The following is a 72,089-nucleotide window of genomic DNA, read 5'->3' on the forward strand; positions in this document are numbered from 1 at the left end:
ACTGAACCTCTGTTGCCCCAAGGTACATTTTGCAGGGTTAAAACCAGCCGTTTCATATGTAAACAATCAAATATCTTCTTTAAATGTTCTAGATGTACCACCTCTGAAGCAGACATCACTACAATGTTGTATATGTAGACATAACAGAAATACAGATGTCTTGCAATTTCACTCATAAAGCATTGAAATGTATGCACCACATTACACAGTCTGAAAGACATTCTCACAAACTCAAAAAGACAAAAGGTTCAGTTTCTAGCATTCAGTCTCCTAAAGATAACGTGGAAGCCTAGTGTATGTCTTCAGTTGGAACAGAGGTTTGCTAGTATATTTATGTATTTATTTACATGTCTAGTTGTGTGGGACCAAACTGAGGAGAAAAACTCCAAGGTCATGGAATGTGTCAGTACATGAAATTAAAACATAAAAATAATAATAGATAAAATAAAATGTTTATGAACCCAAAAAAGACAAGCTATAAGTTTAAATAAACAGAATAAACAATATAACACAGGAATCATTTTAATTTTTCAAGGAACTCCTCGACAGAATAGAAGGAGTGACCCATGAGGAAACTCTTCAGTTTCCATTTGAAAGTGAGTGGATTACTGCCAATGATGTTTGAATTCTTGTAGTAGCTTATTCAAAATGGAAGCAGCAGTATACTGCACACATTTCTGCACTAGATTTAAGGAACTGTGATCCAAATGCATGCTGTATTTCTGCCTATTATTAACTGAGTGCAGCTGCTAATTCTTTGGAATAAGCTGATATTGTTAACAAGAAATGACAATAAAGAATATATATATTCAGAGGCCAAAGTCAGAATATCCAGACTAGCGAACAGGGGTTGACAAGATGTGTCCAAAGTTACATCACTTATTGTGTGAATTGCACATTTCTGAGTCAAAAATATGCTTTGAGAATGGGAGAGTTATTCCACAATATAATGCCATATGATAGAAACAAATGAAAATAAACAAAGTAAATTAATTTTCATGTCAAATGATCACTTACTTCAGATACCATTCGAATATAAAAATGGCATCATTTAGTCTCTGAACAAGATCCTGAACATGAGCTTTCCACAACAGTTTACTATCTATCTGAACACTTAGAAATTTGAACTGTCCAGTTTCACAAATTATATGCCCATTCTGTGAAATTAAAATGTTGGCTTTTGTTGAATTGTGTACTAAAAACTGTAAAAACTGAGTCTTTCTGAAATTTAGGGTTAGTTTATTTTCTACAAGCCATGAACTTATGTCATGAACTGCACTATATGAAACAGAGCCAATGTTGCACACAGCATCCTTTTCTACCAAGCTAGTGTCATTAGCAAAGAGAAATATTTTAGAATTACCTGTAATACTAGAGGGCATATCATTTACATAAATAAGGAACAAGAGTGGCCCCAACACAGAACCCTGGGGCACCAAACATTTGACCATGCCCCACTTGGATCCCACATCACAGCCATTCTCAACACTGTGAATGATGACCGTTTGCTATCTATTGTTAAAGGAAGAGGTGAACTAGTTGTGAGCTACTTCCAGTAATTTTCGGGTTTTCAGTCGGATCCCATCAACATTCTGCCACAATATTTCAACCCAGATACATCTTGTCATCCTCAGATGAGTAGACAAAGTACTAAAGAGACCTGATGCAGTCATGATATTTGTAGTGAATTCTGTGCATGCGAATCGTACTGGTGATTTACGGTGCTTACGTTAAGAGGTGATAAAATTTTGATATTATTGTATTCCATTGAATGTTCCATGGCAATGCAATGTTCTGCCACTGATGATTTTAAAGGTTGCCGCAGACAGGTGTGTCTTTCATGTTCTACACAGCATTTCTGGACTGTTCATGTCGTCTGACCTATGTATGCACAGTCACACTCGCAGGGAATTTTATAAACACCTGCCTTCCTCAATTGTAAATCAGCTTTAACAGATCCAACTAAGGCCTTGCTCTTTGCTGGTGGACAGAAGATGACATTAATAATATTTTTCCTAAGCAATCTGCCTATTTTAGAAGACACGTTCTCGGCATATGGAAGGAACAAAGTTGATTTATAGTCGTCATTAGTCTCCTCAGAGCGTTGCTTCTTGTTATTATAACTGTGCATGGCCTTCTGTATTTAATGCGAAGTATAGCCATTTTCTTTAAAAACATTCTCCAGATGCACTGATTCTTTGTGAAGGCTATCAGCATCTGATATTACATGTGCCCGATGAATTAAAGTACTGACAACACTGACAGTTTGTGCAGGATGATGGCAGCTGGACGCATGAAGATATAGATCTGTATGTGTGGGTTTTCTACACAATGAATGTCCCAAAGACCCATCATTCTTATGCTGTACTAACATGTCTAGAAAGAGTAAAGTCCCACCTTTCTCAATCTCCATTGTAAACTCGATGTTCTCATGTAAAGAATTGAAATGACAAATGAATTTTTCCAGTTCTTGTCTGCCATGAGGCCATACAGTGGAAGTATCATCTATGTAATGTCAGAAAACTTTAGGTTTTAAGATGGCAGACTCAAGAGCTTTCTCCTCAAAATCTTCCATAAAAAGATTGGCCACCACAGGGGACAAGGGACTCCCCATGGCAACACCATCAGTTTATTCAAAAAATTCATTATCAAATAAAAAATAAGTTGAGGAGAGAGTATGTTCAAATCATCACTGAACAAGTTACCAATAAGATGTTGCGAGTCAAATAAAGGCACTTTGGTAAAATGAGAGACAACATCAAAGCTCACTAGTATATCTGATCTGCTCAGCTTAACAGTCTTCAAATGATTGATAAAAGCCTTGGAATTAAGTATATGGTGGCAGCACTTCCCCACATATGGCTTGCATAAGGAGGTCAGACGTTTTGCAGTTGAATAAGTAAAGCCACCAATATTACTCACTATCAATAGTAGTGGAACACCATCCTTATGAAACTTAGGCAGCCCATAGAGTCTTGGTGGAACAGCATTGTGTGCTCTCTGTCTCTTGATAACTTGTTCAGGTAAAGAGCTATCATTCAAGAGAATAACAGTTTTTTTGGATATAGGTCTCATTGGGTCCTTATCAATTTTGCAGTACATAGAATCACTTAGTTGACTATATATCTTCTCGTTGTAGGCTTCCCTTGTCAAAAGGACCATAGCATTACCCTTATCAACAGGAAGTACGACTGTACCAATATCTTCACAGAGGTTGTGAAGAGCAGCCCTTTCTGCTGGAGAGATGTTACTCCATTGTGGCGCACATTTCAGCAAGGTACAACACAATTCCCGACAAACTTCATCTGCAGTATCCACAGAAACACATCTAATAGCCTCCTCAATAGAACTGATGAAATCCATTAAAGGGGCGAAGAAGGCGTAGGAGCAAAGTTTAAACCTTTCTCAAGCACTGACATCATTGCACAGTCAAACGATTTCTCCGTGAGATTCACAACAGATCGTCCAGAAGGGGCTTCTTGTGGTTTATGTATTGTGAGACAATTAAAATTTGTACCTTGTCTATTTGTACTATCCCTGTGGACCCAGGCTGCCTTGGTCCAAGTTACACCATACACCAAAATATCATGGCAGAATGTTGATGAGATCCAGCTGCAAACCTGAAAATTACTGGAAGAAGAAATATGCCGGGAAAATTTCAGGAGTCACAATTGTGAGCTACTCCCCCTATTCCATAATGGTCCAACTTATGGAGCAACATTTTGTGATCAACATAATCAAATGCCTTAGTTAAATCAAAAATTTGCTGAGCATTCGAAACCTTTTGTTTAATCCATCCTGAACCTTACAGAGAAAAGAGAATATCACATTTTCAGTTGTCAACCACTTTTGAAGCCCAACTGTACATTTGCTAGCAAATTATGTAATACAAAATAATCAATCATCCTTACATGCAGAGCCTTTTCAATAGCTTTAGCAAGCACTGATGGCATAGAAATAGGTCTGAAATTGTCTATATTATCCCTTTGCCCCTTCTTACAAAGGGCTTTACTGCTGAGTTCTTTAATCATTTTGGATACTGACCAGTCTTAAAGGAAATATTACAAATATGGCTAAGTACAGGGCTAACATGTGCAGCACAGTACTTTAATATTCTGATAGGCACTCCAACATATCCATGAGAGTTCTAAGTTTTCAGTGATTTAATTATTGATTCAATCTTCCCCTTGCCAGTATCACATAGGAGTATTTCAAACATCAATCTCAGAAAGGCATTTTCCAAGAGAGTTATAAGATTCGCTGTAGAAATTAAGTTTTTATTTAATTCATCAGCAATGCTCACAAAATTATTTTTTAATACTGTACATATAGCTGACTTATCAGTAACATAAATATTTTTACTATAAACTGATTTTATATTGTTGACCTTGTGCTGATGACCAGACACTTCCTTCACAACTGACTACATGGTTTTAATGTTATCCTGTGAATTATATATTATATTTGTGTACCACATACTCTTTGCCTTCCTAATAACATTTTAAGTGCATTACAATGCTATTTGTAATGGGCTGCTGTAGCTGGATTGTGACTACTTCTAACATTTTGATATAATTCCCACTTTGTTCTACATAATATCCTTATCCCACTAGTAAGCCACCCAGGCTGCCTTTTACTGTCAATACTCTGTTTACAATGTTCTAATGGAAAGCAACTCTCAAAGTTAAAAGAGGTAGGAACTACAATGGATTGGGAAGCTGTACAATATTTAAGGGAAAGCGCGTCAAGTGCAGAAGTGAGTAATATTAACGAGACAAAAAGCTACAGCCACGTTGTAAAAAATGGTGTTTGTAATAACGGTAAAGGAGAAATCGAAAAGTTAAATGAACGATTAAAAAGTCTTCAGCTAGTTGCTGATATACTGAGACGAGATATCACTAAACTTGAGAACAAAAACCGTGAGTTAAAAACATTGGTTGTGAGCAGTAAACGCCAAAAGAGCATAAACAACTTAAACACGCATTCCAGTGAAAGTAATGGTCAAAATTGCATAAATAGGCCGAACTCAAATGCCAGTGAAAGTAACAGTCAAAACTGCATAAATAGGCCTAACTCAAATGCCCTTCAAAGTGAAAACAGGGGCCAAAAGTGTGTAAACAATTCAAAAACTATTTCTCGTGTAATGCCAAACAAAGTGACTAAAAAAGTGCCTTGCTCACAATGAAATACATGGAATAAACCTTATCTTGTGTGCACAAACAAGTTCAGTGTGTTATCAGAAAGCAGCAGCAACCCCATAAACATTGAAAGTGAACAAGCCACCCAACGTGAAGATAAAAACATTGTAAGGAGCTGCAAAAACATCGCCAACAGCCAGAAACAGTGAACAAAGAAACACAATGTGCTTTTTCTGGCAGACAGCCATGGAAGAAAGCTATCAAATATTCTACAGGATGTGAATACAGATCTTTGTGCAACTGGCATCGTAAAACCTGGTGCGAGCACAGAAAATATTGTTGAAGGGATCTCAGAACACAAGAATACAACAAGGGACAGTGACTTTGTTGTTTGTGTGACTGGTGCAAATGATGTTGCACATAATGAAGCCAAAAAGTGTATAACAAGTTTGAAAAAATTTTTAGATGTAAGTAAGGTGGAAAACACTATTGTTGTGACGATACCTCATAGACATGACTTGATCTATAATTCATGTGTTAACAAAGAGATTCGTAAAACAAATATTAAAATCAAACAACTATGTTCCATTTATGCTAAATGTAATGTAGTGGATATTAGCAGACTTGAAAGAAATTTGCACACTGAACATGGTGAGTATCTAAATTACCGTGGGAAAACATTTTTGTGTCAGGAGATAAACAAAGTTGTAAATGAAATATGAGCACGCAGCAGCCTTGTCTTAAAAGACAGTCCCACAGAGCATGACTGTACACCTCCTTTTTTTTTTAGAGAAACGACATTACAGACAAAGGAAAGTTAGAAACTTCTTAAGTGGAAACTGCAGCAGTCTAATTCATTCAGATAATTGTGAAACCCTAGATCATGTAGCGAAAATAAATGAATACAGAAGGTTCTGTGAAAGTAGAATACCATTATGTAGCAGTGACAGTTTCCTCCTCCTTCATATAAATGTACAATCTCTTAGGTGTAAAATCAATGAATTACAATACTGGCTCGATGAAATCAACTGCAGTGTTCTATGCATCAATGAACACTGGATGAAAGACACTGAAATAGACTTGTGTGTTCCTCTTGGATATTCGTTAGTTACAAGCTACTGCAGAAAAAGTATTACACATAGTGGGGTCTCAATATATGTCAAAAGTGACCTTGAATTGCATTATTCAGAGAAGTTCTTTAAGGTTCCTAACCCCGTCTTTTCTTAGTACTAATGAAGGGACTGCCAGACCTGTTAGTCTTGGATTTTGATGAGCCTTAGATATGTTGTAGAGGAACCTGTCCTTAATATCTGACTGGCAGCTTTTCATGCAACAGCTCCTAGTTTCCAAGAAAATTGATGTTGAAGTTTTAGATGAACCTTCTATACCCATAATATTAGTCATGTTTCCACCAAGTAAGCATAGTGGCAAAACGTGATGGGTACCATGCAGTTGTTGTTGTTGTTGTTGTTTGCTATCTTTATTTTCAGTTTCATCACAAAGAGTTACAGTAGCATGGAGAGCTGCATCAAACCAGTCTCAGGACTGAAGACCACAACAACAACACAAAGAGTATCATTAAGTAGTATTGTCAAGCAAAATTATTCAAAAATATTTATCTGATTCATCAATGAATTTACTACAGCAAAAATGACTATATTTGAGTAGTTTGCATTTGATGGTATTCTGTATGAAGAAATTGAGGAAAAAAGGTAAACAGGCAGGGGTTGAACCTATTCTGATAGCATGGTAGCCATGAACCTAAGCCCCTGCACTATGTTTGCTCGGTCAATACATATTTAACGTTATGGATGGGAGAGAGACACGAAATTTACAACATTGATTTTCTCAGAAACTTTGGCTGGCCATCTCATGAATAGTCTCTAGCCAGGTACTCAGGACAGGACACTCCACACCACTCCTAAGACTCATCAACAACGACACCTTTCCATACACCATAACATCATCAGTAAACAGCCGCACATTGCTATCCACCCTCTCCAAAAGATCATTTATGTAGATAGAAAACAACAGCGGACCTACCACACTTCCTTGGGGCACTCCAGATGACACCCTCGCCTCTGATGAACACTCACCATTTAGGATAACGTACTGGGTTCTATAACTTAAGAAGTCTTCGAGCCACTCACATACTTGGGAACCAGTCCCATATGCTTGTACCTTAGTTAGGAGTCTGCAGTGGGGCACCGAGTCAAACACTTTCCGGAAGTCAAGGAATATGGCATCCATCTGATACCCTTCATCCATGGTTTGCAAGATATCATGTGAAAAAAGGGCGAGTTGCATTTTACAGGAGTGATGTTTTCTAAAGCCGTGCTGATGCATGGACAGCAACTTCTCTGTCTCAAGGAAATTCATTATATTCGAACTGAGAATATGTTCAAGAATCCTGCAACAAACCGATGTTGGTCTGTAATTTTGAGGATCCGTCCTTCTACCCTTCTTATATACAGGTGTCACCTGCGCTTTTTTACAGTCGCTCAGGACTTTACGTTGGGCAAGAGATTCATGATAAATGTAAGCTAAGTAAGGAGCCAATGCAGTAGAGTACTCTCTGTAAAACTGAATTGGAATCCCATCAGGACCTGACGATATATTTATTTTCAACCCATTCAGCTGCTTCACAACCCCCAGGTATGTCTACCACTATATCCTCCATACGGGAATCTGTACAAGACTCAAACAGCTGTATGTTTGTATGATCCTCCTGCGTGAAAGATTTCTTAAATGCTAGATTAAAAATTTCAGGTTTCATTTTGCTGTCTTCCATTGCGAGGCCAGACTGATCAGTGAGTGACTGGATGGAAGCCTTCAACCCGCTTACCAATTTTACGTAAGACCAGAATTTCCTTGGGTTTTCAGCAAGATCTTTTGCTAAGGTATGACGGTGGTAGTGGTTGAATGCTTCGCGCATCACTCTTTTTCAGCAGCACAAATCTGTACTAACTTTTTCCTGTCCTCATTCTCCCAATCTTTCTTGTACCGCGAGTGCAACTGCCTTTGCTTCCTGAGCATTCTCCGAATTGCTCTGTTAAACCACAGTGGGTCTTTTCCGTAGAATATGCCTTGAAGCTACAATAGAAATAGCCAGTGTGGTAATGCACGAACAGAAAACTGTAATTGTCTCAATCTATCGAATCCCAGGCTCTGATGAGATAGTATTTATAGAAAAAATTAATACTTTAATATTGTTGTTGTCAAAATATAAACAGCATAGAATTGTAATTGTAGGTGATATTAACATAGATATAAGGGCAAAGAGAAAAAATGTAATTCATATGATTAACACTCTGAAGTCATTAAACTATTACTGTCTCAATGAAAAACCCACTAGATGCGCGCATGCCTTGATAACATAATTAGCAATGTACAAAGAGACTCCATACAATGTGATGTAATAGAATTAGGAATATCAGATCATGCAGGGCTATGGCTTCAAATAGAAAAGTTAGCCTTCAGTTCTACAGGAGAGAAGTGACATATAGAATTCTAGGTGAATCCATTGTAAACAAAATGATAAACCAGTTAAAAGAAATGGATTGGACTCATGTAATGGATAACAAGAAAATGATTAATAAATGTTTTTCCATTTTCCTGACAGAGATCAAGCATATAGTAGAAATGACATGCCCCTTGGTAACAAAAAGGTACCAGAGTAATATTACTCATAAGCAACAAAATACTAACAAGTGGTACACCCCACAACTTAACAAACTCAGAATACCACTGATGATTATGAAAGACAAATCTCATAACAGTGATAGGGACAAGGAAAATTACACTAAAATGAGAAACCTTTACAGATTAGAAATAAAAAATGCTAAGTGCTGTGCAAATGATGAATATATTTTAAATTCTAAAAATAAATGTAAAGCTGCCTGGACTCTCATTAAAAGGGAAATAAATAATACCAATAAAGAAAGGAGTATCCCTATTGACTGCAATATTCTCAATGAATATTTTGTAAATAGCGTCACCACCCCTCCCATCAATTCTGCCTCTGATGCAGAAGCATTGCTCACTTGTGCAAAACAGACAAGAAGTGAGAAGTTCACTTGGACCCGAATCACATAAAATGATATTCATAAGTCAATAAACAAATTAAGTAATTCCAAAACAGAAGATTATTATGGACTCAGTAATCTCATCATTAAATGTATAGCAAAAGAAATTGAAATGAAATGCCACTTCTCTCACTATCAAACAGAGTACTTGATGAAGGAATATTCCCCGACTGTCTTAAGCTCACAGTTACATTGCCTGTGTATAAAAAAGGTGAAAGAAACCTCCCAAATAATCACAGACCCATTTCAATAGTACCAATCATATCCAAGTTAGCAGAAAACTGTGTGCATAAGCAGATATACAGGTATTTTAAAATCAACAAAATTTTAAATGAACAACAGTTTGGCTTCAGGTCACACCTATCAACTGTAAAAGCAGTAGAAGCTTTGGTAAGCAATGTTTATGAAGGGTATGAAAAAAGGGTATCAATGTCTGGAACACTTATTGACCTAAGTAAAGCTTCAGACTCAGTGTCACATGACATACTCATCAAAAAGTTAAAATACTATGGCATTGAAGATGACACTCCGACTATTCAGATCTTATCGAAGCAATAGGTTACAACTTGTATATGCAAATAGGCAGAGGTCATAAATACTCCCTATAGAAAGAGGAATATCCCAAGGCTCTGTTCTTGGACCTTTTCTGTTCATTGTCTATGTTAATGACTTCTCGAATTACATACCGTGTAAGAACATACTATATGCTGACGATATGACATTAATAAGTACAGGACAGAACTTACAGAGTGTACTGGACAAAAATAGAGAAATGATGCAAATGGCTAATTACTGGTGTCAGGCTAACCAGCTGTGCATAAATCAAACAAAAACAGAAGAAATAATATTTAATCTCAAAGTAACTAAAAATGAAAACAAAACAGCGAAATTACTTGGGCTAACCATAGACCAAAAGCTCTCATGGGAAGGACACACCAATTATCTATGTAGTAAACTAGCACGAGTACTTTTCTTATTGTATAAATTAAGAAACAGTGTGAGCAAGCAATTGCTACTCCACTCATACTATGCTTTTTTTCATTCCCAACTGCAATATGGAATATTGCTTTGGGGTAACTCCCCAGGGGCTGAATGTATTTTCAGATGGCAGAAGAAAGCAGTCAGGTGCATGGAGGGGTTAGCACCCAGAGAGTCCTGCAGAAATTATTTTAAATCTCTTGGCGTAATGACAGTGCCAAGCATGTACATATATAACTGTCTAATATATGCCAGAGAAAATCTGAAAAAATTGAACATGAGATGTGATGTGCATGCACACAGTACAAGATACAGTCACCTGCTGGACTTGCCTTCCACAAGACTTGCTGTAGTCCATAATAACTATAAGTATTTAAGCATAAAATTTTTCAATAAGTTACCATGCTCAGCTCGTACAGTACCACTAAATAAATATAAGAATACATTGCAAACCTGGCTAAAAAACAACAAATTCTATACAACTGAAGAATTCTTAGAAACTAATCATCAAAATATATGTTTTACCTAAGTGATGAAGAAAATGTTTTGATATTATATAAGCTAGTTATTTACTGTGATTCTTTTCTTATGTGTGTATTTAATCACTGTATAAAACATTAATTTACATAATGCTGAAGAAAAGGTCTTTAGTTCCTTTTCTCCCCTTTCTGTAACTATTTGAATATTGTACTGAAACTAAAAACCTCTGTAAACTTTGACGAAGCCAATTGTATGAAAAATACTGAAAGGCTAATAAAAATATTCTATTCTATTCTAAGAAAAAAAGAGAATGAGAAATGTGTTAAGGAAAGCATTATATTTGTCATCTATTTTATCAGCACTATAAACATCCTGCCACTCTTGTTCCTTAACAAGGTTTAAAAAAAACTCTCTATTGCCATTGGATTAACTTTCCTACATAATTTGTAATTATATATAACATTCATTTGAGTACAAAAGCCTTTTAGTGTCAAAATTTGTGCATCATGGTCCAAAAGGTCAATCACTCTTTTACTAACAGAATGCCCTTCTAGTAATGGAGAGTGAATAAAAATATTGTCTATGGCTGTGCTACTGTTCCCTTGCACAATGGTTGGAAAAACACACTCTGCATCATATCATATGAGTTTATGAGATCTACCAACATCCTTTTTCTTGCACAGTCATCTACAAAATTAATATTGAAGTCAACACATATAACTAATTTTTGGTACTTCCTGTAAAGTGAACCAAGAACCCTCTCTAGCTTGAGTGTAAATGCTCTGAAGTCAGAGTTAGAAGTTTAGTTTCACTAAATGCAACTGCCTCTGCACAGCATTCAAATACCTTTTTAGTACAGTGCCATGATACTCAAATGGCATACAGTTTTTTTATGTACATGGCCACTCCCCCACTCCACAAAGAACTCATTGAGAAACAGCCAGCTAATCTGTATCCTGGTAAAGAAAGCCTCTGAATTATCAAATTATTTAAGTGATGCTCCGATATACCAATAATGTCAGAGTCAACATCTATAAGCAGTTCACTAACTTTCTCTCTAATACCTCTTATATTTTGATGAAATATGCTAATTACTTCACTACTTGGATACATGACCTCTTCTGAAAGTGATTCCTTCGTTAGAGAGACATCCTTTAAGCAGGTATACCCATCAGCTGACTTCAGTCTAAAAAAGGTGCAGCTTTAACACCAACTCCTACAGGATTTTTTCCATGAGTGATCCCACCACCACCACTACACTGTCACCTACACGCTTTGGCAGCCTCCCCTTCCCATACCTATTGAGGTGCAGGCCATGTCTAGTGAAACCCGATCAATTGATAGACTCAACTGGCACCATTGCAATGTGACCCATGCCCTCCACCATCAGTGCCTTCTCCAGCCCCATGTTAACACACCTAACAGCAGCATTAAGATGAGGCCAATCATGATGCCGAAACAGTTGCACGAAGTGCACATTACTGACACCAGTATGAGTAGCTGTCTTTACCAGGTCACCACTCACATCATAGTCCCCATTTGTATCAAAACTATTCCCTGCTCCAGCCACAATCACTACCTGATCCTCTTTCATGAAATTCCTACATAGCTCCCCTATGCTATCAGTCATCTGAGTCAACCCTGCACTAGGCCTCACAATGCTGGTGACCTGGTACTCACTTCCCAACTGTTACTGCATCTGCTGGCCCACATCTATACTGTGTGAACTACCTAGCTACAGAACCTTCTTCCTTCTGTTAGAATTTGTAACTGACTTTAGGCTTCGTAAGTACTGAGCACTGCTGCATGTTTCCTTTACCTACAGCTACAAGAGGCTCCTCTCCACTCAGCTCTGACAGCTGGTCAAATCTATTGCATATATGCAAAGTACAACTGTCTGAATATCTCCTCCTCCTAGCTGCCTTCCTACCAGTTCCCACTCTCAAGCACTCTTCATCCTCCTCAACCTATCTAGTTCCTCCTTTGTGTCTTGTAATGGCACCTGAAGGACACTGATTTTATGCTCCTGCTCCTCTATCATCTTATTTCTGCCACATATTCTGCATTCCCAGGAGAGGATCTCACTGGCTTCCCCACTGCATTCCCCCTAGGTGAAAATACTTTGAACAAATCTCACACCATAACCCACTACTCACAAACCTACTGCAAAGCCTACACTTTTCACTCATGGTAAAATTTTAACAGTTACTGTAAAAACTAAACATCTACATTACCTAAGTTCAGTCACAACAGTAGAACTATTTAAAGAACTAACAATAGTGGTCTCAAAAGTCTCTTTCTACTAAGAAAGCAAAAACTTTTATTAATACTGCTAAACCACAACTAATGCCGATACCACCAAAACTTCACACAATTTCTTAGCTAAAACCAAAAATTTGAGTGGCCACTGGAACACTCAATACATTAAAACAGTGAATGAAACTTTTACTGAAATATTTCACTAGAAACAATAACTAATGTCAGCTGAAAACTACAGCACAAAATTTACTAAACAGCTTCACCACACAGACACCTCTAAAAAACAAAGTGCACTAAGTCAATAGTACAGAATATTGTCTTACTGTAAATGTTGAAGGTGAAATCTTCTATGTGTGGCAGCAGATACTGCTCAGGAGTGGTCCTTGCATTGAGTTCACAGTAACAACACAAGGGCACCGTTCGTTATTCTTCTTTGGCATCACATGTAACAGGGCTGCCCAACTGCCACTGGAAGCTCAACAGATGCCTTCTGTCAGCATGCTACAGAATTCCTGCTTCATGACTTAACTTTTCCAGCATTAGATGCTGAGGACACGCATAGATTGGTGGTCCTGGTGTGGTAAGATATCGGTTCTGTGGTGTGCTTCACTGTTGCCATGGTCTACGACTGTTTTATGATCTTAGGGAACTTCCATAACAGTGTTATTTATGGAGTATCTCCTGAAATTGTGTGTACTGTTGTCTGAGTGACACACAATACCTTTCCTTAGCTATCCAGATTAGTAGTAGAATCTATCAGCTGCGGATGTTGTAGGTCAGTGACCAGACTTTAATAAGATAAGAAATCAGCTCCCAGAATAGACTGTGACACATCGGGGTGTAAACAGCCATTTGAATCTGCGACATAATCTGAGATTAGGTACTAGTGTCACGCACCCATATGCCGCGATCTTGGAGTCATTGGTGGCGAATAGGCAGTAATTATCACAGTTGCAATGTGGTAGTTGGGTTGCCAGGTACACTGACTCTTCCATCCCTGTGTCTACCAAATAATGTATTTTTGTGTTACAGTCTGTTACATAAAGGTGACATCTGCTTTTGCCAAGAGTAGCTGCTGCAGATATTCACTCTGTGTCTTGTTACCATTTGCATGGTGGCATACATTTTTGGTCATTGCTGCCAAACTTCTTATGGTACCAGCAGACATAAGACATGGTAGGTGATCGACGATGTAGCCCATGATGAGTGTGCGACATTTGCAGTGTAGTGATTTGTGTGGCCAGTTTAGCTAACTGTGACTGCAGGGATGAAAGAGTCACTGCAGGCATGCTGTCTTGTTGTGGCACTAATGATGACACACTCACAGAGAGATACATTTCCACTAATCTGTCTGCTGTCTGTGCTAGTGCATTTAAATCATCAGTGCAAATCGTTAAAATTTTCTGTGTATCAGAAGGTAGGCATGACAACCAGGTTTTCATAGTAGATCATCACTGACTGTATTACTTGCCAGTATACATAGACGTACAGGAAGCTGCAATGGGGTGTGATTGACGAATTCTTCCATTCATAGAAGTTTTTCCAATTGCTTTGCCACTGATTGGGATAGGCATGTCACTAAAATGTTTTTGATGGACGCATATGATTTGGTATTCGGCAGTATAGAGAGGATGTCTTTTTCTTCTGCAACTAGATCTTCATTTAGTGCTGTGACAACATAGCTGTTTTTGGTTTCATCTGATGATATCTGTGCTAACACGAACTGGTTCTCCAGTTGTACAAATCATAATACAGGGTTATGTTGCAAGAATGGTGGGGATTTGATTGCAGTTCTGCTGATCCTACTGCCTGCAGGTGGTTCCACATTTATTGTTCAGCCTCTCATTCCAAGTGTGAAAATAAGTTCAATACAGTTGGCAGGGAAGAAATAAGGCTGTGTGTTGTGATGCAGTATGGCATGATGGAGATGGTATGGTTGTACTGATGTAACACCATGTCACTATTACCAAAATATGTGGTCAACTTTAGAGGGTTAATGATTTATTTCTACATATTATATTACATTAATACGTGCATGAATAGATACATCAGATTCCTTAGTACATGAAGCACAGTATACTAAACTAGTTGAAAAGCAAATAGTAACACAACACGTAGAATTGTACATATCACAGAGTATTTATGCACATTGCCATTGTGCTTGTCATTGTGGTTTGATGCTCTACAAGGATATGTGAACAGTAACAACTTCAGTGGAATTCCAGAGTCTCAAACATTGTTTTGCAGTCACCACATAATTACACAGATTTGCTATTATTTGTTTATTCAAGACAGAACCACCTCAGCAATTTGAATAGATAAAATAAAGTTTTATAATGTACATACAAAACAATGTGCAGTAATTGTATGTAAGCACAGAAAATCAAATCGATTTGTAAATGAAATTTTTACAATAAGATGGGAAAAAATGTGCTTCTAAAAGTGTGTTAGATGTTGTGCGGTGCAGTTCCCAGTGTGTGTTGCATTACCACATATGTGAGCTGTACGTGATCAAAAGTATCTGAGGTTATCAACACATGCAGACAGTTTTGTTTTGCCAGCTGCACGTGTAACTGTAATTCATCTAATTATGGCAGCATATGGCTGAAATGAGGCTTGCTTTTAAATATTATTACAAAGTGACTGAAGCAGTGAAAATTAAATCCCTGTCTAGTTATTCTATTTTATGAAATGCATGTTTTGCGAGTGTATTCCAGGAGAACTGCAGCATATTCTTTTTTTGTTATTTCTGTTTTTGCTACTAATTCCCAATCATGGCTCATTTTCAAGTAGTACCTACGTAAAATCAAGAGAATTATGATGTATGGACACTGTTTACTTGTATTTATGGACCTTTAATGTTATTTATCAATGATAACATTATTTAGCTTTGTCATATTTATAACTTAAGTGTGCAGTTGTCATATTGTCAATCTATTTTTATGCCAGAAATGTAGTTTGTGACTAGGCCTACATTACACAAAACAAAAACATCATAAGGAAAAAAAAACCTTATTACAGTTTGTCACATTCAGCCAAATAGAAATATACAAACTTCTCAGTCTCATAGAAATAATGATAGCCCCAGACCTGCGTAATATTTCTCAAAAAATAAGTTACTCATTCATTAATACTAGTCTTAAAATTAGTGTTTGTGCAGAGAATAAACTACAAACAATAAACCTAAGACACCAAATAGGTAGAACTTAAAAATTATAATTAGGCGCACATGAAAGTGATGACATGCATGTAACAGTCTCAGTTCATTCATTAGACAGGAGAGAGAGATAGAAAGCTGGTCACTCAGACCCTTGGTTGAGAGGCACCCACCCCATCCTCATTGTAGTTGGAGTCTGAGTGACCTGCTTTCTATCCCTCTCTCCTGCCCAAGGAAAGAATTAATAGATCTGAAAGCTAGTAAAATATCATACCTTGAACTTTTGTGAAGGTCTATTGGTAGTATTACACATTTCGTCTCATGAAGGTAAGCATGAGCCCGCAATTCTGTCTCTTAATTTATTAGTTTTCTCAGTTACTTCCCTTTGATACTATTTATACGTACACTGGTGATCCAAAACATTATGACCACTGCTTGCTGTGAGATTTCTGATATGAGAGATGGTAAGGAAAGTGCAGGGACAAATGGAAAATTGTTCCAGTAATGATATGGGCTACAAGTCTACTGACAGACTGTGTGAGGTGGCGGGTAAAATTATAAAGTTGTTAATTGTACAGTTCGCCGTCATTCTCAAGCGAGCCTGGCAACTAATTTTGTGATCAGCCAAAAAGTGAAGAGAAACATACTGACCTAAGTTTCCAGTCTGCATGACAACAATCTGGTCCAGCCCACTGAAAGAAAAATTTCTGTTCTTCTTCTGTTAGCGGGATCAGGATTATGATTTTAAATAAAAGTATAAAATTCTATTTAATAACTATATCGGGTAAAGTTTCTCAAATACAGCACTTGGAAATTCACAATATTTCTATTCTAACAGCACAACCAGCAGTTCAGAGGCAACCTCTTCAGTACATTCCTACCACATTGTTTTCTGCCCTGATTAATAATACTCAATTGAATGTTGAAAATAAATGTTCAAAATTAATGCTCACCATAAAAGTGGAAATAATAGTCACCACTTGCCATGCAGATTTATAATTCTCACAGACAGCATACTAACAGTTACTTAGGTGAATTCTAACAAGGGAACCTCCCCATCGCACCCCCCTCAGATTTAGTTATAATTTGGCACAGTGGATAGGCCTTGAAAAACTGAACACAGATCAATCGAGAAAACAGGAAGAAGTTGTGTGGAACTATGAAAAAATAAGCGAAATATACAAACTGACTAGTCCATGGGCAACATAGGCAATATCAAGGATGATGTGGGCACAGGAGCGCCGTGGTCCCGTGGTTAGCGTGAGCAGCTGCGGAACAAGAGGTCCTTGGTTCAAGTCTTCCCTCCAGTAAAAAGTTTAAATTTTTATTTTCAGATAATTATCAGACTTCAGGCACTCACCCATAATCAATTTCGCTCTCCAAAATTCCAGGAAATGTTCAGATTTGCTTGGACATATGTAGGATTTGATGGTCTACACACGGAAAAATTTGAAAACATTAAAAACATATGTTTTGACAGAGCACAGAGAAAACTGTGTGACTGTGAAACTGTTGCATTCATTTGTTGCAGTTTATGTGACACACTCTTATGTTTTCATCACTTTTTTGGGAGTGATTATCACATCCACAAGAAAACCTAAATTGGGCAAGGTGGAAGAATCTTTTTACCCATTCGCTAAGTGTGCAAGTTAGGTGGGTCAACAACATATTCCTGTAATGTGACGTCCATGCCGTCACCAGTGTCGTATAGAATATATCAGACGTGTTTTCCTGGATCAAATGTTTTCGGTTCCCATTGGAGTGGCACGTCCTTTCGTCTACTAATCGCACGGTTTTGCGGTGCAGTCGCAAAACACAGACCCTAAACTTATTACAGTGAACAGAGACGTCAATGAACGAATGGACAGATCATAACTTTGCAAAAATAAAGTAAGTAAACTTTTCGCTTGAGGATAGACTTGAACCAAGGACCTCTCGCTCCGCAGCTGCTCACGCTAACCACGGGACCACGGCGCTCCTGTGCCCACATCATCCTTGATATTGCCTATGTTGCCCATGGAGTACCCAGTTTGTATATTTTGCTTATTTTTTCATAGTTCCACACAACTTCTTCCTGTTTTCTCGATTGATCTGTGTTCAGTTTTTCAAGGCCTATCCACTGTGCCAAATTATAACTAAATCTGAGGGGGGTGCGATGGGGAGGTTCCCTTGTAAGTGATCCAGGATGGTGTTCAATCCTTGCAAGTTCACTATCCGTTTTTACCACAAATACAAGACCGTCACAGTCCGGCTCTGACGTCATCCGAGACAGAGCGCAATCTGATGTTTAACAGACTTGGATCTTACAGTGGCTGAGTGCAAAGTGAACCTTCCTACTGCCTCCTGGGCTGTATTTATATACCTGATGGAGCAGACGGCTGAGGGAACATCTGTTGTCTACTGCTTTCTGCATACTAAAGCAACCTCAGATTGACCACTTTCTCACGTACATAATCTTTAATATCATAGTTATAAATCAATTCAGATATTTCTTAATTTTTACATACATTCAGATAAGTTGTTTAAAAGCACACAAAAAGTTTCAGCTTGCTTGAATGAAAACTTTCCCTTCTAGAATTTTTATACTGGAACTAATGGTAGACCATTACCTCTGAACCATACCTTTACTAGAACTTGTATTGGCTGGCATTAACACTACAACTCTAAAATTTAGTATAGCTCTATTAATTGGTAGGTTTTCTCATCTGTCTTAACCAAAATTTTCTATTCTTAAAATTACATGTGCTTAATCTACTACATTCAGACATATTTTATTTACAAAATTAGTTTTTACTTAATTACTCAAGAACTATAAGAGGTAGCTTAATGTGGTCTCTCAGTATGATTATAAGGGTGAACTGAAGCATAAAACAAATTTTTACCCTTTTAAGTCCAATATTTAGCACTTTTGATTTTTCCTAAAAACATGGATTCTGGTGTTAATTTTTGTTCTATAGTTTTGAAACTTGTACCAGTTATTTATGAGTTCTAATGGCATATTGTGACCAAATTCTGGCCTTCTAGCTTTATTATTTAGCGCCACTTATGTTTCTCTTAAAACAGTATGTTTACATAAACTATTAAGTCTAGAACATAAAGACTTACTATTTGAAACACTATAACACTAAAATATATTTTAACAAAGTTTTAAACGTAAATTTTGATTTTTAATTTCATACTTCATTGTGGTGCAATACTTGCATGCTACACACAGACCCGTTAAAGGTGACGTGGCGCTACCAGCAGTGAACTGGGGTAAGTCCCGGCCCACTCGCTAACCTCTGTATCTCACACACAGTACAGCGCTTGCTTTGCTTCAACTGTTGTGGCCCACTTGCCTGGAAATTAGAATCTCAGAAACAGCAAAGCTGCTTAGATGTTGGTAAACTACTGTTATTATGATCTATGCAAACTGGCTGAAGGACAGTGAAACAGGGCGTAGCTGAAAAGGAGTCAGTTATCAGTACCTCATCATAGAACTTGGAGGTTGGAGGCTCTCTAATTCTGTAAAGCTGTGTATGGGACAGTCTGTGGCAGATCTGATCACAGAGTACAGTGCTGGTGCAGGCACAAGCATTTCAGAGCACATCATTTAGTGCACATTTCTGATCATGGGGCTCTGTAGGAGACGATCTCTACCTGTTTCTGTATTGACCCAATGACATCATCAGTTCTGATTGTAGTGGGCACAATATAATTGAGATTGGACTCCTGATTGATGGAAATGTGTTGCCTGGTTAGATGATTCACATTTCTCCAGGTTGATGGACATGAATGGCTGCACTGTTGTCCAGAGAAAGTACTGCTCCAAATGTGCAGTGCACTGTGGGCCAAGGTTAATTAGGGCAGTATTTCATTATGGAGGACATTCACTTGAATGTCCATGGGGTCTGTGGTAGTTAATCAAAGGTGCCATGACAGCTGTGGACTACATAAACATTACTACAGATCGTTTGTATCACTTCATGATAAACATTTTTCCTGAGAGCAACGGTATCTTTTGGCAGGATAACTGTATGTGCCACTAAGCCAGAATCATGGTATAATCATTTGAAGAGCACAACAGGGTACTCACATTTAGTGCTGGCCACTAACTTTGCCTAATTTGAGCCAGATGGAGCATATTTGGAACACTATCAGATGCTGTAATTTACTGGAATTATGTGGCTTCTGCATAGTCCATGGTGTCATAACCCTCTGGAAACCAACAAAAAACTTGTAGAATCCATCTCATGCAGAATTCTTGCATTCGAAAAGCAAACCAAGATGTTACTAAGCAGATGTTCATAATGTTTCTGTTCATCAGTGTATGTGTATGGGTAGTGGAAAATTAAAATAACACAAAAAACTCTGGCAAAATGCACACAGTATCAAATATGCATTTCATATAATTTGCTGAAGTTGTGGAACAGTACAAATAATCAAAGCTGTTCCAACTTATGTTTCCCAAAAATACTTCAGAAAGTAGACAGAATTGTTCCTTAAATAGTCATACAATGAATTATAACCCCAAAACTTCATCCAGCTAAGCAAGTAATCCAGTTCTAATGACAGAAGTTATAATGAGACAGTAAAATTTAGCTAGTGTAGTTATCTACATTGTAATTAACACTACATCTATCTGTTTTTGTTGAACTATGTTTTTCTTTTTATTTGGATTGTAATAAATGTGTGATTACTGAAGTCAATTGTAGTTTTACTTTAGTTCTTTATTCAGTTTTTAAATTTCAAATTTTCAACTACTTGACACAGTTTTTCTGCCTCAGTTCACCTTTCGTACATAACTAGTCTCTGTAACAATCAGTAACGATATACAGGACATAAAATCCCGTCTGAGGCCTGCGATCATTTTTATGTTAATAATTGGCAACCAATGCTGTATGATCGCAATAAAGTCATGAGCTGTTCAATTGACTCTTTTATTAGAACATGTTATGTGTTTCAGGATTACACCCATCTTCAGACATCACAAACTTCAACTCCTTCCTAACCAACCAGGCATACAGCCTTGACAACTCAAAGAAAGTGTTGAACAACATATGACTGTGACACAAGCAGTCTTGAAGCTTCAATATGCAGTATGGCTGCATTCTTCCTGCAAGACTTCATGCCACAATTGCAGTTGATATAGTTTTCTCACTGATCTGTAATGTAGGGTATTTTCTGACATCTTCTGCTTCTACTACTACAGGTTAACTCTTTATATTATACATGCAACAGTTTCACCTGGCTATTTTTCAGTACTTGAGGTTAAAGGTGCAAAAAAAAGTTTTAATCCCATGATTTTGTATAAAAACTTATTTTTCTGTGTTTCTGTGTTGTTGTTGTGGTCTTCAGTCCAGAGACTGGTTTGATGCAGCTCTCCATGCTACTCTATTCTGTGCAAGCTTCATCTCCCAGCCTACTGCAACCTACATCCTTCTGAATCTGTTTAGTGTATTTATCTCTTGGTCTCCCTCTACAATTTTTACCCTCCATGTTGCCCTCCAATATCAAATTGGTGATCCCTTGATGCCTCAGAGTATCCCCTACCAACTGATCCCTTCTTCTACTCAAGCTGTGCCACAAATCTCTCTTCTCTCCCATTCTATTCAATACCTCCTCATTAGTTACGTGATCTACCCATCTAATCTTCAGCATTCTTCTGTAGCACCACATTTCGAAATCTTCTATTCTCTTCTTATATAAACTATTTATCATCCACGTTTCAGTTCCATACATGGCTACACTCGATACAAATACTTTCAGAAACGACTTCCTGACACTTGAATCTATACTCAATGTTAACAAATTTCTCTTCTTCAGAAACGCTTTCCTTACCATTGCCAGTCTACATTTCATATCCTCTCTACTTCGACCATCATCAGTTATTTTGCTCCCCAAATAGCAAAATTCATTTACTACTTTAAGTGCCTCATTTCCTAATCTAATTCCTGCAGCATCACCCGATTTAATTCAACTACATTCCATTATCCTCGTTTTGCTTCTGTTGATGTTCATCTTATATCCTCCTTTCAAGACACTGTTCATTCCATGCAGCTGCTCTTCCAGGTCCATTGCTGTCTCTGACAGAATTACAATGTCCTGGGTGAAACTCAAAGTTTTTATTTCTTCTCCATGGATTTTAATTCCTACTCTGAATTTTTCTTTTGTTTCCTTTACTGCTTGCTCAATATACAGATTGAATAACATCGGGGATAGGCTACAACCATGTCTCACTCCCTTCCCAACCACTGCTTCCCTCTCATGCCCCTCGACTCTCATAACTGCAATCTGGTTTCTGTACAAATTGTAAATAGCCTTTCAGTCCCTGTATTTTACCCCTGCCACCTTCAGAATTTGAAACAGAGTATTCCAGTCAACATTGTCAAAAGCTTTTTCTAAGTCTACAAATGCTAGAAATGTAGGCTTCCCTTTCCTTAATCTATTTTGTAATATAAGTCATAGGGTCAGCACTGCCTCATGTGTTCCAACATTTCTACGGAATCCAAACTGATCTTCCCTGAGGTTGGCTTCTACCAGTTTTTCCATTTGTTTGCAAAGAATTTGTGTTAGTATTTTGCAACCGGGGCTTATTAAACTGATAGTTCAGTAATTTTCACATCTGTCAACACATTCTTTCTTTGGTATTGGAATTATTATATTCTTCTTGAAGCCTGAGGTTATTTCGCCTGTCTCATACATCTTGCTCACTAGATAGTAGAGTTTTGTAAAGCCTGGCTCTCCCAAGGCTGTCAGTAGTTCTAATGGAATGTTGCCTACTCCCCAGGCCTTGTTTTGTCTTAGGTCTTTCAGTGCTCTGTCAATCTCTTCATGCAGTATCATATCTCCTATTTCATCTTCATCTACATACTCTTCCATTTCCATAATATTGTCCTCAAGAACATTGCCCTTGTATAGACCCTCTATATACTCCTTCCACATTTCTGCTTTCCCTTCTTTGCTTAGAACTGGGTTTCCATCTGAGCCCTTGATATTCATGCAAGTTGTTCTCTTTTCTCCAAAGGTCTCTTTAATTTTCCTGTAGGCAGTATCTATCTTACCCCTAGTGATATGCGCCTCCACATCGTTACATTTGTCCTCCAGCCATCCCTGCTTAACCATTTTGCTCTTCCTGTCAATCTCATTTTTGAGACATTTGTATTTCTTTTTGCCTGCTTCATTTACTACATTTTTGTATTTTCTCCTTTCACCAATTAAATTCAATATCTCTTCTGTTACCAAAGGATTTCTATTAGCCCTCGTCTTTTTACTTACTTCATCCTCTGCTGCCTTCACTATTTCATCTCTCAAAGCTACCCAGTCCTCTTCTACAATATTTCTTTCCCCCACTCTTGTCAATCATTCTCTAATACTCTTCCAGAAACTCTCTACAACCTCTGATTCTTTCAGTTTATCCAGGTACCATCTCCTCAAATTCCCACCTTTTTGCAGTTTCTTCAGTTTTAATCTATAGCCTTTCCATTCATCTGTAAAGAATTAGTGTTAGTATTTTGCAACTGTGACTTTTTTTTTAATAAAATAAGAGAAGTCAGAGCTCAAAAAGAAAGATTTAGATGTTCATTTTTCTCATGTGCTGTTCGAGAGTGAAATGGTAGAGATGTAGTATGAAAATGGTTTGACGAACCCTCTGCCAGGCACTTAAGTGTGAATTGCAGAGTAACCATGTGGATGTAGATATAGAATCTACAGGTCATAACCAATAGACTGTGGTCAGAGTCCACATCAGCGCCTGTAAATGTCTTACAATTTAAAACCTGGTTCCAGAATCTCTGTCTTACCATTATATAAACTATCTGAGACCTTCCAGTATCTCCAGGCTTCTTCCATATGTACAACCTTCTTTCATGATTCTTGAACCAAGTGTTAGCTATGATTAAGTTATGCTCTGTGTAAAATTCTACCAGGCAGCTTCCTCTTCCATTCACAACACCCATTCTATATTCACCTACTACGTTTCCTTCTCTCCCTTTTCCAACTGTCGAGTTCCAGTCACCCGAGACTATTAAATTTTTGTCTCCCTTCACTATCTGAATAATTTCTTTTATCTCGTCATACATTTCATCGATCTCTTCATCATCTGCGGAGCTAGTTGGCATGTTAACTTGTACTACTGTGGTATGCATGGGCTTTGTATCTCTCTTATCCACAATAATGAATTCACTATGCTGTTTGTAGTAGCTTACCCACATTCCTATTTTCCTATTCATTATTAAACTTACTCCTGCATTACCCCTATTTAATTTTGTATTTATAACCCTGTATTTGCCTGACCAGAAGTCTTTTTCCTCCTGCCAACGAACTTCACTAATTCCCACTATATCTAACTTTAACCTATCCATTTCCCTTTTTAAATTTTCTAACCCACCTGCCCAATTAAGGGATCTGACATTCCATGCTCTGATCTGTAGAACGCCAGTTTTCTTTCTCCTGATAACAACGTCCACCTGAGTAGTTCCTGCCCAGAAATCCAAATGGGGGACTATTTTACCTTCGGAATATTTTACCCAAAAGGAAGCTATCATCATTTAACCATACAGTAAAGCTGCATGCCCTCGGGAAAAATTACGGCTGTAGTTTCCACTAGCTTTCAGCCGTTCGCAGTACCAGCACAGCAAGGCCATTTTGGTTAGTGTTACAAGGCCAGATCAGTCAGTCACTCAGACTCTTGCCCCTGCAACTACTGAAAAGGCTGCTGCCCCTCTTCAGGAACCGCACGTTTGTCTGGTCTCTCAACAGATACCCCTCCATTATGGTTGTACCTATGGTACGGCTATCTGTATCACTGAGGCATGCAAGCCTCTCCACCAATGGCAAGGTCCATGGTTCATGGGGTGGGGGGGGGGGGGGGGGGGGGGGGGGGGCTATTTCCTGTATAATATGTGATTTGACAAAAATTCACTGATCACATATTACGGTTGTTGACCTGCAATTTTACTGGTCGTAAATATGGTACTTCTATAATGAAAATTTGTAACCTTCACATCCTCATTGAATGATTAGCTTAACTTTTGTAATTACTTTCAACAAGTATACAGGGTGAGTCACCTAACATTACCGCTGGATATATTTCGTAAACCACATCAAAAACTGACGAATCGATTCCACAGACCGAATGTGAGGAGAGGGGCTAGTGTAATAGGTTAATACAAACGATAAAAAAATGCACGGAAGTATGTTTTTTAACACAAACTTACATTTTTTAAAAATGGAACCCTGTTAGTTTTGTTAGCACATCTGAACATATAAACAAATACGTAATCAGTGCTGTTTGTTGCATTGTAAAATGTTGATTACATCTGGAGATATTGTAACCTACAGTTGATGCTTGAGCACCACTCCTCCGCTGTTCGACCATGAGTATCGGAGAGCACCGAACTATGTAGGGATCCAAAGGGAACGGTGATGGACCTTAGGTATAGAAGAGACTGGAACAGCACATTACGTCCACATGCTAACACCTTTTTATTGGTCTTTTTCACTGACGCACATGTACATTACCATGAGGGGTGAGGTACACGTACACACATGGTTTCCGTTTTCAATTACGGAGTGGAATAGAGTGTGTCCCGACATGTCAGGCCAATAGATGTTCAATGTGGTGGCCATCATTTGCTGCACACAATTGCAATCTCTGGCGTAATGAATGTCATACACGCCGCAGTACATTTGGTGTAATGTTGCCGCAGGCTGCCACAATACATTGTTTCATATCCTCTGGGGTTGTAGGCACATCACGGTACACATTCTCCTTTAACGTACCCTGCAGAAAGAAGTCCAGAGGTGTAAGATCAGGAGAACGGGCTGGCCAATTTATGCATCCTCCACGTCCTATGAAACGCCCGTCGAACATCCTGTCAAGGGTCAGCCTAGTGTTAATTGTGGAATGTGTAGGTGCACCATCATGCTGATACCACATACGTCGACGCGTTTCCAGTGGGACACACTCTATTCCACTTCGTAATTGAAAACGGAAACCACGTGTGTACGTTTACCTCACCCCTCATGGTTATGTACATGTGCATCAGTGAAAAAGACCAATAAAAATGTGTTAGCATGTGGACGTAATGTGCTGTTCCAGTCTCTTCTGTACCTAAGGTCCATCACCGTTCCCTTTGGATCCCTAATTAATTCGGTGCTCTCCGATACACACGATCGAACAGCGGAGGAGTGGTACTCAAGGTTCAACTTTAGGTTACAATATCTCTGGATGTAACTAACATTTTACAATGCAACAAACGGCACTGATTACGTATTTGTTTATATGTTCAGATGTGCTAACAAAACTAACGGGGTTCCATTTAAAAAAATGTAGGTTTGTGTTAAAAAACATACTTCCGTGCATTTTTTTATGGTTTGTATTAACCAATTACACTAGCCCCTCTCCTAACGTTTGGTCTGTGGAATCGATTCATCAGTATTTGATGTGGTTTACGAAATCTATCCAGCGGTAACGTTAGCTGACTCACCCTGTATATTATCAAAGCCATTATTAAACCATTACATGGCTCTTATGTGGCACTATTTTCATATGTACATTGTTTTAGTTTGATATGTTTTGCAGGTTATTGTACATTTAGTCTTTTTTTTTCCTTATGCTATACTCATAGCATGTTGTCTGTTCACAGTGCCACATGGTGCCAACATTGAAATTATCTTGTCAACTACTTGTTCTCTCTAATTTCAGCGGTGATAAAATTATGTAATTTGAATGTAGAGGTGGAGAATGGAAAGGAAAGGGAAGCCACTACTGATATCAGGCTGCATCTGGACTTTATGTGGAATCAGCAGCAATGAGAGAAAATGTGTGCCAGACTAGGACTCAAACCTGGGATCTCCTGCTTTATAGGCAGTTGTGTTAACCACTATGCCACACAGACACAGTGCACACAAATCCACAGGTTATCTCAGCATACTCCACAGCTGATTCACATTCCCATGTAGCATCACTTATCTGCAGTCTCCATCAATATCCTCCATTCTCACTAATTTTTGATTCCTACTGGAGGTCGAACAAAATGTGCATCCTCACTGAAGACAGGGGATTCATGGAGCATCGAGGTGAATCAGTTATGTGATTGCATAGTGTCTGTTGTTCTGGATATGTCTGAAAGAACTGACACCATGCGAAATCTGCAGCTGAGGGTGGAGGGGTAAAAAAAGGAAGTAAAGAGAAAGCTGCATCAGGACTTTATGTGGAATGAGTAGCGAGGAGTGGAAATGTTTGCTGGACCTGTACTTAAACCTAGGATGTCCTGCTTACTACAAAGCTGCATTAACCACTGCACCATCCAAGGACAGTGTTTATTACAAATGCAAGGACTATTTCTGCATACTCCCCTGCTGACTCACGTTTCCATCTAGCGCCACATACCTGCAGTCCCCATCCATGTCCTCCATGCTTACTAATTTTTGATTCTCTTCACTGCTCATTGAGATGAATCAATTGTATGAGCGTGTGGTGTCTGTTCTTATGGACTTGTCTATCATAGCAGGAATGGAGAGTGTCGCTGCCAGTAATGTTTCTGACACGTGGAAAGATCTCCAGACCTGGCATCACAGTTGCTGTATCAAGTCAAAGATCCATGTCAGAATGGTTTGGGGCGGGGGAGGTTGACCTAGGAGGGTTGGAGAGGTCAGTGTTCTCTTCTGCTGTTAGCACCCAGGCCAGTTCAAGCTGGTGGTGGGATAAAGTTGTAGGTTTATTCTTCTGAAGTATTGAGAATGTTTGCTGCCCCCATCAGAGTACCTTGTATGGGCTGGTGCATGGACGCTGGAGTGCATTGTTGGCACTGTCATCATGTACCATTGTGTGAGAGCACTCACTTAGCTGCTTGTGGACAAGTGTTAGTGTTTTAATTTTTACTTGTGCAGTGAGTATTGACGCATGAACGTGGGGGGAAGGGGGTGGGCAGTTGAATTAAAATACACACATTGTCACTGTTGATAAATTTATTTCTGAAAACACGCACATACAATACACAGAATGGCACTACTGTCACACTACATTCTTCTCACACAGATTTTTTTTTTTTTTTCGCGCCCTACTTGAACTGCGCCAAAGAAGCATATACAAAGAAGAGAAGCACACACAAGAAACCTTTGCTTCCAAGTGCTCTCGAAACAGCACTGAATTGAAATGATGGTCACCGCATGAAATAAACCTCATTATAATACTTCCTCTCAGTGGACATCATAAGTGAATAACTTACCAGTTTCACATTGCAAAAATACATTATTAAACATAAGAACACAAATGAGATAAAATTTAACAGGCAGATAGCCTAATATGGAATAATACATTTTTTAATCCTAAGGTGTCTCTGAATCTCTCAGTTTTAAAACTGCTAAGACCTTTAATTAAAATGACTGCAGAATTGTCATCAGTCAACACATACTTAAACTTAAGAAAACCATCCAAGACAGTCTGCCTGACTTTATGATAGTGCACTCTGAAATGTTTGGTTCTTCTGACAAACCCTTTTCCTTGGTTATCTCAATGGACCCGTGTTGTCAGCATTGACCTGCAGGGGTAGTCTAACAAAGTCAGAAAACTTGATCTCATGTAAAAAATATGCAAACCATTCTGCCTTCTTACATGCCTCTTTTGCAATATATTCAGCTTCTACAGTGGAGGTGGCTACAATGGATTGCCTTTTACTCTTACGACTGATTGCTGCTCCAGCTAACAAAACTGTGTACCCTGTTACAGATTTACTATCAGCTGGGTCATTTTCCCAGTCAGCATCACTGGAAACACTAAGACCAGAACAACTGGCATTGAAACTCAAATCTTAAGTTTTGCAGATAATGGAACACCCTTTTTACTCTCAGTGAAACACTTGGCTTAGAGTTGAACTGACTCAATCTTCCTGCAAAAGCAATATCACATCACAAACAACCCACTGCCTTTTGGTATAATTTATGGTCAAATGGCTTCTCATTCTCATCTTCACCAGAATGGTTGTCATTACATGGAGCAGCTATACCCTTGCAGTTGTGCATTTTAAACTATCACAATGTATGCTGAATGTAAATAGTTTGGTTTAATTTCACTTGCCCTTGAGGCTGCTCAATCTAAAGTCCTAAAATAAACAACATCTCATCCATTTCTTTAATGATTTCAAACATTTCAAAACATTATTGAATTTTGCAGTTCTCTTTTCCTCAACTATTACAACACCATCAACATGAACCCCAATGATCTAATGATCAGAGAAGAATACCCAAGGATGTTCTTTTCACATTGTTCCAAACCTAACTTTTTCATCACAGAGCAGAAAAAGTCATTCCAATCCTTACCTGTTTGGTGAAGCCCATACAAACTTTTATTCAATAAACACACTTTATTCCCCACACTAAACAATTTTGGTTGTTCCATGAAAATGAGGCTATTAAGGTAGGCAATTCCTGTGTCAATGTGTTTGATTTTCCATCCAATAATTCCTACAATCACTGTCAGAATCCTCAAGCTTCTTTGTCTCATTACTGGGCTGTAGCTTTCCCAGTAATCTACTCCAAATATTTGGCTATAGCCCAAAGCTACTAACCTTGCTTTAACTTCAGTTATCTCACCTTCTCTGTTTCTCTTCGTAGTAAACACCCACTTACTTCATATAATACGATCAGCTTTTAAACTGTCAACAAGTTGCCATGTTTTATATTGTTTTAGGCTACTCATCTCCAACTCCACAGCTGTACACCACTTGTCCCTGTGAACCGAGACTAAAGCTTCTTCTGCTGATGTTGGATAAGATGGATTCACTTGACACATGGTAGCAAAAAACATGCAAAGAGGCACAAACCAAATTTCTTATGCTTCACCATATGTGAAGACTGCTGTAACCTTGCTTCACTATTTGCACTAGAAATTTCACTTTCCAACAATGCATAACACTCCTCACACACATCACTATCTCTACTGCTGATAACTACATCACCTTCAGTATCATATCCTACTCTGGATTGGTTCCCATCTGCTTGAACAGCTGTTGTCTCAACTGCATCATCTTCTACAGGTTCTTCTCTCCTTGGTGGTGTGTTATCATCACCAGAAAAGCTCAACTGCACAATTCACATTTTCCTTTATACTTAGTAACTCCACATACTTTGGGGTACAGCTTCTCTGTGTCCAAGTCTTTGGCGCATAAAAATTTCTGCCCACCTGGCTGTTGCTTCATTTTCCACTCATTGATGTGGTTTGTTGTTGTGGGGCATCATTGTATTGTTATTTACTTTGTAATATTCACAGTGCACTAAATAGAAATTACTGTCGGATGATATTCCTCTCAACATATCCTTTTACCCCCACATGACTTTTCTGCTTTCTTGACAACACTTCCCTTACCAATCTGTTTAGTAACTTTACCATCAGCCAGTTTCACTTCATTGAAGTTGCCCATCTGTAAGTGCTGTAGTATCTCCTGGTAACTAGTCATACAATGTGATGCTTCTGAATCCATAACCCACACTTTTCCATCAACACATCCACCAGTTTTGGTCACTGTCATAGCCACTGTGTCATTATCTTCCTTTGCACTTACACTTGAGTCTTCAATGTTTGGATAATTCTTAGCACTGTTGAGCATCCATTCACTTGCCCTAGATGTTGATTTCTTGGGAGCAGTTTGCTTGTTGGTGCACCCACTCCTTGTTTTCCATGGAAATGTGAGCACTGCTTGGCAATATGATCTTCTTCACCACAGGATAAACATAGTCTGTTTCTGCTGGCTGTGTTCTTCTCATCTTCTTGATTTTGTTCATAATTTTTATAGTGGCTGTTTATGATCTCCATCTTATGCTGCACATATTTTGGCTTCTTCTTGGCTCTTAATGGGCTTCAAATCTGGTTCCAGACACTTCTCTTCTAATTCTAGTCTATTGATGACAAGGTCTGTGGTCAGTCTGTCTCTTTCTAAACTTCTAATGAGACCTTCATACTTCTCCAGACGCAATCCTGTAAGCTTCCCCCTTGCTTCACTAATCTATTGGCATCCAGTATCTTTGTTACATAGTCATCCACAGTCATATCATCTTCTTTCTTCATATTTACTACCTCCCTCTTCTAGGATATAGTGTTAAGTACACCATTTTTGCAATGTATTTTTCTGTTCCTCCCACAATTCCTTCACTAGTTTTAAAGTGTCAATTGACTCTAGGTAGTGGTTTTCAACCTGCATTAGAATGATGGACAAGGCCCTCTCACTTTTCTTTCTTTTTCTCCACATTCAACTGATCATAACATGTTCCAAATCCATGTTGTATGGCATCCCATGCCTCATATGTTGTAACAGTGAACGACCATGAATTGCTCACACAAAATAGTTATTGCTGCATAAGTAATCAATCTTCACAGATGGTTCCATCATTCTGAATTGTTTCCTTTGTTATCAGCTAAGGTAGAACATCAGATAGATCATCTTCAATTCTTGTATCTCCAGTTCTTTTTTCATCGAACTCAAAAACACTCACCACACTTGTGCAATGGGCCCATAACCTATCATAATTTTTACTTGTGCAGTGAGTGTTAATGTATGGATGTTGGTGGGTGGTTGAATTAAAATACACATATCATCACTGCTGATAAATGTATCACAGAAAACACACACATACAATACACAGAATGGCACTACCATCACACCACCTTCTTCTCACAGACATGTTTTTTTTCACAGCCTACTCGAATTGCACCCAAGAAGCACATACAGGACAGGGAAGCATGCATTTGAAATCCTTGGCCCCTGAGTGCTCTGTAGTCCATGGACATGCAGCTGGGGTATGAGGGAGTTCTTGATGTGGTAGCACCCAGGGTAGACTGTCTGTCCACTGTGTGTCAGCTCATTAAAGAGGTCTTCAAAATCCAGTGCCATTTTTTCACTAACATGTTGCTGTGTGGGTGGTAGGCCATTGTATGGAACCACTGGACACTGCATACTTTTGCACAGTTCAGTGAAGAGGACAGATTTGAATTGCTGGTCCTGACCAGTTGCCATGGATAGGGGGCAAACGAAATGGGAAATCCATCTGTTAATGGAGATCCATTGTGTTGATTCAGCTGTTACGTCATGTAAAGGTGTCTCTTCTACCCAGTCTCCGATAAGATTTGTAGCCTTTGGACTCAATTAGGGGGCTAAGTCCAAGTGTATGGGAGTGTCCTTTAGGTACCGTGAAGATGCCTTGTGGAGGGGATGCATGCCATCCAGTCTTGCTGCACTGACATGCTCTCACCCATTTCCTGTAGTCTGCTTTAAGCCCCGGCCAAACAAAATGTTCTGTGATGAGCCTTGTAGTGGGGCAAATTGAAAGGTGTGACAAATTATGAAGGCTGTCAAACATTGATTTTCTGAATGGGATGGTGATCAGTGGGCATGGTCTCCCCTGCAGTGTGTTATATCAAACTTTGAAATGAGAGTCAGGTAGCTATATTTGTTTGAGTTACCTGTGTTGGTGTTATCTAAGAGCTTATGTAAGTGTTTCTGATGTGTCATGTTCTTATGCATTCACTAGGTCCTCATAGTTTATTAGGATACTGATGGTGTAGATATGGGATATGTATTCTGCCGCAATATTTTCCACCCTGCTTACATGCTGAATGTCTGTTGCAAACTGAGCTATAAGGTCAACGTGCCGGAAGTGCTGGAGTGGTACATCCAAACCAGGATTGAGAATGGTGTACACCAAGGGCAGCGATCAGTGAAAAGTGTCTTCTCTGAAATTCTTAACTACCTCATAGAGGGCAAGTAGTTTATGGTCGTATATGGATCACAACTTTTGCAATCCCTTCAATATATGTTCACTAGTGTCAGCAGTGATTGACAGTTTTGCTGAGGGGTGGGCCAGGGTCATGGCCCTCTGTAGTGGCTGTCTGATAGCCTTGAAAGCATGTGACATTTCTTTGGATCATGGAACAATTTGGTTGCCCTTGGTGTTGATTCTGAAAAGGATGTTGGTGAGGGATGCCTGGATTTTGAGTGCCTGCCAAATGTGGTGCCAGTAGAAATTTACCATTCCTAGAAATACATGTAGCTCTTTGTAGTTAGTGGGCATGGGAGTGAACTGGCTTCCCTCCTTTGTTCTGTTGGCCTGATCCCTGATGACAAAACAAAGTCAAGTGGCATTTTTTGGTGTTGATGACTACATCTAGCTGCTCTAGGATATAAAAAACTCACTGTATGTGACCTTCATGCTATTGGGGCATGGAAGAATACATCACAATGTTGTCCACATAAGGGAAATAGAACAGGAATGTGTGTAGGGGAGAGTTGATGAATCACTTCTATATTTCACATGCATTTTTTTTTTTAGTCTGAATGGCATAAATAGATTTTCAAATAACCCAAAGGATGTGAAAATGTCAGTTTTAGAAATGTCTTCAGTCATCATTGGTACCTGCTGATATGCTCTTCACAGTCAATGATGCTGAAGATCATTGCACCCAATAATGCATGTGCAAAGTCCTGGATGTTATGTACCAAGTACCGATTAGGAATTGCCCATGTATTGAAGATTCCATGGTCCCCACACATTCAAAAGGTACCATCTTTTTTACAGGTCATATGTACAGGTGAAGCCCAAGGGTGGATGATGCCTCAATTGAGGAACTCATCTATAATGGCTTTGGCGACTTGCCATTTCTCCAGGGAGAAATGGCATGCTTGCAGGAAATGAGTGGTTCCTCTTTTTTTATGATTCTGTCCACTGTGCTGTTAGTAATGCTATGGTGGCAAGGAGGTTGGGGGTGAATGGAGGGGGGTGGAGGGGGGGGGGTTGGGGTAGCAAGACATGTCTGTCATACTGACTTGTTGTACAAACACTGACTGCAATGTTGCTTGTTTCACTGTAACTGTCCTATTTGTTTGTAGCGTTTAACAAAGGTGACTGTTTGCTTTTGGCATCCCTGAAGATTCGGGCAGATCAATGAAATGTTGGATGGTATCCACTGCTTCTTTGCAATGGTGGCAAGTGTGAGTATCGCCAGTAGTGCCCATGGAGTCCAGGGTGAACATTTTCTGGGTCAACAATTCCTTGACATGATGGTATTAGTTGCTGTTGCCAGGGTTGAAAGGCATTTTCTACACCCTGCTATGGAGATCCTTAACATGTGCCATACAATTGCTGCATTTGTGTCCTGGGGTGGTAGTTGTTCTGCGGTGGTGGTAGGTACAGTCTGAAGGGCTCTAAGCTGTAATTCTTCATCTGCTAACTGATTTTGATGCTCAAGCAGCGGCCTCTGAAGGGATGAGCTTTTCTCATGTCGTGAGAGGTGTTTTTTTTTACTTGTATCAATGTGTTGTTGATTGGTTTCTGCCAGCTGATTCTCAGTGGATGATTGTAGCAGTTGGAGTCTGCATACCATTGAAAAGTAAGTGTCCTCATTATGCTGTGTAGCTGGGGCCATTAATTGTCCTATGGTTCCCTTGATAGTGACATTACTTGGTCTGCAGAGCAGTACTCTATCCCATAAATCTGGTAGGTATGAAATTGTCATATTAAATTGGCCACAGTCAATGGTTCATTGTAATTGGGTAAAAGAAATGCCCATCTGAACTGTTGGCCACTGCTGAGGTCAATGTCAGGGATGACAGTGCTGTAAATGGCAATGATCAATCTGTTTGCTGTTTGTAGTGTTGGTGCAAAGTCAGGGGGTGTGAGGGGGTAGTGTGGTATTCAGGATTGTACTGATTTCTGACCCTGAGTCCACCAAAAAGTGGTGTTTTGTGCGATTTTGGTGTGACGTGTTGCCGATGGGTGGATGAGACAAACTGGTTTGGTTCACCAGGTATGATGTGAGATGAACTTTGTTGATGCTGCAGTCTCAGAAATACGGAAGCGTCCGATCCCACCTGTCTGCTTTGACCCATGACGTCACAAATATGGCGGAAACAAAAACAGACACACACACTTTCCACAAGAAGCCTAATGACACTAACGGGACAAGCGCGGGAAATGGGGTGTTTTGGGTGGTGGGCAAACTAAATATAAACAAATTTAGACACCTTGCGTAGCTACAACATGTAAGTGAAGACAGCCATGCATGAATACCCACCCACCTCCCCAGGGGTCGTAACCCCTGCAACCCATAGAAGAAAGATGCTTCAGTAGCTGATTAGTGTTTTTTGTCTTTTTAAAAAAAAATCTCATGGGATGGAATGAACAGATCAGAAAGATAAACATAATAAACTAAAACAGAAATTCGAGGAAACAGATAATTAAAATAAGTGTTTTTAATTAAAACAAAAAAAATCTCACGAGATAGAACGAACAGATCAGAAAACTAAATAAAATAAGATAAAACAGAACTGGAGACAGCCACACTCAAACCAAACTCTGCGCCGTCATGACGTCACACACGACAACACCCTTACGTCACGGGTCAAAGCCGACGCGTGGGATCGGACGCTTCTGTCGACCCGCAGTCTCTGTTGTCTAGTGAAGGTCATGGGAGGTGTTTTGGTATTGGTAGGGTAGGGAACACTTGAGCATGGTGGTGACAAAGTGGGCACGAAACCAGCACTGCTGTACAGTCCATTCTTTGTTGTCGAAAACCTGCAGTGTGGGTAGCATCATGTTGACTGTTGTTGTCAGCTAGGGCATCAGCTGTCATCAGGAAGGTCTGTTAGCAGTCAGTTGTGGCTTGTTGGATAATGAGATAAGATGGCTGCCACTGCTCCACATGGGATATGTCAGAACCTTGAGTGAGGTCAGTACTGTTCAGTGGGGGTGACTTGGAGAGGGCAAGATAGCTGCCACTGCTCCATGCTTCACACGTCAGGTAACCTCAGAAGGGATTGATGTCATTCAGAAGCCATCTGCCAACTGCAACATGGCCACCTACAGCATGTGCTGCCAGTGGCTGCTGGTTAGGGTGGGTAGCCATTTTGCAAAGTGTATATGCAGTCTACTAACTGTAATTATATGTAATCTGCTAAGTGTAATTTATGATCCTATGGGAGTCCTTTGTTGCATATTAGCACAGCTTGTATTTTGTGTGGCAGTTTGCTTGTTCATATGGACCATAGTAAAATGTTGGGCATTAGGAGAGATGCATCATGGTCCATAAAAAATGCCACAAATGCAAAGGTGGTCACCTGTTTAACTATTATACATGGGTGGTTTGAAGAACATGTTGTTTGGTGCTCTTGTGTAGTCTCAGGAGCAACACTGTCTTAGCTGATTTGTTAAATTTAAGTGGACACAATATGATGTCACTGATTGTGGTGGTACGTTCACCTAAATGACACAATAAATTTGAGTACTTCGATGCATCATCAAACATGTTGTGTGTGGTGAACACTGATTCAGTGGTAGCAAACCAGGTATGAGATAGATCTGCTAAGAAAGGAGGCAGTTTAAGAGGAGCACACAGTACTGTAAAGATGTTAAAGTGAGGGTGTCCATTGGTTACATTTGATTAGATTTTGGGATAGCAGTGTGCAGAACCACATTGATTGTATGTGCCATGGTAGTGTGACCAGAAATTTTCTAGCATGGTTCAGTCAGCCAAGTTCCACCACTACACATAAATGGATTCATTGTCTGAGAACCCAATGTGGCAGCACAACTCTTGATGGGGGCTTGAGGGAAGGTGGGGGGGGGGGGGGGGGGAGTTGAACAATTGTCATTGCATGTGAACACATCCTGTGAGATGGTATGGTGGTTTACATGTGTTGGGTCCAGACAGTGTTCAGTAGGAGGAGAGCTGATCTGATCCTCTGTAGTGTGTGGTGGTGACTGATGCCGTGTAAAGACAAGGGTTTTGAGTGCACCTGTGGGAGAGTGGAAGAAGTCACTTTCACTCACACTTCCTTGTTTGACATATCCCAAATCACTCATTGCACTATGTTGTCTGTGAAGAACACAGTCAAGCCCAACAAAAGTTCCATAAATTCCCTGTTGGTCATGGGTATCCATTGTCCTGGTGGCAGAGTGTGTGTGTGTGTGTGTGTGTGTGTGTGTGTGTGTGTGTGTGTGTGTTTTGTGGGAATAACAGGTAGCTGGGGTCAATTAGAATGTACAGACCTCTTGGTGAAGTATTCCACACTTTATTGCCATGAACCAAAATTAAATATGAACAAAAGCGTTATTATGATACACATTGTTCAAGAGACAAGTGGGAACTGACGATGAAAGATTATGAACTTAGGCTACAGATAAACCACGTCACTAGTTGGTGCAGTTGTTATGCTGGCCAGTGTCAGTACTGGCAGTTGATGTTGCCACATATGTAAAACAACTAAAAACAAATGAATTACATGAACAAGATGGGTTTTGCTACAATTTATGATGTTTCCACAACATGACATACATTTAAAAGATATACATTGACTAATATTTCCTTAATACATGCTGTTATATAAGCAAACTGTATGTACGACAAGACTGAAGATCTTTTGAAAAATAACCATGATCACTGTTATATGGGTGCCGTAAAGTCATCATGTTCAATCACATGTAACTTTTGTGTATGCTGTTCACTGCTGATATATGGATTCTACCATAGTTTCATTTTAAGATTGTAGCAAATTTTTTTTTTAAAAAAAAAGAACCTACTTAGATGAAACTACAGCAGACAGTTTTAATGTTGATTTCTTTTCCATACAAAATATTACTGCATTCACTTTTATTATGACCAAATATTCTGTGGACTACCATTTTCATTCCTGACTATAGCTGGAGAGGGACTTAACCCACTATGAACTCATTATCAATAATGACATGCTCTGTCTTCATTGATCAGGAATGAAGAAAATGTCCCAGATTGTTCAATAAGAGATTTACAGGAGGAAAGTATGATTATTTTGAAACATAAAAGCCTGAACTCACTGCCAGTAATCATGTGCACCTCACAAAAGTCAATACTTCTGTTTCTGATGCATGATATTGCACAGTAATGAAGAAGTTGCTGAATCTGATTTTGGGCGGAACACACAAAATCCCCCACCTGTACAATGAGATTTAGATTGCCAGTAATTTCCTAAATCACTTTAGGTGAATGCTGGGAGCAGTGTCTTGAAATCTGCCAAATTTAATTCCATGCATCAGCCTTTTAAAAATATGAATGTACTTTATTCTGATGACCTTTATGTTTGTGATCTCTCAGAACTTCACATCATTTTCATAACTAAGTTGTTACACAAATATATGTTATCATGACCCATATCACCCTTATTACATTTATTAATGGGTGAAATGTCACAGCAAACTGTAAAATAAAATATGTCTCATCTTTCAACTACCTGGTACCAGTCTTCTTCTGTGTTCTTAAATAGATATTTCCAAGTTGACCTCATCACCACAATTATTAATTTAACTTGTGGAGGCCCATAAAACAAACTGTATATCCAGTGTTGTCATAATCTCCTGTACCATGTGTAAAAGATGGTAGTCAGGTCACTTTTGATAAAAAGTTTATAAATAATTGTGGCTCAGTAACTCAGTGGTAAAGTGTTAGACTATGGATTCAGTAGTTTCAGATCTGATTCCTAATGAGTCACCAGATTTTTTTGTCGCTTCCCAGTTTTACTTCTGGCAGTGTCACTAATGTGAAAAATCTATGGTTCAGAATCCACTTTAAATTGTAGGTTCCTGTGTAACTGGCTGGGAAAGTCACTTAAAAAGTCACATCAAGGCTGTAGAATACTACCCTTTGTGATGACCTCATCCCATAGGAAATATAATTATCAAAATAAAATCTTAACTGTGAAGTCACTCAAAATTCTGGTTGGAAAAACAAACTACTTGTTATACTTCTCAATTGCACACAATCCCACTTTATTTATGAACTGAAAAACTGAATGTTTATGAGAAACTGCTCTGAAAATAACCTGAGTCAACGAAATTATGTATATATCCTCCAAAACTTCTAAAACATCAAAGACAATATCCGACGGAATTTAGAATAGGTGACAAAATTACATGAATCACATACAACACTGTTAATAATTACATGAACACTGGGGGAATGCACCCTACATCTACCCACTTTTGAGTATAACCAGCATCTCTCAATACTATGACACATAGCAATACAATATCAAAGCTTTTAATACTGTGTAAACATTCCCCACATGTTTTGACAATGGACATAAATGATTTGCATGCACAGCAGGAAATGCACCAATGGTGAAACAGCAGCTTGTATGTCACTGGTCATATCCTGGGCAATTATGGTGGTTGCTGTAATTTACGCGTGCAGCCGTATTTCATGATGAAATATTCTTACACTAGCACATAACTGTACTTATAACAATACATAAAATCATCTAAAAAAATGCAGCTGCAGTAATTTTGACATGCAAGGGGAAATATTTCTAATGAGAGGAAGAAGTTTATATTTACTGTTGCTTCAACAATGACTACTGTGCAACTATTAGTCGACTAATGGTACTTTTATTTTTGATAGCTGAAAACAAACATAAACAAGCAAAGAATTGATTTGAATAGAGTCCATAATTCTACTACTTTTAAGGAAGTAAGAAAGTTTTTAGATCAGGGGATAGCGTTCGGTGAAATATCTTAACTTTTTGTTGCATAAGAAGTGTTGCGCTGGGCAGCACGACATCAGCAGGTTATGATGATGTGAGCAGGATACAGGCAGTTCTGTTTGTTAACCTTCTCTGACAAAACAAGAGCAACGTTTATTCACAGCTGTAGCAGTAACCCAGTGGTGATTAAAAAACCACAAGACACCTCCTGACAGTCACATATAGCAAATATATTTAATAATAATTAGTTAAACACAGTAGAAAGTACAGGAACAAACAGTTCACGAGAAAAATCACAGTAGTGTATTGAAAAAGAAACTCTCATAAAATCAGTCATATGGTTGTGTCACCAAATTCTTCTTCTGAAATTAATAAAATTATGTAGGCCTATTCTCTCAAAAATAAAAACTCACCTGGTTTTGATCATGTTTACAATAGAGTACTAAAGATTTGTTCACATATAATAAGCCCTGTCTTATCTAAAATATGTAATGCATCACTAACTCAAGGCATTTTTTCCAGAAAGACTGAAATATGCCACTGAAAACCCCTCTTTAATAAATATGGTAGGAGAGATGTCAATATTGTAGACCCGTTTCACTGTTCCAGAATGTTTGAGAACGTGGCATAATCTAGAATAGCATCTTGGCTGAACAAGAATAATATACTCAGCAAGTCACAGTATTGGATTTCAGAAGAGTTGCTCTATTGATAATACCATTTACATGTTCACTCACCAAATTTTGCGATCATTAAATAATAAAGTAGTGTCGTTTGATGTTTTCCGCGACCTATCTAAGGTATTTGACTCTGTTAATCATAGTATTTTCCTAGACAAATTGATGTTTTATGTGATTGATGGTATAGCCAATCAATGGATAATATCACATCCAACAAGAAGAATGCACTTGCGGTATGCACAAGACACTCGCGCACATTACAACCCAGGAATACATAATCACGCGCTTCAAAATTTTAAAGATTGCGCTAATTCAGACCCTCTGTCTTAATAAATGAAACATATCAGAACCATTTAAAACATCTACATACAATAGAATATATGAACACCAATTTGCCTGTATCCTAGTGTCAAGCAGGTGAAGGAATACATCTAACGAGAGAGGCTACCGCCTACCAGTGTTGTGTGCGAGAATTTCGCGCAAATTCAACACTAGGATACATACTAGCGAAAACGAACAAAATGTTGTAGTAAATCGGAACCATCTGTCGTTATGAATGAAAAACATAACACAATCGTTTACACCACACATACACATCGAGAACCGCGAACAATAATCATCAAAAATACATAAAATCCCAACAAGACAGCAAAGGAGCATCTGACCAGCATCAACAGACAAGAAAACTAGCTTCTAGTCAGCCAAACTACATTACATGAGATAGATGTTTGAAAATTTCTAATTCCTCGAACAGGTCCAGTTTGTAACCTTTACTCACTTCGTGTAGCAATTTTACGTCATCCTGTTTACGTGGCGTATGCTGTAAGAGCAATAGATGTTCAGTAAACGTGGAACTGTACACGTTTTCCCCATTTTTACTTAGCATGTATTCTTTATATCTTACTTTAATGGGTCTACCTGTCTGTCCAACGTGATAGTTGGGGCAGTCGTTACAAGTAATTTTGTAAATTTCGGATTTAGTGCCCAGTTCTTCTCTTGTCCTAATAGTATGAATCACTCTTTGTTTTAAGCTATTATCTACGGAAAAGGCAATTCTGTAACAGTATTGCTTCTGTAGAAATCTCCTTATCTTGTATGATACGTTCCCCAAAAAAGGAATAGAAATAAAGTTATTACCCTCATTCTTTATCGTATTGTTATCTCCTAAGGTTGAACATTTTACAGCTGTTTTTTTCCTAACAATTTGGTCAATTAACATAGGTTTCCACAAGGTAGCATATTAGGACCAATAGTATTCCTGACATACATCAATGACTCTCCCAGTAGTGTTAGTCATGGTGAAAAAATTCTCTTCGCTGACAGCAGTATTATAGTCACAGAGAAAACAACAGAACTCCTTGCCGAGAAAGCAAATGAAACTCTCAAGGAAGTTTACGATTGATCAATAAGCAATAAAGTAACACTGAACATAACAAAGCTAATGCCATGAATTTCACTTTGAAGAGGAAATATACGACGTTAAATTAAATGTAGATGGCACCTCTATAGACTGTGTAATGAATACTGATTCTCAGCTGAAGCCGTGTCAACACCCAAAAGTACTTGCAAACAGAATGTCATCCGCATGTTGTGCCCTTAGAATCCCATCAACAGTGTGTAACACGCAGTGTCTTTTAGTTACATATTATTCATATGTACACTCAATTCTTAGCTATGCCATTCTTTTTTGGGGAACAAATGCACAAAATATGAACACAATTTTCAAACTCCAGATAAGAGCCATAACAATAAAACCAAAAATACTAGTCAAGCTCGTTGTAAAGATCTGTTCAAAACACTGGGGATTTTAACTGCTCCATGTGAATACATTTACCAGTCAGTTGTACACATCAAAAATAACATTGGTAATTACTGAACAAACAGCTCTGTCCATGACCATGCTACAAGAAATAGACTCAACTTACATTTACCAAGAAATAATAAACACAAAACTACCAAGGAATAAAACTGTACAGTAAATTACCAAAAGAGATTAAATAAATTACAAAAAAACACTCATTTAAAAAGGCAGCTAAAAACTACCTGTTATACAATAAATTTTATACGCTGAAGGATTGCTTAGATAAAACAGAGTAGGGGTTTGATAAAAAAATTATACAATTAAGTAATAATAATAATAATAATAATAATAATAATGATTATAAAATATCCAACATTCCACATACACCTTCACTTTATGTATTTACCTTCGTTTTTTCCTTTCTAGAAATACTTACCCCCAAGCTGTGCATAGCACAATAGTAACACCTCTTCCTCTTTCTGAACTCAACATCTCACTTATTATGAAGGGATGCTGACTCAGTTTTTCAGGATAGTAAATGGGATGTTGCAGTATAGAAAATGGCCCAGAGATCACCAGTGTGTGTGTGTGTGTGTGTGTGTGTGTGTGTGTGTAGTGAGTGAAGTGTTATGAAACAATGTGTGTATAGTGAGTGTAGTGACTGATAGTGAGATATGAGTGAACTGTGTGGCATTACATTATTTAATAAGTTATTTGTATGAAAAAATATTGTATACCAGGGGTAAATCTAATTATTGTCTCTAACTAGAACTCTGTAAATATATTTGTATACCAATTAGCTAATTTTAGATTGGTCTAAACTTGTAAATACTTTGACATGTCCTATATCTCTGCAGAAAGAGATCTACAAATGAATAAAGCTACTACTGCTACTACTACTACTACTGATGTCAGAGAGGGCATTGTTCTTTCTTATTATTATTACCTTTATTACCAATTATATGTCATTCACCAGCCACAGCTGGACAGACAGCATCAAGATACAACATTATCAAAATACATGAATACAACTCTACTATGATAGTAATTTAATACCACAAGACATATTTAAGTTATAAATTAAGTTACAATATCACAACTATAAAATAGATACAAGTATATAATGAAATTAAATATAACAGTTGCTGTTGGAGTCATGTAACTGAGCTGCAGCTCAAGTAAACACTATGCTATTACTAGAGAAGAATTCTTCAATATTGTAGAAGGGTTGCTCTTTTAGCTTAGACAAAATAGTAGTTTTAAACTGCTCCCATGGTAAAGACTGAATTTAATCAGGTAGAGCATTAAAAAATTTTAGGGCCACCACTAGGAAGCTGTTTTTTGTATTTACTAATCGACACCTTGACATGTCGATAATGTCTTTTTGCGAGTGCTGTATTTGTGAACTTCATTTCTCTTTCTGTAAATATCATGGTTTCTCTTTATGTGGAAGAGGCAGTTCAATATATACTGGCTGTAAACAGTCAGAACCCCTAACATGGTGAAAATTGGTTTACAGTGGTCTGTTTTGTTGCTTGAAGTATTGATCCTCATTGCTTTCTTTTGCAGTAAAAGCACATTCTTGCAGCCTGGAGAATGGCCCCAAAACAACAGCCCATAACTGATGTGGCTGTGGAACATTGCATAGTACACAGTTTGAAGGTACTGTTCTGGTACTATACTTTTCAATTTCCTCAAGAGGTATAGGACCTGTGAAATTTTGGAACATACATGTTTCGTGTGCTGTTGCCAGGTTAATTTGGTATCAATAAGAAAGCCAGAGGTTTAACATCTGCAGCGTTACCCAGTGCTCCAGTATTGCTGAGACTGCATATCATCCTCTGAGTTTTTTCTTCATTAATTTTCATTTTGCTCATGGTAAACTAGGTCTTAGCTTCATTGAACTGCCTGTTCAACATTCTCTCTTTTTGAGAACAAGGTTGTATCATCCGCAAACTGCAAGGTGTGCCCATTGGAGCCTATGTCATTTACGAAGACAAGGAACGGCAGGGGTCCTAATACCGATCCCTGTGGCACACCATGCTGTAGCTTCTTCTCACCTGAATCAGCTCCTTGCACAGAGACAATCTGTCGTCTCTTTCTCAGGTAGGATTCAAGAGTTTGCTGGACAGATCCCCCTATACCATATGTTTTTAGCTTTCTGAGCAGGCCTTATGTGGGATGCAGTCAAATGCCTTACCAAGGTCACAGAGTACTAGTGCTACAGACTCTTTGTCTTCAAAACCCTGACTTATGTCTGTAACTAAGTCAAGTACAGCTGTTGTTGTTGACCTGCCCTTCCAAAACCCACGTTGTGCTTCATAAAAGAGACTATTTCCTTCAAAGTAACTTAATAGTTGTTCTTTCATTATCGATTCCATCACCTTCGCTAGTACTGGTATTATAGATATGAGCCTGTAGCTTGACACTTCATGAGGACTGTGCCTTTTTTGTAAACAGGCACTGTGCGTGCTACTTTCAGGCAGTCTGGAAATTCCCCTGCACGGAGGCTTTTATTTATTACTACTGCTAATGGCTGTGCAATTTCACTGATTACAGGTTTTAACATATTACAGGACATGCCATAAATATCAGGGCTCCCTGAAGATTTGTAGCTTTTTACAATTTTCATTATTTCTTTTGGATACACTCTCTTCCACATTACCATGCTGCATTTATTCTCAAATTTCACCGCAGCTGCAGGATCTATTCCAAAGTCAGGAATTTCATCTACTGTATTTTCGACTATTTTTATAAAATAGTCACTAAACTCATCTGGACTGCAAGAATTAGAGGAAGAGGTGGGTTTTTTCCTGTGCTTATTGACCACATCCCATGCTGCTTTACAAGGATTGTGAGTTTCTTTAAAAAATCTGGCATTGCTTTCCTTCTTTGTTTTTTCTCCGAGCTGAGAATGCCGGGATCCTCCAGCTCGTGATTGGCTTGTGCGAAAGTGGGGGAAGTCAAAAAAGAGAAATGTGCTTTTGGAACCGAGCTGAGGAGAAAACAGAGAGAAAGAGAAAGGAAGAAGGGTTAATCTTGTACAAGTCTCTTGTACTGGCGCTTCACTAGTAAAGAACTGCAGGTCTCTACCTAAATGGTGAGACTAGTGTCCTTTGCTAGTGTGCCCCTTAGAGCCTGTGCCAGTCACCTTGTGAACCATCAGAGGTACTGCTTGTATCATCATGGTCACAATGAGTGACGCGTGCTTGTACTTATTTGTCTTGAGTCGGCCGTCTAAACATTTGCCATATTCTGATACATACATTCATGGCATGGGGTCAAATTGGTTTGGCAGACCAGCAGACGGGTCCACCTGCACACTGGAATCCATCGGGGTGTAAGAGGCTCATAGGGAAGTACCTGCGTTCTGAATGAACCGTGCGCAAGACCGAGTACTTGCATTTTTCGGGAACATGCATTTAATAACAGACTGCCACCGTCCATGACTTGAGTCGCAGAACGCATCGTGGTGTGCTGCCTTGACCAGCAAGACGGTAAAGTATTCGCTGCTGCGACGGAGGACTATAATATATATTTCTCAGCACCCTGTTCTTTCGAACCATATTTTTCCTTTTTTTTGTATGGTAGAATATAGATGCTTGGTGGTGGCGTAGTTTGATGCCGTAACCTGGATTAACGTGTATGAAGTGAGATAGAACGAGTAGTGTTCTGGTCAGCGTCGTGTGACGATCCCCAGCAGATCACTTTGTCCACCATAGATCCCAGGTTAATAAGGCGTTTGTTAAATAAAATTTTTTTTGTATGATGTTTCTTTAATAATTTTGTTGTCTTGTCATGTTTAAGATAAATAAATCGATTGTGAATTAGACTACAACTTCTCCCTGAGTTCTGATTAACAGTTCCTTCGCATTTCTATGGCAGTCTAGATCTGAAACATAAGGAGTACCTTTTTCACTTGGTGTCCACTGCGTGGATCTTTTACTTCATTAACAATAATCGTCTTTCATTTGGCGAACCGCTGCCAGGATCTCGGTCCTTGGCACTTCTGTGATGCTGTCAGTTTGCGTACTTGCCGATCAGGTGCGCATTATTAAGAAAAATGTGGTTCATTAGTATGCTGTAGATATTTAATGCTCTGATTGTGTTGTTTATGTGTTTACTTCTTTTATTTGTAGTGCATTTGTGTCAGCGACTTCTGTGTCATTTGTCGACCGATTTCCCGTCGTTGCTAACGGCGTTGTCGAATTACTTTTGTGGTGTTTTCTATTGTATTTGCTTTGTATTTCGTTGTTTTTTATTCTGAATCTCATGAACTACTGTCTTTGTATTATACTGCGTATATCTTGTGAGTTAGATAATGGGTTGTCCACGTGTTGCTCGAATAAGTTAAGTTGTTGTTAATTAACAATTTGAATGATAACGAGAAGCAGGGCTAGAGAAGTAGACTGAGAGTGGGAAAATAAAGCATACGTCATGGAGGAAGAGCGCAATGAAATGGTTGCGGCACAGTTTGAACGTAGGGAGGCGGTGCTGTTGAACGGAATTAGCAACAACGAGGTCGCACAACAAGGAAACCAGGGAGACGAAAGCGATATGTATTTTCTTGAGGGGGCAGACAATGTCAGATCGCGTGTGGTAGATGTGAGCGTACCACAACATATCGAGGCAGATGTGATTGTTAGAAATCCGGACAGGGAAGACACGGCGGTATCAGAACGCAATGATGCGGACACAACACCGGAGAATTCATGTATGAGTTCGAATGACCACGATACGGTGGGAAACGAGGAGGACTTCAATCTAGTGACATTTTTAATGGGAATGGAGAAGAAACTTGATGGACTAAAAATAATGGAAGAGGAAATTAATAAGACGACGACGGACATAAAAAATATCGGTGCTCAGGTAAATCAGATGCTGGAGGAACGCAAGTCATGGGCAAAAAAACTCCAGGAAGACCTTCGGAAAGTAAACATCAAGGCAATGAAAGGTTTAAAGATTGCACATGATGCTAAGAAAACGGCAGAGAGTGCCAAGACAGTTGCAAGTTTCGCAAGACGAGTAGCAGCTGAAGCATCGAAGGCGAGTAAACGGATGGGATTGCAAGGACGAGAGGCGGTGCTCAATTTGAACAAGAAGGTCGAAAGCTTAGAAAAGTGACAAAATGACGCGGAGCAGTGCATCGACACAAAAATACGTGAAGCCACGGATTTTCATGCGACAGCGGCCATGAACAAATTAGAATCTGAGCTGCGCAAATTAGGGACAGGTTCGGTGGTAACAACTGCAACTCCAGTGAGTGAGACTGAAGTGGTCCGGACTCTCCTTTCGTTCAAAACGCAACAGGAAGCAATCAACACGTGCATAGGGAAGAAATTGGAGAAGGCGCTAAGGAAACAAATTCAGATGCGGCCAAGCGCGAACGCAACAGCACCTGAAATAAATTCAGTCTGGACGGATAACTGTATACCGTTAGCGACAAGCAAAAGATAGGATGAGATGAACGTCTCATTTTCTCCAAGCCGAGGAGGGAGCACAAACGAGGGGACGTCGAACGAGGACAACTTAAAGGTCAGTAAAGGAATTCGTATGGTATCAGTTGATGGTTGTATGCAGCTGTGTGGGCAGACCCTACTGACACACCTGTCAAAATGGTTCAAATGGCTCTGAGCACTATGGGACTTAACATCTGAGGTCATCAGTCCCCTAGAACTTAGAACTACTTAAACCTAACTAACCTAAGGACATCTCACACATCCACGCCCGAGGCAGGATTCGAACCTGCGACCGTAGAGGTCACGCGGTTCCAGACTGAAGCGCCTAGAACTGCTCGGCCACATCGGCCGGCGATTTTCAACACTTCTTACAAGTCCGAAAATTCGAAATTTTCCGAGATGAGGGTAATTTTACCCACCCACGGACTTGGATATCACAATTTGACATTTCTTTACCACCAAATTGGCCATTAAAATACAAGCTGGACTTTATTTGCGGACACTTGCAAGGGTCAGTTGCGGAGAAAATGCGCGGAATACCAGCAACGTGTAGAAGTTACTAGGAATTCAAGGAGAGCTTCCTAAATATCTACCGGTCCAAGGAGACGCAAGAGCGCATAAAATACGAGATGATTGTTGGGAAAGATTTCGAGAGCTCAGGCTACAAAAGCCCTGTCAAGTTCCTTGATGCGATGATTGACAAGAACCAATATCTTGACGTACCATGCACTACCGGTGAAATAACTCGTCATTGCTACACCAAACTCCCGTCAGCATATCAACAAGTACTAGCTGGCAGGTGTAATGTCGAGCTCAGTACTTTCCGTAACACACTTTACGAATTAGAATACGCTTTCCGAGCAGAAAGCATCAGAGAACACAGAGGAAAGTCTGACAGATACGTCGCAGGCCATATTTTGCGTCCACAATATAACCATTACAATAATAGGAACGGAAATGCACGGAATGGAGCGCCCTACTGAAACCATTCACGGTCGGGAAATTTCGAAGTTGAACAACGAAGAGACTGGAATGGGAACCGCAATAATTATGTACTGCGCAACAGAGGCTGGAATGGAAGGAGGAATGAAGGCTACGGACCACAAAGCAATTGATGGCGAAGCCATGGCTCCAGTTTCGAGGAAATTGAAATTCGGGGGCCGAACCCCAGGTCGAAGTGCGCAAGGAAATGATAACCAACATCAATGACTAGTTGAGAATGCAGAAGAGGCACAAAACGTATCTGCAACTAAATTCGGACCCAGCCTCATCAGTGTTATTAGATACGACGATATTGAAGCAACGTTGCTCGAAGGAAGAGCGGAGTTCACTCAAAATGACGTGCAGCCAATTGTTATGGTAACCATAGGAAGGAAGGAAGTTAGAGCAATCCTGGATAGTGGTAGCGAGATTTCGGCCATTGCGGAAGAGACGTATAGACAATGTAAGGGACTGCAAGACTGGGCGGAACTATCGGTAAAGAAACAAAGAATAAAAGGAGCAATAGTGGGGAAGGTAACTGAAGTAAACATGCAGACAAGGCTGGAGCTTCTTTCTCAAGGTCACCTGCTGGTGGGAAACTTCCTGATCGCCCCAAAACTGACAACTGAGTTGATTATCGGAACCGATTTTCTACACGAGTATAATGCAATACTGGATCTAGGACGTGGTACAGCGACATTAGATAAGGATAAAAGCATCATGCTTCGTTTCATTGATCGGGGAACGCGAGCGCAAGTCCCGGCGAGGTGCCTTAAGATCTGCACAGGTTCAGATGACTGGCATTTAGTGAAGCAGAAAACGGTGCCGATAGATGATAGGGATTACCGCTATGACCGAGACGACACGAGGACGACGTCCGTCATGCGATACAAGATAGGGTTTGTGGTATTGACAATATTACCGAAGAGGAGAGGGCAGAACTACAAACTGTGCTACTGAACAACATGGAAGTGTTCCGACCTAAGACAGGAGCGATCAATAATTTCCAGTATGCGTTCTGTGTCAAAGAACATCACATGTTCTTCGTCCCACCTTATCCAATTCCCATCGCATACCGAGAGAGGGTCCGAACAGAAGTACGGAGGATGCTGCAAGAAGAGTGTGTCCACATACAATAACCCATTGCGAGTAGTTGAAAAGAAAGATGGATCGATACATTTGGTGCTTGATTCGAGGCAAATCAATATGATAATGTTGCCGGAAACAGACCGTCTGGAGAAGCTGGAAGATCTCTTGCAAAGATTTCATGGTGTCAAAGTGTTTTCGTCCATTGACCTCCATCAAAGTTTCTGGCAAATTGAGTTACACCCTTCGTGTCGTCAATACACGGCTTTCCTAGTTGAAGGACACTGCTATCAGTTCCGGCGATTGCCCTTTGGCCTCAATATATCGTCCGCAGCATTTATCAGGGGGCTGAACGGAATTTTGTCGGAGAGTCTGAAGAACGACATCACGTTCTACGTTGTTGATATCCTCGTCGCAAAGCCCTCTTGGGACGAACACAACAAGGTCCTTGGCGAACTACTAGGAACACTAAGGCAACATGGTGTCACAATTAATTTAGAAAAATCATGTTTCGGAACGAGGAAGGTGGATTTTCTTGGGCACGTAATTTCAGCAGAAGGAATAGCAAAAAGATGCTCTTGTGGAGGCACCCATCCTAGTTCACCGTGACCTAACAGCGGATTTTTGCGTGTGGACTGATGCAGCGAAACCAGGTCTTGGCGCAGTAATATTCCAGCAAATTATGGAAGATGGGACATTAGTAAACAAGACCATAGCATTTGGGAGCCGAGTCCTTACAAAGTGCGAAAGGAATTATTCAGTAACTGAGTTGGAGGCAATGGCTGTCGTGTGGACTTTCAAAAAATTGAAATATTTCCTGTTTGGACACAAGACCCATGTCTTTACAGACCACAGAGTGTTGGAATTTTTGCTGTCGGCAAAATTGGGACACGACAGGTTGACATGGTGGGTTTTATTCCTACAGCAATTTGACTTCAGCATCACACATGTCCCGGGGAAAACAAATGTGATTGCGGACGCACTTTCACGTTCACCAATTGGAAGACCAGATGAAAAGGGAGAAGATGCGGGGGATAGTCACTTTAGTCTATTCTATCTGCGAGTTAATGACTACATCATTACGTGATATAAGAAGAGTACGATATGGAGCCTTTGTATACCAGACGAGCTAGTCAGTAAGCTAATCTCGTACACACACTTAAGTTATTGTCACTTTGGACCACGGAAATGCTTCCTTAAATTGAAGGACCTGTGTCATTTTAAACATACGGAAAGACGCGTAAGGAAGGTTCTGTCAGTATGCAAGACCTGTCAGAAGGCAAAACCTGACAGCCAGACAATGAAGGCACCCCTCCATCCAATCGTTCAAAACAAATTGCGACACATGGCGGCCGCGGACTTAATGGGACTGCTCCCGGTCATTCGGCGTGGTTTCCGATACATTTTAGTCGTCGTTGAATTAACATCGAAGTTTGCTACATTTGCTCCGTTACGACGAGCCACGGCAGTCACTATTTGCAAAGCGTTAACGAAAGACTTCCTAGAGCAAGAAGGCAGGGTGGACAAAATTATTACCGATAACGGTGCTCAGTTCAGGTCAAAACAATGGAAGGACACTCTGGAGAGATATAGGATGGCACCCATCTACATATCGGGACATCACCCGAGTTCGAACCCCGCCGAACGATGGATGAAGGACCTGGGAAATCTGTGTCGTATCTACTGTCATCGACAGCACGGCACATGGGACGTGGTGTTGCGGGATTTCCAAATTGTTGTGAATGAACTTTCCACATGGTTTCACTCTCTGGGAACCGATAACTGTATTGAAGAAAAGAAATCCAGCAAAGAAAGTACGGGAGGTAGTGGAATTTCCCCGGCGGAAACAGATTCCACACCGAGAGATAATCGGGATAGCGCTGGAAAGGATTTGGGAAGCTGGAAGGAGAAGGTAGGAGCGAGAAGATAAGAAGGCTCGGGTCCGTGAATTTCGCGTTGGACAGAAGGTTCTCGTCAAATCGTTTAGGCTCTCAAACAAACAGAAGGGACAGCGCCAAAAGTTCTTCAGTGTGTATAATGGACCACTTCGGATACGCCGTGTCGCACACGGGAAGGCATATGAGCTGGAGTTCCTGAGATATGGAAGATCGGCAGGAGTGCATCACATATCGCACATTAAACCTTTTATTGAATAAAGCTGGCGGTCACGACAGCAGCAGTTACAGCAGGAGGAATGAGTAGAGAAGAAAATAGAAAGGGGGACATACGATGGCAATTTTCATATTCTGAACAAGCCACAGGTAGTTTAACGCTTGTGGATAGCCGAACATAAGCATTGTAGCATAAGTTTGTTTATTTATGATAATTTTAAGGGTAAGAATAATTTCTTTAGATATTTTTGTGATACACCATGGTGATTAGCATAGAAACTTCTCCCATTATTGCTAGGTGTAAGAGTTGGCATTGTTAAAATTTCACTGTACAAGTATTTCTTCGTAACATGTAGCAAGTTTGTAGATGTACAGTTGGTCATCACAGAGCTGAATCAATTAGAGTTGTTGAGAGTAGAGGTGTGCCGATTTCACGATGGAAACTTCGTTGTTTATTTGTGTCCTGTTTTGCGTGAGTAATATGTTATCTTAGCAGTTTTGCAGTTTGCACGGAACGACAGAATCAGGTGTCACAACAACAATGTTCAAATACAAAAAGAACACGAGTATTGGGGATGGAATTCATCTCGGAACATATTAGAGATCAGCTACTAGCATATTTCTTCTGTTCATTGTGTATGCACCACAGTACACGCCCTTGAACGATCCGGCATATAATTCATAGTATTGTGTGTGAGAGGGGCGTCGTTGAGATTAGTTTGCGTGATTCTTGGAGTCTTTTGGAGGATGGTCGTGAAATGTCCACACTAAATGCGTGTAGACTTTCTTGTGTGTTTCGCTGTGGTTTGTGACTAGTGCCCAGTGCAATGTGTCTTTGCTGTGGGCTGTTTATTGTTATCACCAGTGGCGCGATGTACACTCCTGGAAATTGAAATAAGAACACCGTGAATTCATTGTCCCAGGAAGGGGAAACTTTATTGACACATTCCTGGGGTCAGATACATCACATGATCACACTGACAGAACCACAGGCACATAGACACAGGCAACAGAGCATGCACAATGTCGGCACTAGTACAGTGTATATCCACCTTTCGCAGCAATGCAGGCTGCTATTCTCCCATGGAGACGATCGTAGAGATGCTGGATGTAGTCCTGTGGAACGGCTTGCCATGCCATTTCCACCTGGCGCCTCAGTTGGACCAGCGTTCGTGCTGGACGTGCAGACCGCGTGAGACGACGCTTCATCCAGTCCCAAACATGCTCAATGGGGGACAGATCCGGAGATCTTGCTGGCCAGGGTAGTTGACTTACACCTTCTAGAGCACGTTGGGTGGCACGGGATACATGCGGACGTGCATTGTCCTGTTGGAACAGGAAGTTCCCTTGCCGGTCTAGGAATGGTAGAACGATGGGTTCGATGACGGTTTGGATGTACCGTGCACTATTCAGTGTCCCCTCGACGATCACCAGTGGTGTACGGCCAGTGTAGTAGATCGCTCCCCACACCATGATGCCGGGTGTTGGCCCTGTGTGCCTCGGTCGTATGCAGTCCTGATTGTGGCGCTCACCTGCACGGCGCCAAACACGCATACGACCATCATTGACACCAAGGCAGAAGCGACTCTCATCGCTGAAGACGACACGTCTCCATTCGTCCCTCCATTCACACCTGTCGCGACACCACTGGAGGCGGGGTGCACGATGTTGGGGCGTGAGCGGAAGACGGCTTAACGGTGTGCGAAACCGTAGCCCACCTTCATGGAGACGGTTGCGAATGGTCCTCGCCGATACCCCAGGAGCAACAGTGTCCCTAATTTGCTGGGAAGTGGCGGTGCGGTCCCCTACGGCACTGCGTAGGATCCTACGGTCTTGGCGTGCATCCGTGCGTCGCTGCGGTCCGGTCCCAGGTCGACGGGCACGTGCACCTTCCGCCGACCACTGGCGACAACATCGATGTACTGTGGAGACGTCACGCCCCACGTGTTGAGCAATTCGGCGGTACGTCCACCCGGCCTCCCGCATGCCCACTATACGCCCTCGCTCAAAGTCCGTCAGCTGCACATACGGTTCACGTCCACGCTGTCGCGGCATGCTACCAGTGTTAAAGACTGCGATGGAGCTCCGTATGCCACGGCAAACTGGCTGACACTGACGGCGGCGGTGCACAAATGCTGCGCAGCTAGCGCCATTCGACGGCCAACACCGCGGTTCCTGGTGTGTCCGCTGTGCCGTGCGTGTGATCATTGCTTGTACAGCCCTCTCGCAGTGTCCGGAGCAAGTATGGTGGGTCTGACACACCGGTGTCAATGTGTTCTTTTTTCCATTTCCAGGAGTGTATTTGTGGTGTGTTTTTGTCTGTGGATGCCGTCTTTGGTGCGATGTCTCTCGCGAATTGGATATTTTATTCGAGTGTGGTTACACAGATGAACTATCACGTCTAATGCGGTTGTGGTTCATTGTGATTTTTTTTCGCTTGTGATTTTTCGCATGTAGTTTCCGCACTATTGTGCAATGATATTAGTGTGGGCTTTCGCGAGTAAGTTCGCAAGCGCCTGAGTGGTTGATCTTGGACGATAGTTTGTACTATGTGGCGTGAGCACGGAATGTGCAAGTCACATTGGTATGTTTAGGCAGAGTGAGCGAGGCACAGATCAATTTGTGAGAAAGAGAAGAACGGAAGATGTGTAGCTTGGTAGCCAATTGTCGTTAATATCTTATGCTTTATGTTCTTTCAGGAGCTGGAGCGGAAAATGTACACCAACCTGAGAAAAATTTGTGTCAGTTTCAGCAAAAGAAAAATATATGAGAATTTCGCAGCAACTGTTTTAGTAAAGAACAGCGAGCAGATTGGTGACATCGGTTCTCATCCAGATTCATGCCATACACCAGCGTTAGTGCCACCTTAATGTCCACAAGAACGGGAGTATACTAATTTGTATATCGTTAGCAGTAATTGGATAGCATGAATAAGTAGTAGACTTAGATGGACAGAGTATGACTGAAGTGAATGCGTAGTGTATGCCAGCTTAGTATTTTTTGTGCATGAAAGGTTATGGGAAATTAATACTACACTATCATACAGTACATCGGTTCTCATTCACATTCATGCCATACACCAGCATTAGTGCCACCTTAATGTCCACAAGAACGGGAGTATACTAATTTGTATGTCTTTAGCAGTAATTGGATAGCATGAATAAGTAGTAGAATTAGATGGAATGAATATGACTGAAGTGAATGCGTAGTGTATGCCGGCTTAGTATTTTTTGTGCATGAAATGTTATGGGAAATTAACACTACACTATCATACAGTACAACACCTCACCACCACTTAAGATTACAAAGAAATTTAATCATTTAAAATTATCACTGTAATAATATCAAATTATTTATGTAATAGAATAGGATTATATATTAAGCATTGTCAACCCTTTTATTCTGGGAGGAATCTTTCATTATAATTCATTATATTTATGTTGTAAACACATTTGTAAAAACACGGCACTGAATCTCCTTGGAAGGATTGTGCAGACTATTTGTGGCTGAGTTGATGGGGATGTGTGAGGCGTTTTGGAGAGGTTGCTGACGTGTGGAGCGGCGGTATCCTCTGAAGCGGACTGGGCAGAAGGGCCGGCACACATGCTGGACGGTCAAGGCTACACGGCAGTCCTGCGAGGATGGCAGACGCTGTAGGCGGTGGCTGACTTAGCGACCGCCGGGCAACTGGTAGACATGACATCATCGGCTACGTGAATAAGGCCTCCAGCTGTCAACAGGGGCCTGGCGCGGGCGATAGCGGAGCACTGTCACTGCTGGTGTTACAACAAGGTCCCAAGGGACCCTCCCAATAAGTGGAAGCCTGAGACTGGAGCCAGCAGGACGCACTTGAGTTCCGCTGAAAGAAGGTATTACGTGTCTGGAGACATGCTCGACCATCGGGCAGCTGGTAGACATGACATCATCGGCTACGTGAATAAGGCCTCCAGCTGTCAACAGGGGCCTGGCGCGGGCGATAGTGGAGCACTGTCACTGCTGGTGTTACAACAAGGTCCCAAGGGACCCTCCCAATAAGTGGAAGCCTGAGACTGGAGCCAGCAAGACTCACTTGAGGTCCGCTGAATGAAGGTATTATGTGTCTGGAGACATGCTCGACCAGCGGGCAGCTGGTAGACATAACATCATCAGCTGCGTGAATCAGGGTCCGAAGTGGGCGAACACCTTCTGGCCTCCAGCTGTCAACAGGGGCCTGGCGCAGGCGACAACGGATCACTTTCACTGCTGGTGCTACTACAAGTTCCCGAGCGAGCCTCCCAATGAGTGGAAGCCCGAAACCAGAGCCAGCAGGACGCACTTGAGGTCCGCTGAATGAAGGTATTACGTGTCTGGAGACACGCTCGACAGCGACGGCGGGAGGTGATTCACCTCAAACCTGGTGTCCAAATGCTGCACGGGTCTTCCCATGAACGTCTCCGACAGGGGCCACACATTGCCGACCACCACGTCATCCAAGATGGTCAGTAAGCGAGACGCCAATGATTGCTGCCAGAGACAAGTTCCTGCTACATGGCGGGGCTGCCTGTACTGTACATGCCAAGGAAAAAAAGCTGTAACTCACCTTGGCAAACTCATCCCACATAGCTGCCACATCCAACCTGTTGTCTGACATGTGTAGTGCGGTGTTTTTGTGTGAAAATTGAAAATTTATAAAAGTTATTTTGGGCTCCCTAAAGATCTCGAACTATAGGGAGCTTTGTTCTGATTGTTACCTTATGTATGTTTATTTTTTTTATTTTTTCGTGTCTGATATGTGCCTCACTGTTTCCATCTTACACATTTACATGTTTTCTCTATGTTTTGTTATCAAGTTTTATTTTTGTTAATGGACTCTTGTATTATTTTGGCATTTGGTGTAAAGTTTCACTTGGTTTTAGGACACTCATATGTTGTTTGGTTGTGTTGATACTTATAGCTTTACATTTAAGGGACAAATTTACACATTTTAGATAAATAAGAAGCACAGATAACTCGTAAAATTTAACCTAGTAATAGCTTTTTTTTTTTTTTTTTTTTTGATGAATGTGAGATCGTGTGTAATCAATGTTCTGTCGAGGAATGAATGTAGCAATGTGTATAATTGGGCAGGGGTAGTAATTTTTCCAAGGGGCAGAGAATCCTCAAGACCACAATATTATATTCAAGTTAGGGAATAACCTTCTCTGACCCCAACTTCAGGATGAATGAGTAGATAAATATCTGCATGGCCCTGTAACCGTTTAATAATTATTATTTAAATCTGGGTCTTCAAGAATATGACCCGATGGTATACCCATCACACTTTATTTTTCATTTAATTTTGTGGGCATTTAGCAGACAGGGTATGGATGACCCCTGGTTGAATGTGGTTAAGACAGGGTATAACACTGTGCTGGGATTTATGGTGTAGAAAGGCTGATTCATGTTCATTTCTTTGATAATGCCTCTTCTAAGTTTCACAATTTATCCTGTTACGTGTCACACTAACCTTTTAAAGTGCGACACTCCTCATGAATAAATTTGAGAGGAACGGGGAGGTTGTGAGAGATTGCTGTGCACTCTCACTTCTGATTCGGTGTAGGGAATACGATCTACTGCGATTTGACTTCATACATTATGATGAAATGGTGGGCAGCATTTTACGGTCTTGTTTGCATGCTCTAGGGAAGGAAATACGGTAAGCTTTACCTGCGTTCAGAGGAACAGTGTGCTGACTTAAACGACTGCAGTAAAAGTACGGCGTTGGTGGGCCGACAAAGCGCGTTTTTTCTGGTGAACGGTGAGAGGACATTTCCAGGTGGCGCCCTGTTCTTTCGAACCATATTTTTCCTTTTTTTGTATGGTAGAATATAGATGCTTGGTGACGGTGTAGTTTGATGCCATAACCTGGATTCATGTGCATGAAGTGAGATAGAGCGAGTAGTGTTCTGGTTAGCGTCGTGTGTCGATCCCCAGCAGATCACTTTGTCCACCATAGATCCCAGGTTAATAAGGCGTTTGTTAAATAAAAAAAAATTTGTATGATGTTTCTTTAATAATTTTGTTGTCTTGTCATGTTTAAGATCAATAAATCCATTGTAAATTAGACTACAACTTCTCCCTGAGTACTGATTAATAGTTCCTTCGCATTTTTATGGTTGTCCAGATCTGAAACATAAGGAGTAGCTTTTTCACTTGGTGTCCACTGCATGGAACTTTTACCTCATTAACAATAATCTTCTTTCAAGTAATACTTCCAAACGGTTACCGATCCTTTCCATGATATGTGACACCTAGAAATTATGTCTCAAAGCGTGCACTTTTGAGAGTATTTTTGTTTATGTTCGTCTGGAAAACAGCAAAAATTGATAACACGATAAATTGATAACATAAAAAAACTGAAAACTCTTGAATACAGCAAAATCACATAAATGGAATATGGTGGACCTTGTTTTTGTTCCATAAGCCAAAAGCAGTATAACTAGTTCTACATTTCTTGTGTCATTTCAGTGGACAGCATGAGAGATGAAATAGTGAGCTCTGTGGTCTGTCGTGGTGAAAGAAATGCTGTTGGTCGAAATCCCCTATAGCACTGACATTTGCAGCTTGTGCTACAATCTGACCAGTTACTGTGATGGAAATGATACAAGGACGTAACATAGTGTCGTCAAAGCACGTTACAGTGATGCTCAGGTTGACATCTCGTACTTATGAGAAATGAAATTAAATAAAGTTCCAGCAGTTCCCTGTGTTGTGACTACTGGTAATGCAGTGCCACTTAGTGTCAGCTCATGTAGGTTTCCAGGCACTATGACAAGTATTAGAAGGCACTGCTTCAAGAAAAGCCTTGTACATCCGCTCATGTAACCCCTGCAACACACGCCAATGAAACCAGCACAACATGCCTATTGTGGAGTGCAGCCTCCATGTGAGGTGTGAAAACCCTTTTTTATCCTTATCTCTGCTCTCATTGGAACAGTGCTGATTCACATGTAGTAAGTAGTTTATATATCAAATTTGGTTAAAATTGATCCAGTGGTTCAGGATTCCATGCTAACCTTTTCACCACAGCTTCACCCACGTATGCACTTAATACATTATATTGTACACTTCACCTCCTCCCACATTTCTGTGTCCCCTTCTTCCTCTCTCCACCTCTGTGTCTATCTCATCCTTCCAATTCCAACTGTGTATTTCCTACCCCCACCCTTTCTCTCTCTTCATCTTCTCCTGATCCCTCTATTTATTCATCTCCTCTTTCCCCCTTTCTCAGATCATATCTTCCTCCCCCATCCTCCTTTTCCACCTGCCCACTACTCAACTAGACCTTTCACCTGCCTCCTGTATTCCCCCCCCCTCTTCCCTCTCTCTGACCATCTCTTCCTTCCCCTCTCCCTGATTATTTCCTCCTCTCCCTGTATCTGTCCATCCCTTCCTCATCTGCCTGTCCATCTCCTACACCTCTCATTATGTTCACATCCTCTTCCTCCTTCTCCACACTCTCTGTGTCCATCTCCTCCTCCAACTCTCTCTATCCATCTCCTCCTCCACCTACATCCAGTTCCTCGCTCCCCTCCTTCTGCACTATGACTGTCCATCCCCTCCTGCCCCCTCTGCTTGCCCATACCCTCCTGCCCCCTCTCTTATTATCCATTCAATCCTGCTCCCTCTCTCTGTCGATCCCCTCCTCTGTTCATCTCAGTTCTCCCCCAGCCATGACCATCTGCATGTGTAGCCCCTGCAAAGTAGGCTGATTAAGTGGGCTGTTATTACTCGAACAATACATCTTTCATGCAGAACAGCCTATGCATTAGGTGTATGAGAATCATTTCTTGCACCTGACATATAGTCTGCCATGCAAAGCAACTCAATAAAGATGGCTGATACCACTGTAACAAGAGTTGCCTGTCCTGTAGGGCAGCCTACAGATTGGGGGCAGTAGAACTGTTTCTCCCTGATGTGTAAGCTGCCCAGGTCGATAAGGCAGGCTGATATTATTCCCACATAGTTAGTCTGTCATACAGGGCATTCTATACAGCAGGGATGGAAAAAACACGTTTTGGCCCTTATCTTCACTTGTAATGGAGGTAGGAGTATATAGACCTCACGGTGCTGATACTCAGGAAGTTTACTGCATGTGTGCCAAATTTGATTAAAATCAATTGAGGGGTATGGGAACAGATCCTGGACTTACAAGTTCATCTGTAGAGCAATACACTTCGTATGGATATCGCCAATACTTTGTAAAATCACCTATTGTGTCACAGTTTTTCTATTACAGTGATTTCGTTTTCATTCACTTGTATCGGAATTGTCAGTATATGCAACCATTGTTCCAGTTCTAAACACTGAAAAAGTCTCTCACAGTTTAGTACTAATACCTTATAATACCGTTCTGATAGAAAATCTTGTACCTGAACAGAACTGAACACACACACACCCTCCCAAAAGGTAAAATTATCTATACCCTTGACCACTAGCATGAAAATTTCTGGAGTCCCCATAATAATTTCCTCTTACTTTGTCGTATCCACTCCATTCCTGTGTGGGATACTTGTGGTAGTAAGTACATGACCCGTATTTACTTGCTGAGATCTATCTTCCCATCCATGACACTGCATCTCATTCTTTTCTGGGGTCATGTGGCTTCTAGGCAGTGGGGTATTATTTTATCTTTGTGCACTGCTTTATCTTTCCACTCTCTACCTGTTTCTGTGCCATTCTCTAAAGTACAATTATTGGCTGCTAACAAATCTAACTGAAACCTGGACATGCTCTAGTATATTAACGTCTGTTTTGTAATTACTATTAGATTTTCCTGTACTGATATGGGTAATTTTTTTATGATGGTTGAAACCAAGTCAGATTGTTACAGTGGATTGTCTAAGTACAAGTTACTTTCTAAGTGTGCTGAAAGAGCTTTTTTATAGCTGTTTGGAAGATATCTACCTATAAATGAGACTTTCCTCATACAATTCTGTGCACTAGTCACCCATTACTTGTTCATGAAAGAGCCTATAAATTTGTTGTTGGTATCACTTTAGGACTTCAGGAAGTAAGTTACACATGACATCTGACGCTGCTACGCAACAAAAGTGTCGCATTGTCAGAAGAGAGCACATGTTCTGGGTTTTCCTGCAGACACTAAAAACAGGTGCATCACGATGTGCTAATGATATGACATGGCAGCTGAAAACGCATTCCAGATTTTAAGTATACAGGACAATGCAGTTCTTGTGGGCAAGCTGTCCTGATTACACAGTGAGTCTGTGAAATTTTAGCGATCTATGGACCAAATGAAAAGTTGCATCCTGCCATAGTGAAACAGTGTAAACAATTTGACTAAGGTCGCCAAAATGTGGGTGATGCTGATCGGAAAGTCCAGATCTTGTACCATTCAGTTTCCATATTTTCGGAAAGCTAAAGAAAATCTGAGGACAAAGTGATTTTTCTACGATGATGACATTCACACAGCAGTTCTCAAATGGCCCCGTGCCTAAGGTTTGAATTTTTGTAGCAAGGAATCGAAAAACTGGCGGAATGTTCCGAAAATAGTTTACACATGCTTGGTGACTGTGTTGACAAATAATGTCATGTACCTGTGTCACTTTGTTGTGAAGTGCAGCACTAAAAAATTACCTGACCTGCAATAATAATGTTTTCGGAGGGGACTACTTTTTGAAGTCCCCTCAAACAATATGACCCCATTCTCATTCGCAAGACAACGCTTCATCTTCTAATACGCTAATCACGCAACCAACCCGCTTCTTATCGTAGCGTTGAACAAGTAATATTCCCTCAGATTGTTTTATAAAGACAACGTGCTTGCCTCTGGTCGAAAAATTATGAAATTTTCATACTCTTAAATGCTGATCGTTAGAGATCTCAATGTTCATATTATTTTTTTCTGTTTTTCCTGCCCATACCATACCTAAGGTCACTGCTTAATTTCTGCTTCAACCTGACTGGCATAATTAGCCATTCCTTCTAAATCTGCATCAGATCTTCTTTCAACTTTATAGAGAATCTCTTTCAGTTTTAGATGAAATTTGAGTGCGTTTCTAAGATATGTATTTTTGATCACCTTTACTATCTTACTTAAATCAATTTCAGGAATGGAGACATTGCCAAATTTTGAATCCAGCTGCTCATGATTTACATTACAGTTTGCAATAGTTTGCTTCTGATCCTTAATGTGTTAATAACATCAGATTCCCAGCAACAAATTTTAAGCTCATCAACTTCAATTGTTTGTTTATTATTAGAAAAATCTGTTGACAAAACTCAATTATACAATTTCTTCGTTCCCTTACATTCCTTAAGGAAAACAGGTTTCGAAATTAATTTCTCCTCGCCGATTATCAGTATTTTCATTTGTATTTCAGTTTTTTTAATTTTTCAATTGAATCTTCAAGACGTGCTGCTTTTTTCTGAGATTCTGCTAGTACCTCCCTGAGAAATCTACTCAACAGCTTCTCGACCAGTGACATTTACCACACTGCTCTCAATTAACTATTTACTTTCTTTTTCGACAGCTATAGTGTCTGCTGACAATGCGCTATGATTTATTGTAGTTATACAGGGCGATCAATCGTGAACACAATCGCGTTTGCAGCGTCTGGCCCGCTGTCATATCCTGTTTATGTGCCCCTAGTGCGGGTGGCTGGAGGTGTGCAGTAGACTTAGTATGGTTTGTCACGTAAGTTATTTCTAACATACATGACACAAGCACTTAAACAGAAACGTAAATTACTCACGTATATTAACGAAGGAGATGCTGGAATTGCCTCCCTTCATTGTTCAAGCATTTCTGAAATCTGCTTAGGAGATTACTTTAAAATTACAAATTGCTCTGCACAAATGTTCAAAGCTTGCTGTGCACCTTTGTTATGACGAAGATAAACGATCAGCTTACCAGAAAATTTACTGTCAGCTTCTTTACCGAGCAGCTAGTGACACAAGGTCGTACCAGCAGGACATCTCAACAGGTAGCCACACCATCACCACTTTCTAGTTGTTTCCAACTGCGCAGGTAGCCACACACACACACACACACACACACACACACACACACACACACACAAAATATATCCGTTGACTTCTTCTCTCCTGAGCAGTTGATATTTGGAGCTACTACCCCACATATTATCATAATCAGTTAAAATCACAGCTTTTGTAACGATACGTGGGGCAGCTGCTACTAAAAAGAAGTCTACCGAATCTCATCAATCCACCTGATTGAAAAAAAATCAGCTAAATTATAAACTGAACCAAATATGTAAGTAACTGAAACTCAGAAAAATTATAAATTTTAACAATATATGAAAGTGATTGAAAATCAGTCAATTATGAATTTTTAACTGTATTTCTGTCATGTTCAAAACAAAAATTAAAAAATTTAAACTTTAAATATACACACATCAAAAAAAGGTTTGCATCACCCCGATTTCCAGAACTTCTGAAGACAGACGTTGACTGTGGATATTGTGACACAGACACAGTCACTTTGACTGTTCAGAGATGTCACTAAACCTGCCCAAAGATGCAAACAACCACCAGGAAGGAGATACGAGGCTCGTGTTTTCTGTAGTTCAACCATGCCTAGACGGTCAATACCGCGGTTCGATCACATCCGCATTGTTACTTTGTGCCAGGAAGGGCTCTCAACAAGGGAAGTGTCCAGGCATGTCAGAGTGAACAAAAGCGACGTTGTTTGGACATGGAGGAGATACAGAGAGACAGGAACTATCGATGACATGCCTCGCTCAGGCCGCCCAAGGGCTACTAATGCGCTTAACTTCACTCCCGACGTCTATCTTTGGAACCATGACACCATGCAGTGCGGTACAGATGGGCTCAAAAACATGCTGAATTGACCGCTCAGGATTGGCATAGCATTCTCTTCACCGATGAGTGTCGCATATGCCTTCAACAAGAAAATCGTCGGAGACACACTGTCCAGCGAGTGCAGAAAGCTGGAGGTTCCCTGCTGTTTTGTGGTGGCATTATGTGGGGCCGACTTACGCCGCTAGTGGTCTTGGAAGGCACCGTAATGGCTGTACGATACGTGAATGCCATCCTCTGATCGATAGTGCATCCTGATCGGCAGCAACTTGGCGAGGCATTCGTCTTCATGGACGACAATTCACGCCCACATCGTACACATCTTGTGAATGACTTCCTTTAGGATAACGACATCGCTTGACTAGAGTGACCAGCATGTTCTCCAGACATGAAACCTATCGAATATGCCTGGGATACAATGAAAAGGGCTGTTTGTGAATGACATAACCCACCAACCCTCTGAGTGATCTACGCCGGATCGCCGTCGAAGAGTGGGACAATCTCGACCAACAGTGCCTTGATGAATTTGTGGATAGTATGCCACGACGAATACAGGCATGCATCAATGTAAGAGGACGTGCTACTGGGTATTAGAGGTACCAGTGTGTACAGCAGTCTGGACCACAACCTCTGAAGGTCTTGCTTTATGGTGGTACAACAAGCAATGTGTGGTTTTTATGAGCAATAAAAAGGGCGGAAATGATGTTTATGTTGATCTCTACCAGAACTATTGGAACTGAGGTGATGCAAAACTTTTGTTGATGTGTGTATAAATCTAATAAAAAATATAATCTCGTTCTTCATTTTTTTTAAATCTAATAAATTTTTTGTTTTATAAATTAGTTTCCAAATCTAGTATTCAAATAATCACAAACTATACAAGAAAAATAAACACATCTTCTCACTTTTAAAAATCTAATATTTTTTTTATTTTTCATTTTAACATAAATGTAATAAAATTTTTATCTTATAAATTATCTCCCCAAGTCTAATATTCAGAACCTATATAAACTTGTATCTTCATTTTAAAAAATCTGAATTTTTTTATATTCAACTTTTATTTTAATCTAACAATTTTTTTATTTTTAGAAATATATTAAATTTTTTTTTTGTAAAAGAGTGAGCAATGAAGCATCTTCATTTTCCACTGTAATGGCACTTTGTACATGAAAGTTTTCTTGCAGCGTCAGGAGCTTTTTGTTGTGAGTATTCAGTGTGATAACTGTCATGTCACATTCCGTGTTGGGTAGTTAATGTCAATGTTTTATCAGGTGTCCAGCAAAGGTAGAATGGCTATTTTCATATTTCCATCTTCTTCCATGTTCTTTATATCTGGTTTGGTCAGGATAGACATTAACTATAATCGTTGGAATACAATTCGCAATTTATGGATATGTTCCATTACAAGTGTCATTGTCTATTCAGTTACCAGAAAAATAAAAGAAGAAAGCTTGTACTAATATAAAAAAATTAAAAATGTTTTCTGTAGTCTATAGTTACATCATTATCTCCAGTAGATAGACAGAAACGTAAAAATCCAGGTAAACAATTAATTATGAAAATTTTATTATAGAGCTTGAAGAAAAAAAAACCTAACATTTAGTTTCCTGTTTCAACTAATGATTCTAAAACAGAAAAACATATTAATTTACTGTATTTTAAAGAAGAAAATAACTCACCCTAATGTTGCATATAAGATTTATGTAGACATCTTTCAACTCCAATATCGAAGTATAAAGAATGAAAGTTGATTTTTCATTTATATTTACATTTTAATAATAATTAAAAATTAGATGATCACTCAAAAATTATTTAATTACTAAACCATTAAAAATAGAAATACAAGAAAAAAACAAATACAAAAACTTGAAAAACTGTAAATATACCCGAAAGTTCCTTTTGTTATTTATGCAGATTTTGAAAGTTTGTTATTCTAATCAATTTAAAATATTATAAATTAACATCATATGATATAACTAATCGTTTCTGTAGACAAAAATGAAGAGATATACATAAATTTAACAATGAACAAATAAATCAAATTAAATTAAGATTAAATAAACAACTGTATATTATAAAATATCAAAACCATGAACCAACTGGTTTTTGTTATTATGTGAAATATATAAATAGACGCTACAAAGAGCCAGCTGAAGTCAGAGGAAACAGCTGCCATAAGAAATTCACTGAATGTATGAAAAAAGAAGTTGAAGAAATAGGAAACATTTATTCTGAAGAGGAAATGAAGCCTTTAACTTCTGATGAACTGTCAAGATATAACAAATCTACAGTTTGTTCTCTGTGTAAAAACATTATGCAAAACGTAATAAAAAATTTCGTCATCATGCAAATTCAACAGGAAATTATATATACATCCATTATGTAATAACTGTAACATAATATTAAAAAATTCTAGTTTGGTACCAGTTTACTTGCATAATTTATTGGGCTGTGATTCTCAATTATTTGGTAGAGAAGTTGCTTACAAAGGAAAAGAAACAGATTTAATACCAAACAATGAAAACAGATATACTAGTTTTTGTAAAAAAGCAGAAACTTTGGAAAAAAAGAAAATTAGGAATACATCTTTGCTGATACCTTGCAACCCATCTTACAGCGCTTGGCAGAAGGTACCCCATACCACTACTAATCATTTCCTTTCCTGTTCCATTCACAAATAGAATAAAAGAAAAATGACTATCTATGTGCCTCCATATCAGCCCTAATTTCTTGTATCTTGGAGAAATTGTTGGAGGCAACATAATCTTTGTGCAGTTAGCTTCAGGTATCGGTTATCCCATCTCTGAATTACTCTGATGTCCTCCTTTAATCTGACCTGGTACAGGTCTCAAACACTCAATAATCAGGAGCAGGTCCACTAGCATCCCATATGCAGTCTCCTTCACAGATGAATCACCATTTCCTAGAATTCTCCCAATAAACTGAAGTCGACCATTCGCCTTTCCTACCACAATTCTCACATGCGCGTACCATTTCATATCTCTTTGCAATGCTACGCCCAGATATTTAAAGAATGTGACTATGCAGAGTAGAACACTACTTAGGCTGTATCCGAACATCACAGGTTTGTTTTTCCTACTCATCCACATTGACTTATTTTTTTCTACGTTTAGACCTGGTTGCCATTCATCACACCAACTAGAAATTTTGTATAAATCGTCTTGTAACCTCCTATAGTCATTCAACTTCGACACCTTACTTTACACCACAGATCATCAGCAAACAACCGCAGATTGCTGCCCACCCAGCCTGCCAAATAATTCATGTACACAGGGAATAATAAAGGTAATATCACACTTACCTGGGACGCTCCTGACTATACCCTTGGATGAACATTCGCCAACAGGGACAACGTACTAAGATCTATAACTTAAGAAGTCGCCTAGCCACTCACATACCTGTGAACCTATCCCACATGCTCATATCTTCTCTAAGAGCCCGCAATTGGGCACTATGTCAGTTGATTTTCAGAAATCCTATCTGTGGCCTGCATTCATAGTTGGTAGTATATCATGTGAGAAAAGGGCAAGCTGAGGTTTGCACGATGCTTTCTAAAACCATACTGATTTGTGAACATAAGCATTCAAGTCTCAAGAAAATTTGTTGTATGTAAACTGCGAATATGTTCAAGGATTCTGCAGCAAACCTGTGTTAGGGCTATTGGTCTGTAATTTTGTGGGTCTGTTCTTTTTCCCTTCTTATACACAGGAGACACCTACACTTTTTACCAGGTATTTTCCAGGCATTTACTCGCTACTCACCACAGACATTCTTTGAATGACTCTAGAACTGACACAGCAGGATCTGGAGGACCGCAAAAACATCCAACAAATTTCTTTTTTTCGCCTAGACCTATTACATGCAACTACTTCACTATCATACTCAATTTCGACCTCAATAGAGACAATCTTTTTGCCAACTGCAGTGAACACTCCCCTTCCTACAGCTCTAATCTATCTTTCCGATATACATTCCATGACTTGCTAAATATCCTAGAGCTTTCCACTTCAGGTTTCAGCCAGCACTCAGTCCCGAGAATAATTTGAGCACGAAAAAGGGAGTAAATTTTGGAACTTTGTTATGAATACATCGACAATGTACTGATAAAATTTTGACAGTCGACATGTCTTTACTCTGAACGCAGTGTGACTTCTCTTGCTGCATATCATCAGAGTATCTCAAACTACTGTCTAGTCTATAAACACTCATGTGCATTCGCCAAGAACTTTGCTACCCGAGTAGCTGCTTCCTTTGTGTAGTGCACCTATGACCTAAGAAGGAGAGTCCTAAAAATTCCCACGCGATATGGCAGGCTTAGAAATCTGCAGCCAAGACTGTCACAGAGTCGACGAATTTTTCGGTTGAGACTCACCTCGTGGCTCAAGAGCAAAGGACCCTTATCAATTCCGGGAACAATGCTGCAAATATCGAGCTCTGCTTGCACCCCACATTTGACGCGAGCCACCTGTATGAATTGAGGACGACCTCAGAACCCATGCTACAGACGTCGTTGGTTCTGACGTGAACCAAAACTTGGATTCAGAAGCAGGCTGCTACATCTGTTATCAGTAGGTTTGAACAAGATTTAAGTGTTATGGAGATGCTTCAGGAGTTCAACTGGGAATCCCTGGAGGGACGGCATGTTCTTTTCGAGAAGCACTCTTGAGAAAATTTAGAAAACTGACATTTGAAGCTGACTGCTGAACGATTCTACCGCCGCCAGCATACATTGGGCGTAAGCATCCAGAAGATATGAAATGAGAAACTAGGACTTATATGGAGGCATATAGACAGTTGTTTTTCCCTCACTCTATTTGCTAGTGGGACAGGAAAGGAAATGACAAGTACAGGTTACCCTCCATCATGCACTGTACTGTGGCCTGCAGAGTATCTATGTAGATCTAGATGCAGATGCACCCTGCATGCTCGATAGCTGTAGCCAAGGCCACCTCCACATCCTCTATGAGGCCTCCCAGCAGACTTACTGAATGCACGTTTGCTTTCCTTCCAGCATTGAATGCTGTCTGCCTAAGGGGCTCTATAACATGGCTAACGTTGGAGCTCCCAATAACTAGTAAACCTCTCTCCCCATGTGCCTGCTCGGACCACTCACAGGGTGAATGGGCGAGGCAAGTCGACCAGTCTCCACATTGGCTCTCCACCTCAGCGATGCAAACGCATTACCAACATCCTCTCACTCTGTTGTGAGGTGGATCCACTGCATTGTGTACACAAGGAGGTGCCTCAGTAGCAGAGCCTGTGAGAGAAGCAAGCGACACCTGACATGCCCCATACAACACACCAGATTCTCTAGCACTTCTACAACCTGAGGCAGAAGCCTGAAGGTGCCTGAGTATAGCCAGAAGTGCATTCAACCGTTAACAAACTGTGACCAGCTCCTCTTGTGTCCGCACCCATCATTCACACTACCTACTCATCCTAGCAAGAGTAACTATAAAAGTAGACAGTATCTTGCTACCCTCATGATGTGTCATTAATGGACGCAGATGCCTCAGTGAGCTGTGTAGCAGGCTGCCAAATTTACACTTACAAAATGTGAACTAACACCTATTGAACAGAAACACATACGAAATGTAGTAAATATACTATGAGTAAAAACAGGAAAAGACAGTCTGTAAATTTTTAAGACCCAAGAGCTGGAGGTACACTGTCTGACTTACTACACTTGTCTTCAAAACAAAGCAAATGAACAAATACTGCACTATAGACTGAATGAATTTACATGTGTAGAGTGAAAATCAACAACGGGCTAAGAGCCAAAAAAATTTTGGTTAGACCCACGAAACCGTGCTAAGTGCCATTGCCAACAACCTAGAAAGCAGGCTAATCGCTACGATCATTTCTAATATTATTATGTGTATAAGGCCTGACAGATGGCATTAGCTGTATGTGTCAGCCCACAAGGTCAAATTGGGCTAAGTGCACCAAAGCTTTGCCGTTGTTTGTGAGTATTCTCTGTGACAGTACTGTGCAGCCACACTGCATAGTTTGTTTTTCTTTTGGTAAATTCACAGAAGTACTTCGTCAAAACAACAAATTTACACAGAGATACATACAAAAAAAGGAAGAAAGAAGAAGCTGTTCACTATGAAGGAAAGCTTTTAAGAAGTGATGGGAAGTCTTATGTGAACAGTAAAAGCTTGATGGTAGAAGAAAATAAGAGGTGTGTATTATATATTCATTACTAATATGTGATGTTATTACGCAATATTTATTTTATTTGTGGAATTTTTACAAAGGAATGACTTTTCAGTTGGATTACTAGCTTGTATGTTGACTAAATGAATCTGCATCTTGTCTTATTTCAGTTCAGTTGCAATTGCAAGCATTTTTCGTGTGCTTCCGCCGCATAAAAGCAAAAAAAAAGGTCTGTTCCAACTCTTCTATGCCCTCAAAGATTATATGAAAAGAAACTCCTATTTGATGGGTTTTATAATCTTCAAAAGTGTGAAAAGAAGGAGTCATGATCAGTATGAAGATTAGATTAGATTTACTTTCATTCCAAATGATCTGTAGTGAGGAGGTTCTCCAGGATGTAGAACATGTCAGAAAAACAACAATACATCACAAATACTTACAACTAAAGCAAATAAGCTAAGGTACCATTCCATAGGTCCCAAGTGGAATGATCGTCATTTTTTAATGAACACTATATGAAAGAGTCATTTTACAAATACTAATGCACTGAATTTAAAATTAAAAAGTTTATTTATTTATTTATAAGGTAGTAAACGTTAATACAATTACTATAATACTTATTTACTATGAACACATTAATGCACTGAAATGGTGCAGAAGTTAGATTGTACACACACACACACACACAAATTTACAATGAACACATTACTGCACTGAAATTGATCAGAAGTTATATTGTACTTATATATATACACACACAATCGGTTGGTTTTACTGAGAAATTCATCAATGGAGTAGAAGGAGTCGGCCACCAATAAATCCTTTAGGTCTCTCTTAAACTGAATTTCATTGCTTGTTAAACTATTTATGGCTGCTGGCAAGTTATTTAAATGTGTGTTCCTGAATAATGCACACCTTTTTGTACAAGAGTAAGTGACTTTAAATCCTTGTGAAGATTATTCTTATTTCTAGTATTGATTCCATGAATTGTGCTATTGGTTTGAAAAAGTGATATATTTTTAATGAAAAATTTCATTAAGGAATAAATATTTGGGAAGCAGTAGTTAGTATCCCTAGTTCCCTAAACAGGCTTCTGAAGGATGTTCTTGAGTTCACACCACATATAACTCTTACTACACGTTTTTGTGCCCGGTAAACTTTAGCTTGGCACGATGAATTATCCCAAAAGATAATCCCATATGACATTATGGAATGAAAGTAAGCATAGTATGCCAGCTTTTTCATTTTTATATCCCCTATGACTGAGTCAATTAGTATTGCAAATAGAGATTTGTTAAAATGCTTCAGCAGTTCTGTGGTGTGCTCCTCCCAGTTGATGTTTATTATCAAGCTGTAATCCCAAGAATTTAACACTGTCCACTTCTTCTATCTGCTTGTCATCATATGTTAGGCATATACTCGTGGGACACCCCTTACATGTTCTGAACTGCATGTAGTGTGTTTTTTCAAAGTTTAGTGACAAAGAATTGGCTAGGAACCAGTGATTAATGTCCACAAATATTTTATTAGCTGATCTTCCTAAGACTACACTTTATTTGCTATTTATTGCAATGTTTGTATCATCACCAAACAAAACGAACTTGGCATCTGGTAATGTTACTGATGAAAGGTCATTGATATACAGCAGAAAAAGTAACTGCCAAAATGGAACCTTGTGGGACCCACATGTAATTAGTTCCCAGTTGGATGATGCCTGATAGCTTGATACATGTCTCTTTCCTAATAATACCCTTTGTTTTCTGCCAGAGATGTAAGATTTGAATCATTTTGCTGAATTTCCTGTTACACTATAATATTCTAATTTATTTAAATGGATATTGTGATTTACACAGTCAAATGCCTTTGAAAGATCACAAAATATACCAGTTGCCTACAAGTTTTTGTTTAATGAATTAAGCACATTTTCACTGTAAGTGTAGATAGCCTTCTCAATATCAGAACCCTTTAGAAATCCGAACTGTAACTTTGACAGTATGTTATTTGAGATAAGATGGTTATAATGCTGATTGTACGTTACTTTTTCTAAAATTTTTGAGAATGCTGGCAACAGTGAAACTGGACAGAAATTTGATGCTATTCCTTTATCTCCCTTCTTAAACAGTGGCTTAACTTCAGCATAGTTCAACCATTCAGGAAATATTCCACTGATAAATGACTGGTTACACAGATAGCTTAATATGTTACTTAGCTCAGTATCACATTCTTTAATTAACTTTGTTGATATTTCATCATACCCACTAGATGTTTTGGATTTTAAAGATTTTATGATGAACATTATTTCTGCTGAGGTAGTGAGGATCAAATTCATATTATGGAAGTTACTTGAAATGTCTGGTCTGAGGTATTCCATAGCAGCATCTACCGAACCTG

Source organism: Schistocerca cancellata, chromosome 4, assembly GCF_023864275.1.
Source record: "Schistocerca cancellata isolate TAMUIC-IGC-003103 chromosome 4, iqSchCanc2.1, whole genome shotgun sequence".
In the NCBI taxonomy this organism is placed as follows: Eukaryota; Metazoa; Arthropoda; class Insecta; order Orthoptera; family Acrididae; genus Schistocerca; species Schistocerca cancellata.